Source organism: Sardina pilchardus, chromosome 14, assembly GCF_963854185.1.
Source record: "Sardina pilchardus chromosome 14, fSarPil1.1, whole genome shotgun sequence".
NCBI lineage: Eukaryota > Metazoa > Chordata > Actinopteri > Clupeiformes > Clupeidae > Sardina > Sardina pilchardus.
Genome location: NC_085007.1, coordinates 31359425 through 31412870, shown reverse-complemented (window position 1 = coordinate 31412870; position 53446 = coordinate 31359425). Strand labels below are relative to the sequence as shown.

Genomic DNA, 53446 nt, shown 5'->3' with positions numbered 1-53446 from the left:
CTCCTCTCTCCTCTGTGCTATTTGTCTGCCGTGCTGAGAGAGTTGTCCCACTGCAACGGCTCTTGGCTTTAATTGTCTCATGATACAACGTTTATAGTTTATATAACGTATTTCATGCAGCTCAGTACTACCACGCATACACGGTCCGTGATGTAGGTTGCTGTGAACACTTGAGTCATGATTGAGAGGGTGTTACTGCCTGAGCAGCTTACGTGTCCACCCTTACTGTAAAAAAAGCCTCACCACCATGAGAGGGAAAAGAGAGGCTGGGAAAGAGCGCGGGAGAGGGAGATGGAGAGAGGGAGAGGGAGAGGGAGCGGGAGAGGGGGAACAGGGAAGCATGTTGGGTTGCGACGAGGAGGGAGAGGAGGTGTTGGGAGCGTGAGGAGAGAGGAGATGTTACAGAGGGGATAAACAACTGGGCAGGCGGTCTGACTGACCACAAAGCCCTGGCTGACTCATAGGGAGGGGAGTCACACAAACACTTAGACATACAACATGTCAATAACACTGAGATGAGTTGTCAAATCATGTGTGTTTTCTTCACTTCCGCATATTCCTCTATGCAAATCCATATGTTTTTCCAAATTTGAATTCTTCATTTGAAGGACTGATCCTAAATATTGGAGAAAATAAAAAAAAAAACGTATTACTTTCAAATGATGAAAACATATAAAAAATATTAAAAAATATATGCATTTCATTCTCACACACATTTATTCAAAAACATAAATACAGGGCTACTGATGTACATTGTGCAGCAAACACATGATTATATGGGATGCACAAGCATGCATCCTGAATGTGTAGAAACATATATGTATACTGTTATCATGGTCACATCGCCACACATCCTCACAAAACTCCCATGTCTGTGGCATGTGGGACCTACCACCAGACTCAGTGAGTGGCAGATATATTAAAAGCCTGAGATGAGGAGATTCCAGTGTTTACCATGACAGGTCCTCCTGTAATTATCAGCACTGAACCCTGACATGCTGGCCTGTTGTTGTTCATGCCCAGTGATGCCCATGCCATGTCCTGGTTTGGCATTTTGTGAGCCTGCCCGTTTTAGATCAGAAATATCTCCCATTTTAACAATGGACGTGTGGTGGAACTGCCATCATTTCGAGTATGAATGCAGCCATGTCTGCGACCCGACTGTGACAGTGCGCTCGGCGTCTGTGTGGCAGGGAGGATCCGAGGCTATGCAGATGCATGAGGAGCATTGGAGCACAATGGAGGAGCCTGATTTGTGATTTGAGGGATGAAAAGCCTCGCTAGTCCCATCTGTGGACATGCGTGTGGCCTTTGTGATGGATGACTCAAATATGTAGGTGTGGGGACCTGGGCGTTTCTCTTCCTCTGTCTGTCTGTCTGCTTTACTCTCATTCATTCGGCCGTCCTTCCGTTTTCCCCTGTGACAACTATCACTGTCTGCGGGTCCCCAGCAGGTAAACTGGCCCCTGAGATGAGGGTCATCTGTGCACCTTTGTACACACACGTGCGTGCACACACACACACACTCACATATGCACACCCACACCCTCTCTCTCACACACACACACACACGCGCGCACACACACACCCTCTCACAGGACAGTACGGGGTGAGGCGTGAGGCGTGAGACGTTGTCCCACCGACTTTCATTTTCACCTCCTCCGCCGAGTCAACGCCATGGAAACGGAGGGCAGAAACGAGTCCATCCGGCACCATGGATACACGCCTCTGCCCACGCCCGGCGGAATGCTCACACACACACACATGCACGGCCTCACACACACACACACACACACACACACACACACACACACACACACACACACATACACACATACAGACAGTGGACACACTGAGGCGCACAGTAACACACAGACGGCCCATGTCTTTTGGAGTGTGTGTTATATGCACTATAGTGTATAGTGTGTTAATGCATCTTAGTGTGAATGCATGCAAGTAAGTATACACACATACTGTACACATGCACACACTCCACTACAAACAACATAAATATAATAAGTTAGTGTGTATGGTTGTATATATAGTGTTTTGTGCGTGTGTGTGTGTGTGTGTGTGTGTGTGTGTGTTGTGTATGTGTAAGTGTGAGTGTGTATCTCACATAAGTAATGTATTAGGGGGCCCGTGGAGCCCCAGTCTGGCTCATCAGTTGATGAGGTGTTTACAGGGCCTCAGTAGCCTGGGGGGAGCCCGCTGCAGGTGTCAGGAGGATGGCTGGGCCAGGGGTAATTGGCTATCCCACAGCCAAAGCTTCATTACGCTCACTAGCATTTGCAATGCTGAGCAAAGAGTCGGGGTGGTGGGGGTGGTGGGTGGGGGAGCTGGTCTAGGGGGGAGGGCGCTGAAAAGGCTGCGCTCTGGAGCGGATGGAGGTACACTGGCAAGAGATGGGGACTGCTGAGAGCAATAAGTGGGCCATTCTTGACAGTGAAAACGCTTTCTGTTAGACTGCGATGTGACTGAATTACCCTTGTCTTATAATTTCACACAGTCTCCCAAGATGCCATTGGAACCTCAAAGCACAGTATACAGTTTTTTTTTTATCATTTTAAATGAAACCATAAACTGATACATTTTGGTCTGAAATGTCAATTTGAACGATCACTAAATTACACACATGCTAAATAGTTGAGTATCCCTTTTGGATTTGAAAGGTTATTAAGGTGAAACTGGCATATCCCCATACCCTGTGAGTAGAGGCAGATATTGGCTTGCATCTCAGCAGTGTGGCTCTGTGCAGTGATTGGGGAAGAGGAAGGCCTACAGTATAAAGAGCTCATTACTCAATGATCAGGTCAGAGGTTGAACCACGGTCACCCATCAGGTCTACAGGCGGGGTTAGTGCTCTGATGAGGCCATGGAAAGATGTGTGTGTGTGTGTGTGTGTGTGTGTGTGTGTGTGTGTGTGTGTGTGTGCGTACGTTTGTGTGTGTGTGTGTGTGTGTACGTGTGTGTGTGTGTGTGTGTGTGTGTGTGTGTGTGTGTGTCACAGCCAACGTCTGCCTTGACATTTATCAGTGTGCCACTACCCCTGGCACATTTTCACACACAGATACAGGCACAGACACACATTTTCACACAGACACAATAACATGAACACACACACACACACACACACACACACACACACACACACACACACACACACACACACACACACACACACACACACACACACACACACACACACACACACACACAGGTACACATGAGGAAGTCAGTCACCATTGTGATAACAGCCCTGGTACTTTGAATTGATTGAATTCATTTAACCATATAGTGTGTTTTTCCTCATCTATAAATAAATGTGTGTCTGACCAAAACATTTTAATTTGACAAATTGAAATATTTACATCCATGTATGATGTCTCAAATAAAAACAAAATAATAGTAATAGTAGTCTGAGCCCACAATCGTGCAAATGGTATTTGACTTCTCACTGAGGGGTTGATTATTGAAAAAATAAATTGACAATCAAAAACAATAATTAAAACATCTTCCAATGAAAATATGGAAATGATAAATGTTTAGATGACTAGTCTATATATTTACTTTCACCATGTATGTTGTATAAGACCAAAAGGAAATTGGTCAGAAAGGTCCCCGTTTGAGACCACTAATTACAACTCTGCCTTTCAAAGAAACCATGACTGAAACAAAAATGCAACAAGTGGTCTCTTCAAACAGTACAAATGGGCTAGAAGAACCAGACCAGCAGCCAATCCATGTAGGGACACTTCAAAGTGGACAGTCCCTGTCTGAAAAGAAAAAAAGTCATAAAGAAATGATAAATGAGAGTTGACTGATCGATATAAATACATCTTCATCTTTTGAAATCTTCATGGTCCATCTTTTAAATCAACCTTTAGTTATTGAAAAAATATATCAGCATTTAGTCTGTTGATGTGTCCAAGTATTTTTGTGTTCAAATCTCTGCAAGCCTATGATGTACAGTATAGGCTAAGCCTTTGTGTGATGATGTGTGTGTGTGTGTGTGTGTGTAATGGGATGTATTGTGATGGCGCCACCACAAAGATCTGTGAAACTGAATCACAAGAAACCAACTAAATAAACAACCAACTAACTATCTAACTAACTAACTAAACCGTATCATATGGGTATGCATGCTGCATCTTTATTTCTGGTTCACCTGACCTGACTCTGGTACCCTTCAAAGACATACACACACACATAAAGAGATACTTACAGCTCACTGGTGCACACGCTCATCTTCACACATTCAGACACAGACTTAGTCTATATATTCATCCGCACGCACAACACGCACAACACGCACACACACACACACACACACACACACGCACGTACGCTGTTTATCTAACTAGGACATCTCAGGCGTTCCTGTCGCCGTGTAGGGGGCTGTGTGAGGGTGGACACAGAAGACATCTAAACTTGTGTTCCACAAACCCCTACTCTCTCCTCTGATCTGCACGTGCTGCACACACATTCTGAAACAACCAACTGTGCCACACTGCCATTACTTCAAGAGGGCATTTCCCCCAAACGGGCATAAGTTTAAAAATGATTCTCGTGCTCAGAAACAGTCAGTATTTCTCATCCTTCCCTAAACACATTCATTTCATCTCTCTTTATTTCAAAACATCATATAGAACTCTGATCTATGGATGTTGCATCTAAACCGTACATTTGCTGATATTTCATCATACATCACAAAGAATTGATGGACTAGTTAAAACCCAGCTATATGCGTTCTCATCCATTTCTACAAGTATACACAAGGAGAATGCAGCATGATGGCGCATGAATAACATCAAAGGTGGCAGTTTTGTGTTCTACGTACATTGTGGCTATTTTATGATGAAATAAAGGAAGGAACTCATCAGATCCACCTACCGTACCGTTCGCACGCATTCTGAATCTGGCTCAGAAATCTGCATCAGCATCACATTGTTATCACTCCCTCAACGTTGACTGTTAGTCTTGCACTGATATAATCACATCTGTCACTAAAAGTGACCAGCCTCTCTATGCATGCTACCTCTGTTAAATGTCATCTGGTGCAAAAGTCCCTGATGAGATGGGCCGATAGGCAGCCTAACACAGCTGACTAGGCCACTCACATTTATCTGTGTACTTTTGGAGTTTTCGACCTCAGATTTACAACCTGCACACCACCTCAAACTAAAATGTCTCTTGATTTTATCTGGTTCTAATGATTTCTTTCACCTTCCTATCCTCTCTATCATTTTTTGACTATGTTCTCACTCTGTTGCTCTGGAGATGACAACAACCCAAGTGATAGTCAAAAGAGTTTCTCTGAAGAGCTAAATGTGGTTGGTCTGTTTTGAAAGCTTGAGGTTTTGTCATTCCAAGATTCACCTCTAATTTGTGAGTGTGAGAGGGGGAAGCTTTTCTTAAAAGTGTGCAGTAAATGTCCCTGTGTAACGGTAGCCATCGGGTACAGTCCAGTACTCCTCACTTGCAAATGATAGACCCTATAGCCATGTGCTAGTGACAGTAGCACAGAAGCTAGCACCCATAGGTTTTAGCCTCCTTGCTTGCTCACGTGTAGGTTGTGATTTTGAGGTCATTGCGGGACTGTGCTTGTCTACAAAATACAACCTGCTCCTCAGAACAGAGAAAAGAAAGCAATGTGTTGAGATCTCCAACAAGGTAAAGGAAACCTTTAAAATATGCACTCTTTCTGTTGAACTTGACTTCATACACACGTGTTGTACTGTACATCCACTGAGGCCAAGAAAATCACTGTGCTCATTTATGTACTGTATTTATTACAAAGAAGGATCTAGTGTCTAGGCGTAAACAGCTTTGCCTTGTCTTGTTAGTTTGTGAGACTCAGTTGAGTTGAACTGCAAGGTGAAGAAGAGGAGTGGAGCCTCGTCAGCGATCAGGTTTGCCTTTGGCAACCAGAAATGCCCAAGGAGACGTGCTGATTAGAGTCCCCTGTCAGCAGCAGGCCACTGCCACAGAGCACTGTGCTATTTATGGAGGGAAAGGTGATAGAACAACATAAGGCTGAGCTACACTGGCCACTGGCCTTAAAGCCTGTTTGTCCTGATTTTCACCCATTTTCGAAAATTGAATTTATTGATGTATGCTTCTGCTGGGTGGTGGTCAGCCCTTAAGGTCACCATTTTGCTGTGCTGATTGAATGTGTGTGGATTTGTTTCATTGTGATATTTTGTGGTGTCTTATAATTTAACTGACATCAGTTGGCTACCTTTCAAAGTCGATGGTGCCTAACACAGAAGTAACATAGTAGGCCTAATAATAATAATATGTTTTATTTATAGCGCCCTCAAACTCAAGGTCGCTTTTCAAAGGGAGGGTCGCTTTACAATAGTAGTCTCTGGTGTACTGAAACCTGTAATCAACCTCCAAGTGAACACAAAGAGGCCATCATCATAATAGTCTAGTGTGCTGTACTGTAGATCTCCATTATTCTATTCCATTATCTTCTTCATTCCATTATGCATTAATGAGTCATTAGTGTGTTCAGCTGTCAAGACAATGAATCCAGGGTGAGGGTTCCATTATCTAAATAAACTTTATCTGACATGAAGTCGGGGATCATCAAAGGGTAATGTTGACGAAGCACAAAAGCCAACTAGAATTCTATCTCAATATTGTGAAAACATTTGATCAAGTCAGAAAGCTGAATTATTTGACACAAATTGAAATGCTATCACACATTTTAGTGTTAACCTGTTACTCATTTGTTGATAACCCATATAGCAAGAGGCTGGCGGACCACCGCAGGCCCACTGGGGACAGATCTGGCGGGTTGCTGGCGGGTTGCCGACACATGCCCCAACATTTTGCCATTATTGGTCCAAAATCTTTTTTTATTTATTTAGTTATACTTCATCCATCATTTTAATACCATGTATTTTCCTAATATTCATGAAAAGTTCCATTTAAAGAGATGGTGGTCCAACGGTGGACCACAAGTGGCACACCACCGGCGGCATGCCACCAGCGCTCTGCTATCTGCTAATCTGACTTTGCTAACTGGGAATATGTATACCGTATATTCAAGATTCAAAAAAGTTATTTTCATTAGGCTAGAACAACAAAAACATCTCTTTCACCAACCTCAAATGCCGATCTCACGGTAATGTTATCGTGCAATCCAGCTGTACATGGTGACCGTTTGTTGTCACAACCCGTAACTAGCGAAATGGCGTAACTTCCTTGTGAGACCGAGCTGTATGCATTCTGGTGTTACATGAACTGGCTCCTGTGTTGACTGGCTTCGTTGATGACGTTCCACGATTCGTGATGTTTCTTCGACAGATGGGTATCGTGGGTATCGAACCACTTCTGAATTGAACAGCTTGATTGATAGCCAGCCAATGTCTGATAGGTCAAACAGTCTTTTTAGTTTTCATCAAGGTTTGATGGATAAAATAAGGATATGTTTGTCTACCTGTGGTCAGGGTCAGAATTTTGATCTGACCATGTTGTGGTCTGCATCTCACAGATTCACACAAGATCAGGGCCATACCAGGGCCTGTTGACTAGGAAATACACTAAGCATAGGCCTACATGTGTATACCACAAATATGGCAGAATTACTTATACCACTGTTGCCACTCTTGCGTTGTCTTAATGTGCTGCTAGTTTCCACCTTTTGACCAGTTAAACTTGTTTATAGCTTGTCTTGTTTATAGAACTAGGCTACTTCTTTCCATCACATATCAACTAATTGCTCACCTTACAGACAAACTGTCATTACTAGTCCTAAATGGATGGTTGCTATGGCCAAAAACAGTTGTTAGTTCCATCTCCTTCGTTGTCAAGTGGGCATATCAAAGGATTCTGTTGAACAGTAGCTTTTCACTGTTTCACTTAGCCTAGGCTACTGCAGCGCAACTGAGATAAATGCCTCCTCAGTCATATGCAATATGTTGTTATTCTCTGAACATCTGTTACAACTTGACAATTCATTTAAACTTTTCAAGGACTTTATTTTTTATTTATAAATGATCTGAAAAATAATTGATGTTCTAAAGAGTGCAGCACAATAGGAAATGAAACCAAGCAGTGGTATAAGTAAGGGATAATGGACAACACAGTTCGTCTATCAGAAAAATTCTGCACATTCGAGGAGGTAATGCGGTTATGTGGTAATGCCGTTACATCTCGTCATGACCCTTTTAGTTGTTCTTAAGCAACCGGGTACCATGTCAGCGCTGAACGATGATAGATGGTGTACTGACGTCAAGGGGCATAAATATATATTTTTCACTGTTATGTTTAGATGATACATGGGGCAACTTTCTGAGCACATAAGTGTTTCCATGTTTCTGATTGGAAGTTCTCAAGAAACTGGTGTGAACGGAAGTGTAGGGTGTGTGTGAACAACCTACACGCTACTCATCTTGCACTAGATGATCTTCCTGAATCTCAGTCAGCACCAGTCAGAGGCTACATTCATTATTTTGTACTTTTATGTCATCGCATCACCAAAAGTGTTTGTTTTAACAAAAATATTTGGAAGTATTTTTATACTACAAAAATACACCATTACACTCATCCCCCTAAACCTAACTCCCAATCCGGATCATGGCACCAGCATAACCTCTGTTGTGTGGACCGCACGACTAGGCCTGTAGGCCTACTTGGCTGGACTCGAACCCAGAGCCTTTCTCTTATCCTAGGAGTTGTCATTTTCCCTTATTTAAAGTTTTAGCTATAGAGGCTTTTAGTGTGACAAAAGAGTAGTTGCACTAAGGAGTAGGCAGTTTTGACATTACAGTGATCGTACAACCATGAATAATCCGTATGTATGCAGTGGATAGATCATGTTTAACATAATTTGAGACCTAGAGCTTGTTTTCATAAATAAAAGTGGCAATAAGTTCATAGCAAACCTGAAATACGTATATGAAATGAGCACAACCATTGTATGTGCCTCTAGAGAGTATCTGATTTGCATACATATTGTAAACTGTCTCCAACATATAGACTTTAAAAAAAAAAATGGACTGAAATTGAACTGAAGTTCAAAACTGAATGGGATAGTTTAAATAGATCATGAGAGTATCAAATATGCATTTGCAATTCACTCAGAATTATAACATTTTACAGAACTATCTTTGCAGCATGGATCAGTGTTCATAAACACACAGTCAATTCTTAGTGTAGTGATTTAAATGCAGCACAGGCATGAGAGATTTTGGGTTGTAGGTTGTCAATGGGTGTAACCCAAAACCCTCAGCTCGGGAAAGACACATAAGGATTGCCACCCTGCAGAGGACCTGAGCTAAGGACAGACTAGCGAACTGTACATAGCAGACATGTGCTGGGATGTGCCAGACAGACTGCTGGGACAAAGGTTAGCAGATGGGTTTAGGTACGTTTTTGTTCAGGATTAACACTTCAGTATGGTTACCCTGGTTTCATCGGACTGAAGTGTTCTGGTAGCTTTTTCTCTGTAGACTCTATACATTTGGTTAGGTTATGTATATGGGTTTATGTGTATTAAAAGTGATGGTGGCATTGGCGACTTTGTGGGTTGTCTGTGTCTACCTGTATGCATTTATTTATGCATTTATGTTAGCTGAAAATGTCTATATGCATGTACAGTATATTTGAATGGTCAGTGTCCTTTGGATCCACTCTTGCTTTGTGTGTGTGTGTGTGTGTGTGTGTGGGTGTGTGTGTGTGTGTGTGTGTGTACGTGTGTGTGTGTGTGTGCGCGCGCATGCATGTGTGTGTGTGTGTGTGTGTCTGTGTGTGAGAGAGAGAGAGACAGTGAGAGTGAGTGATATGTTCTGTGAGCAGCCCAGGCCTGTATCCATGTCTGGTATATTTGGGTGGGAGTGGGGCAGCCGGCCGGCTCTGGCCCGTGGCTCTGGCGCGGGTGGGAGGGTCGGGTGGCTGGCCCATCTGCATGCACGCAATTGTAGGTTGCCTCTGTGTGCGGAGCCTAAAACTATGATAAATAATGAGGGCGGCGGATCCTGAAATAGCCTCCCCCCTCTTCTCTGTGGTCCGTGCTCAAGAAGCCCTCGTCCAGCCGTGACTTTTCCAAGTGAACCCTCCCTTCTGCCTCCTCCGTTTTGGTTAGCATCCTGGCTAAATTTGTTTGCCGGGTTCCTGTAATTAAAGCGCGTGCTGCTGCAGTTTCTCGATACACGCTGGCAGCTGGCTTCACTTGGGCTCCGCATGCCGCTCCCCAGCGCTGCCCGGGCGGCCATTGTCTGATTATTTACGAGGTGACAGCGCTCACTAACGACAGGGCCATTGTTAGAGCACTGAATAGCTGTCAATGAGATGACCATGAGCAAGTTCTCCATTCATAACTCCTTAGTGCAGAACTGAAGTCTTAATATTTAATATTTGAATGTAATTTTGTTCTCATTATACTTTTACCATAGTGACCTATTGATGAATTCCTTGTCTTTACCAGTGTTTTACATATATCTGTGTCACAATTTTCATATTTCCTTACTTCATCTCTGTAAAATGACCTGATTAAATATAGGCTAAATATATACGATTGGCCTCTCTGTTCAAACCCCATCCCCCGATCAGCAGGCCTGGAGTATGGAGTGGGCTGCAGGGAAGAGTGTATAGAGAGCTTTCTCTGTCTATAAAAGAACATCTGAGCCATATTACCTCAGCTCTCCATCCGCCCAGGGAAGGGGCTGCGGAGTGCGTCCACCACGCTCAAACGCCCTTTTTTCCATTGCCTTCAACACTGAATCATAAATTGCATAAGAAAACACACACACACTCACACACACTCACACACACACACACACACACACACACACACACACACACACACTCACACTCTCACACACACACACACACACACACACACAAACACACACACACACACACACACACACACACACACACAAACACAGTCATCCACACACACATGTATACACACCATGCTGTGTCCAACAGAGAGCCCACTGCTGTTACCTCTCAATTATGATCCAACAGAAGATACATATTCACAAGATTCCATCAGAAAATTATTTTTTAAAAATATTTTCATCTAATGACATCTGGACAAATGCCTTTTCATTTCATGTACAGTATGCAGACAAATCATGGACTATGGGCATTGCGCCACATAATTGAGGCTTACCTATTTGCTAATGCCTGTCTACGCTAAATTACTAATAAACAAATAAAAAAACTAACGTCATTGTAGACAAAATGAGTTGAAAATGTGGATGAACAGAATGCCATAAAATGCCAGTGTTTATTCCAGTCCCCACTTAGCCTCTCCTGTAACATCATATTTAGAAAACCTGTTGAGAAGAATAGGCCCACTGACCACTGGGGTCCGCTTATAGGAGACGCATGAATTGTGCTTAGCACATGGTGGTGAAGCCTCGCACACAGAAAAGGAAATGGAAATGAGCTGGGCTGGGCTGTACCGAAAAAGGTCATGCTATGGTAGGTCACCATAAGTAGCAGACGTTGGTCAGCTGAGATATTCAATGTATAAAAAAATAAAAACAACTAACAAAAACAACAAAAAAAACAAGTTCAAATGCAGTAATAGGAGACTTCCTAAACACTCGGAGAGTCAGGAGCGTATGGAATCACATGACTCCCTTGTCCTCATGTGGCTGAGATTTATGGTTTCCGACAAGCTCTCTGATTCTGCGCACAGATGAAAGGCAGCGAGGCAGTCGTTTGTGTCGGCGCGGCGGTCCAGCGCTCCCTGCCAGCCGTAGCAGCAGCGCCTGCCCTGCCATCCCTCTGTGCACACGCAGGCCGGCCGGCTATTTTAACAGCTTCCACTGCAAACCCACAATCACTCACTGACCAGCCACTCCGATGCCCCCACGATCATTATGTGGATATTGATAGTCCGCAGTAATAATTATGTAGAGTATATATATTATATTGCACCACATGTGGTCATCTCAGTCAGGGAAACACTAAACAAGTAATGGTGGTTATAATGATACCCTCTCTCCTCCCCTCCCTCTTCTCTGTAGAGGTCCAAGCATAAACACCAGTGTACTCCTGTATTGGGCTGTCCATATTCTGCTCTCATCAAACATGGCTATAGGTCAACATGAGTTGGACATATATGGTCCCTATTCTTACATAGTGCAAGGTAAGGCCATCAATCAAAAGGTGGAGTTACAATGTGAGAATTCTATTTAGAACAATCTGATTAACCCTGTGTGCACATCTGACATGTGACTGTGACATTGTGTAAAATTGTGTTGTGTGTAACAAATGTGTTGATTTGTAACAATGCACAATACTGAGGTACAAGTCTGCAGACCGTGAAAGTTGCTCATGTATGATTTTTTCTACAGCGTAATACAGAAGGAAATACAGAACTATGTAGGCCTACTTAATTATCCACCAAGGGAGGCAGCCAAAACACTGTAAGGCATATGTTATTGATTAGAGGGAATGAAAGATGAGAATAAGATTCACATATCAGTTTAACAACTTGTGGTGGATACCAAAACCACAAAGAATAACCCTTTGAGAGCACCCGCAGTCTTTACACAGGTTGAAGGTCACATGATAGTTCACCACCTGCCCCCTCAAAGGTAATGCAGTCATTATTACATTTCAACTGCAATAGTGCAGTTATTACATTTCTACATAGTTTTGTTTTTCCCAAAGCACATTCAATTCATTGATACCAGGTGACCGCAAACTTATCCAGAATTGTAATGTACAGCTAATGTGCAACTCTCTTAACATTCCTAAAGAAAGATTTTTCAACTGAACCACTTGGCTTTAGAAATTATTTTATAAAAAGGATAAAATGATTTTATGGAGCAAAATAAAACGCTACGTACTGTAAGCTACTGTTGTAGTGAGACAATTGAAACATGGATGAAAATAACTGAATAGAAAAAGCTGTGCTAAGGACCTACTGCATGGATAAGTTCATGTGAGCCTTGAGGCTGTGGCAATACCACTGCACACCGTTACCCCTCACCCTGGTGTGAGAGAGAGAGAGAGAGAGAGAGAGAGAGAGAGAGAGAGAGAGAGAGAGAGAGAGAGAGAGAGAGAGAGAAGCTCTGTGAATCTGTGTAGGAGAGGCTAAGAAAAACATTCCGGCCTGGCAGTTCCACTGCAGTAGTGGAGGAGGGGAGAACAAGAGAGAGAGGGCTGGGGGTGGGTGAGGTAATATCTCAGGGAGAGCATGGTTAGATCACATTCCTCTCCCTGTCTTCTCATGCATTGGGTTGTAGAGCCTGGCAGGGACACAGAGGGGTGTGTATATGTGTGTGTGTGTGTGAGTGAGAGAGAGAGCGAAAGAGGGTGGAGGGGAGGGGAGGGGAGGGGAGGGGAAGGGGCAGCTGGTGTGAACCAGTCCGACCGCTTCAGGGGTGTGTATCTCTGGCACCGCCTATCTCTGGGAACCGCTGGCCCTGTGGGCCTTGCCATCCCTCTCCCTCCGACTCGTTCTCACTACACTATGGCTTACTCAGGTTGTCTTTGTGTGTTTGCATCTGACCATACTTGCACAGACCTCAGATTCCTGTCCCAACATGATCTAATTGTTGATACCATGCCATGGGTTATTACAACTAATTAGAATTAATGAACAACCTTGATTGGTGGCAGTTCCATACCGTGAGTGTGTTCATCATTTCGGTCTCCTCCTTCAAATACTGTAAGCCGAATCCAGCCTGTTCTGAGGCCCGATGATTACGTCTCCATTTCATCACTCTTTTGCAGAGTGTCACTCTTCCCTTTTGGCCTCTAATGACACTGGCATTTTCTAAGTCAGCTGCCAGGACTCTTACCAATGAATCTTGTCCCCTGGCAATGGTAATGGTACAGTTGTAGCTATTAGTCCTGAGTGTACTTCATCTGCAGCAACTGAACAATTCCTCCTCCTTTTATGACTACAGCTATAGCAGCCATCCAGTTCACTTCCTCCTTCTTCTGCTGCTGCCACTGCACATGCCTTTTCAAGCCTTCGCCCGCTAGTTTCCCTTTTTCTCTTTCACCCTCAAACAATTCTGTATTAGTTCAACACAACGGTGTTAGTTCACAGTTCAAATGACTGAATATAAAGAGACACAGTGGCTAATCTCTACCTTTCTCTAGATAAGATTGGGTGCTAAGGTGGAGCAACACATTATAGTCCAATGATATGTAATGCCGTTGTGAAATCAAATAGTGTGGCAAGACTATATGTCCCACATCTTTATCCCAACCAACACTGTGCTTTACTGTATATGGCCATGGCTTGGGAGTGGTGTCTGACAGAAGCGCTGTGAAGGGGAGAGCAGCCATGAGCAGCTGTGGGCCTGCGTCTGGGTGGGGGGTGTTTGTGTAAGGGAGTGTCTCAGCCCGAGTGCATCCTGAAAGTGACACATGAGGTCGACCCTGCTCTTGAAAGACGGACGCTGCTGACTGCAGTTTACTGTAAAGTTGAGCATAGCCGCTCGCCACAGGAGTAAATGTGTCATCCATGACATTTGCATTGCATGTAACTCATCTTTCAGCCCAGCCATGGAGGTGTCAAATGTGAAGTGTGAAATGTGATGTGTGCTACATGTAGGCCTACAATGGTAACATGTACCGGTAGTCTCTCCTGCTGTTTCTCAAACAACGAGATGCCCATAGGTGCTGATTTATTTGTGCACATATAGGAAACATCTATTTTCCAGATTCATTTGAAGTATCGCAAAGGTGAAGCAGCGCAGGGCTTAGGCAACCATCTCATTCAATCAATCAATCACCAGCAACTGAGGCAGAAACAATATAACCAGAAACCAGAACCAGAAACAATATAATGTTTACGGGTTTTAGTGAGAAACCAAAACACTGAACACAACTACAGAATGAAGCAAAAGCTTCTGTCATGGATGCAAAAGGAGAGTTCAGTATTTGACTTGTACAGACGTTCTTCCTCACAAGATGGCGGTGACCTAATGAAGACCACGGTAACGCACTGACTGCACAAAGAGTAATTTTTATACCTTAACACGCCTGCTTTTTGGGACTTCACTTATTCACCATTTTCCCCAGAGTTAGCTAAGTCGATACATAGCCTACCCTTCTCATCTCATTCCACCGCCATACTGTAGCGTAGCTTAGCACAGGGTTCTCAAAGTAGCTGGTTCCAACAGGGGGTAGCAACAGGAAAACAGTAGGCTACAGGTCCGATGGTAGGGCTAATGTTAAGAGAGTATTAAAATAGGGGATATTTTACTGAAAAATACTAAAACGGTAGGACAGAAAAAAGTTAACATATTGTTATTCATACACATGCAGCTATATAAATCACAGCATGCTAGAGGAAAATATTGGAGTTCTTATGTCAAGGTGTAGAATATTAACACTGCCACTTTGATGTGCTTTGCTAGGCTCGCAGTGAGCGTGTCAGACCGACTAACTACAGGCACAGAGATGAGAAGGGTGTGTTCTATCGGCTAACAGCTAACTCTGGGGAATACAGTGAATAAGCGAAAGTCCCAAAAAGTCAGCATGTTCCTTTAATGATTTTTTGAGCCTAGTTATTGGCTGAAAAAAGCTATTCAATTTTACATAACAAATTTCCCCACAAAAGCTATGTGTGACGGATGCCAGGTAGCTTAGCTTTGTGTGTGGAACGTTAGTTAGCCTTAGCCTGGTAGTAAACCAGACCCTGGAATCTTTAAGATTAAGGGTCTGGCCACGAATAATGAAAATGGCCCAACTCGAGGTGCGGCACCATGCATTTGAAAATCTCACTGCACAATTGGATAACACTACGACCAAGGTTTACTCTGACTGATTCTGGACTTCGATGCAATTGGATAACACTGCGACCAATATTTACAGATTTTCAGAAGGTCCTGTTCTTCATATATGGAATGTTTCAAAAATCGCTAGTTTGCGAATCATCATTAGGCTAAAAAATTGCATTTCCAAATACACATTTCCATGTCAGATGTCCCGCAAATTGACAGCATAGGCTAAAATACGTGACATTTAACAAACATTCGTATCGCTATTGTGCGATATCGTCCTAATCGACAGGCAGGTCTGGCTCCTGTTCCTCATTGTATTACGGCTTGTACAGGTAATCACAAGCAACAGATTCACACACCAGATGTTCAGAATCCCCATATGCCATATCATTTTCAAAATTACCATCTGCCATCGTAGTTACTTATCAGCTTTTCAAAAATCGCGAGTTTGCGAACCATCATTAGACTAATTGTTTGCAGGGAAAAAAATATTTCACATATTTCCATGTCGGATGTCCTGCAAATTGACACCATAGGCTAGAATACCTGACATTTAACAAACATTAGTATCGCTAATACGCTATATTACAGCTCGTACAGGTAATCTGGAGCATCGGATTTACACACAAGATCTTCAGAATCCCCATTTGCCATATCAGTTGCAAAATCTCCGCAGACCACAAGCCTAGCCTGTTAGCTTAGCTCAAAAGAAAGATGGCGGATATTGGTTTCGGTTTCTGCGAGTGAAGTCCCATCACTGATCAGTAATAGGTCTGTAGCATGAGGAGACTTCCTACTTTCAGTGATGAAAAATGACGATTTTTACATCATTGAAAGCAGGAAGTGCAACACTGAATCTGTATTTCTCCCACCCCAGGGGAAACTGAGGGAATGATGCACGACCATTCAAAAACATGTCTGGGTTTTTAACGATACAAATGCAAATGTGTGAAGTGTCCCTTTAAGGTAAAAAGAACTCTTTAGGGGGCCTTTAACTCATTCATCCATACAGTGAGCAGGTACATCCACATTTCGTTTTGAAAATGGAAAGAAAAAAGAGTGCCAAACAGGCACATATGTGACCATTCAAAGCGAAATCAGTCGTTTTGCACACAACGTTATTTTGAGAAAATCAACAATAACAAACTTCCGGGTTAAAATGTTGAATTTCGCGTTTTCGCATAATTCGACTGTATACAGTCAACAGTTTCATATCGTAAACGCATTTCACGGAAAAACATACGTTTTCACTGTTAAACCCGGCGAAGATTCAACACATTTGCTGTCATTCCCATTGTGCACGCGCCGCTTGAAAAGGTGATTTCTCCTCTTCTGGCATTTCATGACAGGAGAACCATGTCAACTTTGGGAGCGTTTATCTTAGCGATAGTTTGTGTAATACCCTCGATATACATATCGTTGGAAAGCTTAGTTTATGGCCGTTCACGTGAGCACAATAACTTAATTTAATATTTTTTACCGAAACGACTGGTTCCGCTTTACAGGGTCACATATGCCTTTTTTCCCAATTCATAAATGTTGAAAAATATTTCTTTAAACATTGGGCCTAAGCAGTATACAATCTGTAATAGATGTGCAATAGGAAGTCTGAGGGGTGACTGAGAGAGGAACAGTGTGCAAATGATCATTTTCAGTGCTGTTCTGGCCTGTTTTGTGGTCTTTGTGAAAGGAAAGAAAAGAAAAGAAAAGAGATGAAAATGCATCTCTTTTTTTGAAATCTCCAGACATTGCTTGAATATGCTTGAGATGTCATTCAACAGATTCAACCTGCTGCATATTTTTCTCAGAGGAAATTATTCAGTGATAAAGTACAGTCCATTAGCTGTAAGATACTGTCAAGAATGTTTTTACAACAAGATGTTGGCCTTATGTGACCCGATCTGGTCAAAATATGTACAATATACTGCAGTGTTATATCCATATTCAATAGATATCCTCATTGTGAGCTACTTAACCCCATTGTGCAAAGCAATAATGAATAGTTACATTTGAAAAAAAAATTGTGCATATCTCTGTCAGGGGTCCAACCATTTGTTGAGCAAATACGAATCAAACACACAATGATTTTTATGTCCCCAATGATTACGTGTGTTGATAGAGTAAGTGAATGGATCCATGAAATGGATTCTTTTTCAACTGCATTTCCACCCCCTGAGATTCAAAACTGTGAATAGGCCTTACACAATGCAATCACCAAAGAATAACTCATTTATAATCAGCGGTGAATAAAGACATATAAAGAATATCAGATTAAGCATACATGGGAGAAGGCAGTAGGATTTGTTTGCTGTTACTCAGTGCATTGAAGGAAGTCTAGAGGTGATTATCTTTATGGTGCACACACCTGTTTTTCAAGTGTGTTGCTCACTAAGTAAAGAACACCCCACACCCTTTTTTGGTGCCTTTTAATTGCCCTATAGTGAGGCTGATAGAGAGGGCCCTTCCCAAACTTGAGCCTCCTAGCTTTCTGCTAGAACACAATAGGCAGTTGGGACATTAACAAACCAAAATGGATGTGGCTACAATTTAAAATAGATCATGTAATATTTTACTTCAACTGTAGGCCTACCCCTGTGAGCAATATTTTGAACTGATATATTTTTTATTCATTATTTAAGATATTACTTTGATGTTTTATTACAACAGCTATTTATTAATGGTAGCTGTGATCATGTTGTCTAAATGAGGTGATATATTACAGCCATACACTTGGCTGTAAAGATTATAGTCACTAAATAATATTGGCAAACTGGAGGTGATAGTGATACACTCTACCACCCATGGCAGCTTAACCTCATGCCCCCACCTCCCATGTTGCGAGTTCAAGCCCAGTGTTTGTCTGCATAATACTAGGAGCACTTGCATTCTAGATTCATTGATTTATAACATATTATGATGAATGTTTTAATAAACATGTCCTCACATGTTTTCTCACAAACTGAAAGCTTATAGCCTACCTTTTTCCATTAAAAAACGTGACTCATATTATCTGAGCTGGAAAGGGAGACATTTCATTGAAGGCCATGCATTTTTCTGTCTCTTTGAGAGTCTCCTGACATGCATTGAACACGTACAGTAGATGCATTGTCAAACTGTAGACTAGAAAGAGCAAGGTGCCATGTACATATTGTGTGTGTGTGTGTGTGTGTGTGTGTGTGTGTGTGTGTGCGCGTGCGTGCGCATGTCTTATTGCATCTCTATCTCCGTGTGCATTTACTGCACAGTGCATACCAACTGCACTGTCTTCCTCTTGTGCTCTCCCAGCACCTCGGTGCATTGCCCCATCCCTGAAATAGGAGCAGGTTAGCAGGCAGGAGTGCTGGGCGTGCTCCTCCTCTCCCCACCCAAGTAACAGCACAGGTGGATGTTTAGGGATCGCTGCCAAATACTTTTGGTTAAGAGGGAGGGGTGTTGGTAGGTGGGTGTGCACATTTGTTTTGTTTTGTTTCTCTCGCTCTCTCTCTTTCTCTCTCTCTCAGAAACCATTCAGTGCTAGGGCTCATTTTCCAATCCCGAATCAGAGACACACCTTCTGTGCAAAAATTGAGCTCATCTCCCACCCCCTCTCCTTCTCTCTCTCTCTCTTTCTCTCTCACTCTCTCTCTCTCTCTCTCTGTCTCTTTCTCTCGCTATCTCTCAGTCATTTCTCTCACTTTCGTTGTGTCTCTGACAGAGGATAACACCCTGCTTCCTGACAGGGACTGAGACCGAGAAGAGCAACAACTCACAGAGCACCACAGAAAGGTCAGCAACATCTCTCTCTCTCTTCATTTCTCTCTCTCTCTCTCATACTCTCTTTTTCCATATCCCTCGAAGTACAATTTATCACAGGTTACTTAAGACAGCTAAACAGAATGTGTCATGCTTCTTCGTGGGTAGTTGACTTTTTCGCTTTTAGTCATTAGGGCTCGTAATGTTGGTTGCCTGGGTTTACCCCACACCTGCTGCTATAGCCCTCAGAGTCCTCAGTGATGGCCTCTATCTTCCATCTTTCCACCTCTCTGTCTCTCTCTCTCTCTCTCTCTCTCTCCCTATCCCTCTGTTATAGGCTCACAGGATGACAGCTGACAAATTTGTCTAGGCCAGTGAGGTTGTGTATGCAGTCTTTTTAAGAGACTAGAATTGGCTTGCAGATTCAGATACAGTTGTTACCACATTATCAATAATGTGTATCAGTGTAAATGATATCTCACAATCACATTATATTATAACCATTTCACACCTTGGTGTGTATGTGTGTGTGTGTGAGTGTGGTGTGTGGCATATTGTGTCTATGCACACTTAATGAGAATTACATATTTTTTCCAACACTAACATAACACAATTAGGTAAACATTGCAAAGACGTCGTTATTTAACTGAATTCATGTCATGTTTGAATTGAATGTAATGTTGAGTACAACCTCATGTTAGCAGTGTCCTTAAAGTACCCCTCATTTGCTTTGCACAGATGCAGCAATAAGTTAGGTCCATGTCTGTGACCAATTTCACATTCATTTTTTACTACTTTTTGTCTCATTGTAGACTTTCAAATATATGAATGATAAACTCATTTAATCGCATGGCAATACAGACATTTTAGCTGATCACGGCTTTGTCTGCAGACGAAGCAGAGTTACATACTGTAATCTGCATTTGCATTATACTCCATCAGTTGATCATCCAACAAGATTTCCTTATTATGCAGCAAAAGCTCATGCATTGGAATGGTGTAAAGAATAAAAGATGCTTGTTTTTTGTGTAGAGGCAGATAGGTTCGTATCAAGTGGAAAAGCAGACGATTGGATAGATTGAATTATTCATCCATTTTTATTGTGGCCCTGTCACATCCCTTGCAGACCATGGGCACCCAGCGATTTCTTTCCACTCTAGATCTAAATGGATTATTTTCATATCATACTCCAGTGTGTACTTTACAGGTAAACTATTCAGCAATTAGTCAAGTGGCCACAGCAATGAGATGACGTGAAGCTGCCAGCCTAAAAAGCTAACAGTGAAGGAGAGGAGGAAGTGAAAGAGAACACTTCACACAGTTGTAGGTTACAGAATTAGAAAGTAATAATGACAGAAAATGAACTGATGATGGAGATGCAGAGAAAAAGAAAGAAAAAGAAGAACTGAAAAAAAATGGAGAGAAACAGCAAGGGTGAGAGAAAAGGCAGAGGGTGAGAGACTGCGATAAAAAAAAGAGGAGGGAGAAAGAGAGGGGTTACACGGGGATAAGCACCACACCTTTGTCTTTTCAGTCACCAGGACTGAAGGTTTATCAAGGTTCTGAACCTGATCCGAGAGGTGCTTTTGTTACAGCGGGGATACTTTTACATTGGCGTGTTCACAAACATTGCAGGAGTAGCCTCCTATTTGCTCACTCTAGCAGTGGTGTGTGGGAACGCAACAGGCAGCACAAAGCCCTGGCCACATCAGCCGTCTTACGCCAGCACAGACTCTACCCCCCACCCCTGCAGAGCCAGGGCCAGACACCTTTACACTGCTCCTACCAAACATACTGGAGCTCTCAAATCAACAGCACAATCATGCGGACATCCATACATAACCAGGAGAGTACTGCATAACAAACACATTACTGTATGAAGTGGATATACATGTATTCATTATGTGAGAAAGATGAAATGTGTTTTATTTCCACCCAAGTGCCCTCCCTCTGAGGACATATTGTCATTACTTCTTAGTTTCAACAAAATCATCTGTAATACTCTTAGAGAGGTTGTTGTTCGAGGGCACATTAATCAGAGCAAATAGATTACCTTTAAAAGAGAGCCATGGGAAAAGGTCAATGCAGAGCTATGTGGATTCATGGGAACCGCTGTTTCTGCGAGTGAAGGACTGCTTCTGTTCCTTTATTGGTGTGATCAGTGCAAGAGAGGTGAAAAGTCACTAACGCCCTTGAAGCTTTCACATCTACCCTGTGTGACATACAGTATCCTCCCATACTTTTGTCAGGCTATTCAGTGTAGATGTTGCAGGGTAATTTTCAAGGTAGTTCTGGATTTGTATTAAAAAAGAAAAAAGCTTCAGTTTATTGTAGCAGTATGACTATACGGTGCAGGATCTGGAAGACATTTTAACTGAACATCTTCCTTAGCTTTCATTGCAAACTCATTTGACCTTGTCAAAGACTGATACAGGCGTTAGCATTCTACATACCAAGGGTAGACTGACACAATCCGCTATTTATTTATTTTAAAAAGACTGACAGAGCACAATAGACCAGGACACAGCATGGCAGAATAAAATAGGTTGATATTGATTGTGTGGTAAAAATGCGTTGGTGGCTCAGGCTCTGATCTGATGTACGTACAAGTGTATAAGTGTGTGTGTGTGTGTGTGTGTGTGTGTGTGTGTGTGTGTGCGCGCGTGTATGTGTGTGTGTGTGTGTGTGTGTGAGAGAGAGAGAGAGAGAGAGAGAGAGAGAGAGAAGAGAAAGTGTGCGTGTGTGTGTACATGTACGTGCGCGTGAGAGTGAGTGAGTACATGAGTGTGTGAGTAAGCGGTGGAGTGCACAGATGAATAGGGGGTGGGTGGAGGCTTGAGGAGGGTGCCGTGGGTGGGTGCAGGGCCAGCTCCCTGCCAAAAAAGCAAGTTTGGGGGATTTGTGTACTCTGCCTTACTCACGATCCGCCCTTCTCAAACCGACAGGCACGCACACACTCCCTCACTTACACACCCTGAGGTCAATCACCCCCCCTCTCTCTCTTTCTTTCTCTCTCTCTCTCTCTCTCTCTCTCTCTCTCCCTCCCATACTAACCTGAAGACTATGAGGAATGTGCTGAGGCTCAGGAAGTCACCTGAGCTTGTCACCTTTTGCTTGTCCTTAGTTCACCTGTATAGCCTCTTGATCCAAGACAGAGCTGAAAAAAGTGATCTAGGTGTGACCTTTACCTGACATCCCTGCAGCTGTGAGCCAATGTAACAATGTGCCATGATGCAATCAGATCAAAGTGATACTGTACTGCTGATCCGTAATTACTGCAGTTATCCTTGACATTTGTATGTAATAGTGATCTGGAAAGAATACATATCACTAAGACAGAGACTCATACCGAACTTCCCCATGTGTGTGTTAAGGGCTTTCATGTTGAAGCAGGATGACACATTAAAGATCATGTTACTATTTTCAAATCTGGACCACCATTTGCAACGTTAAACAAACGCTCGGGTTACTTTCCCTGAAGGCCCCCCCATGTGCTCTTTCACAATCATATATTGTTAGTGATAAATTAAAGTGAGAGACACAAGAATTACACGAGACTAGCCATTCCTTTCACAACCAAATATGCTTCTGTGTAGTACAGTACAGTTTAAAGTAGTTCTGTACCGTTGTAAAGTAGAACATTCATTACACACATTTATTCACTCTATTACTGAATGTTTGTTGAAGAGTTTTAGGAATTTAACATTTCTGTCAAAAGCTTTGTCAAAGTAGCTATTTTATTTTTATCTATTAATCTCAGCCTTGCAATTAAAAAAAAAAAAAAACGTTAAAAGGATTTAGAATCTCCCCAGCACAGTTCATGCTTCACACACCTCAGATGCGGGCACATGGTCTACTGATGTGTAGGTGTTTCCTGTGTGGCCAAGCGGATCAGAAATAGTCTTTGTAACCACTGGCAACCCCCTGACTTTCCTTTCCACCCTCTCCATGTGCAAAGCAAGATAGGTAAATGACAATAAGACACGAGCAGTCACGTTTCTCTGCCTATCGTGTCAAATTAGCACTGACAAATTAAATACAATGGACAGCTGGAAAGAGACTGGGAGAAACACGCTGTTTATACCACAAGAACTCATATATATCTATATATATATATATATATACATTGTATGCGCTCGGACACACAAACAAACACACACACATATTATCGTACAAATCCTTTGTTTAGAAATGTTCTCTGAAAGATTTCAGTGTTGAAAAGTGGGTCCACCCACCATTGAGAGGAGAGGAGAGGAGAGGAGAGGAGCGGAGAGGAGAGGAGGGGTGGGCTGCATTTGGAGATGAGTGTGTGGGCTATCACTCTCTCAAACAGGGACTGCATTAATCTGCCCACCCGCCCATCCCGACTCACTTTTAGTGCAGCATTCTACCTGCTGTCATTGACCCGTCACAGTCAGCGCAGCACCCAGATTAAACACTAATGCCCAAATTACCACACTTTGACCAACAGAGCCAAAATCAAAACCAAAGTCAAGACATCTGGCATGAAGGAAATATGAAAAAAAAAAAAAACACTATGTCCATGAGTGTGAGTGTGTGTTAACGTGTATCTGTGTGTGCGAATGTGTGCTTGTGAATCATCGTCTGTGTGTGTGTGTGTGTGTGTGTGTGTGTGTGTGTGTGTGTGTGTGTGTGTGTGTGTGTGCGTGCATGTGCAGTGTGTGTAGTCCTGCTATGACAGACGTCTGTCTCCCCTGCCCTGCAGCTTGGCTGGTTTTAATTAGGAGGTGGCAGATCGCTGGAGGGCAGACAGAGGCTAGCCTCCCCCTCATTATCACCACTGGGAGCAGGAGCTGTCCTTGCTCACCCCAGCCCCTAACACACACACACACACACACACACACACACACACACACACACACACACACACACACACACACACACACACACACACACACACACACACACACACACACACACACACACACACACACACACACACACACACCCTCTCTCTCTCTCTCTCTCTCTCTGTCACACACACACACACACACACACACTGTTTATCAGACACACACACTCACAGGTGAATACAGTCTTCCTATACACATTAGGATCAGAAATGTGCACCACACTTTCATTAAAGATATACAAGACAGTCACTAATAGTGTGTTTTCAGTGCCTATGCACTAATATACTGTACATCCACACAGTAGATTACAGTGTGCACTGATCCAATCCAGTTCAACTTCACTCCAAGTGCTGGTTCTGGGGGTGATATGACCACAGACAAACATACCAAACCTCTCACCTCCCCACAAACACACACCTCACCATCCCCGAACACACACTTCCCCAAAAACATGAATGTAGTGCGATTCTTTTGTTGCGTTTCTTCGTTTTCCTGCCTTTTTGAAAACCATTCATTTGTCTCCTACAGTATGTCATGCCTTATCAACCTTTGCTAATCCAGCTGATGATGTGACTGTAATAGTTCTCGACCGTCGTGTCTGTGTGGCAGGTAGAGCATCGTTCTATTGCGATGATTCTAAAACTTCTCTTGGAGAAATAAGGGGCTCCATCGCCGCAGCTGTGCTGTGCTGACGGTATGAGAAGTGAAGCCCCTCAACCTTTCCAGCTGCCACAGGTAGCACAACGACAGACCAAAATATTCTATATACGCAAATTCTATTTGTGTAGCTGTGTGTGTGTGTGTGTGAGTGTCTGTGTGTGTGTCTACATGGGTTGAAGGTTGATCTAATATACAGTACAATCCATTCGATGGCCACTGGCGCTAAGCCACTTGTTTTCCCATTCTGTTCTGTGCGCACCCTGCGTTTGTACTCTGACAATCGCTTACACTACGAGCTGATACTTCCATTCACGCCAAAACCACATCCCTCGTCACACCGCCTCACGCCTCACCGTCTCACAGCTCTGTGAGCTGACAAAGGGGTGATCAGGTGCCACCGAGCACTGTGACAAACACCAAGGCTTTCTCTGAGCAGCACAGCTGTACAGCAGGCCTCCACACACCACCCTCCCACCGTAACCCCCCTCCACACACACACACACACACACACACACACACACACACACACACACACACACACACACACACACACACACACACACACACACACACACACACACACACACACACACACACACACACACACACACACACACACACACCTCAGGTGCAGGTGCCTCCCCCAGGCTAGAGCCCCATGTCAGATGAGTCTGTTTAACACCAACACAGACTAAACAATGCAACCAGAGGCAGAAGAGAGGCCTCGATTTGTCAGCAGAAATGAAGACTGTGAACCTCCTCAACACTACCTTTGTGAGGCGCAAAAAATGAACTTGCAGCAGATTTTCTGTGGCTTGAGTGTGTGTGTGTGTGTGAGTGTGTGTGTCTATGTGTGTGTGTGTATGCGTTGTCCTTGGAGGAGGTCTGGGAGCTGAGGGTCTGTCCAGAGTTAGTGGATCTGTGGGGGTGCTTGCTCTTTCTCACAATCCTCTGCCCTCCCCCGGAGTACCTCCCACGCAAACACCCGCGCAGCCCCCTCCTTCCCAGACGAGCAGAGGCCAATGAGGTGAGGGAGCCAGGCATGAAGAGAGGCCATCCAGGCCACAGAGAAGTACAGTCCTGTGGAAGTCCACAAGCCTTACTGGCAATTACACATTGAGAGTGACTACAGTGTGTCTCACACGGCTTAGTCAGACAGACTCCTTCAAAATGTTATTAAGCGGCAGGATGTACTGACCTTATTCTAGTCTGAGAGTGGTGCCGGGGTGCCGAGCGTCAAAGACATCAGGTGGGTTTGTCGGACTGAGAAGAAAGAAAAAGTGGCACTTTTTTTCTGAAAGACTTGTTTGAATTAGACTGGGGTGAGGGTTAGGGTCCAGCCCATTGGACAGCCTGGTCTGTTTATGGCATTCAGTTTGGCTGTGAGTGGTTACTAGACACCCACTGCTAAGACTGTGTCTCATGCGATATTTAATTTTCAAAAAAAGCTGTTATAAAACTGGCTGACACGTTTTGATGAACCACCCTTTTCTGGCTCCGTTGAGCACACACTCCTTTGGCTTTTGTCTTGCGTTTCCCAGTTTTTTTCCCTCTCACTCGCATACTGTCCTTCTTTTTGTTTTCTTTTTCTGCCGCTTTTGTTCTGAGTCCATCATCTCCCTTTCCCCTCTCATTCTCATTTCGCTCACTTCACTCTCACTCTTGTTTCTTGTCATCTCTTTCTTTCTTTCTTCTCTTTCTGCTTCATGCCCTCTCTCTCTTTCTCTTTCTCTCTCTCTCCCTCCCTCTCTCTCTCTCTCTCTTTCTCTTTCTCTCTCTCTCTCTCTCTCTCTCTCCCTGGCTCTGTGTGTGCTGGGAGCTGTGGCTGCCTGCTATGACAGGAACGGCGGGTGAAAGCAAACAGGTACTGTGGAGCCAAACACTTACTCAGCCCCAGCTTCCTGGGTGCGAACAGACTGCAGAGGCTCTCAAAGAACTGCACAAACGAGCAGAACGGACACTCAAACCCTCAGCGACTTACAGCCAAGTCCAGCACTGCTGAAATACACCAGGAGAACACATTTCAAACGGCTCCTCAGAGTTTGCTATGAAAAGGAAATCAGGCATTCAAATTCTTGTGTGTCTTCTGCAAATGTGCTCTTTAAGCATGATGAAATATTCAACCCTGACTGATAACTGTTTGGTAGAGATTTTAAGTCCAGCAGTTTCACATACTGTTGTAAAGCAAGGAGAGATACCTGCAAGGAGTTTCTATGACAACAGGCTGAACATTCGGATAACTAGTGTTCTGTGATGGTTGGTTGTCTGGCTGTCTGTCTAGCCTACTAGCATTTAGAGGGAGCTCTGTTTATTTGCCAGATACAGTACAGAGTACTTTGAATCACCATCGTCAAAACAGTGTAACCGCTAGGGAAAAGACTGTGGTCTCAACTAGAAAGTCCCTGGGAGGCCATGGGCGTAAAATGAGCATAAGCACACAGCTTTCATTCTTAAAACTTCATGGCTAATACACTGGTATATAGTTTCAGTTACCAAAATACTGTATTCCATTTTTGTGATTATTTGATTTGAATGTTATTTGTTAGACCGCATGAAACCATGAAAAACAACGGCTACTTTTTGTCTTGGTCGAGAGAAATCAGGTCAGTTGAGACTGATGGTTTGAATGTGTCCAAATTACATAATTAGGCGTGCAGCACCTCTGATGTCATATAGGATATCCTGCCTCTGCTCCCAGCTCAGTCGTTAGAAAACCACTTTGTCACTCTCAACACATTTACTGAGGGAATGCACAGTGCAGAGACAAGGAGAACCAGAGAGAGAGAGAGACTGAAATGCTGTGTTGGTGACAATAATCTCTTAATCCAAATACAGTAGTTGAAGATGGTTTGTGGTAAGGAAAGCACTGTTTGGGGAGATATTGCAGACAACAACTAAGATCCTTTTTCTGACAGAGTGTGTCATTTGTGTAATGTGTAATTGTTGAGGCAGAAGTTTAACACTTCCATTCCTGTGATCTGTTATGTGTCTTATGCTGCAGCCCCACATTCTTTCTTCCTCTCTTTCTCTCTCTCTTTCACTCATCGCCCGCACATGCTAGACAGGTCATTTCCCCCTTGAGAATGAATGAGTGGGATGAAAACATCTCTTTCTATCTCTTTTTTCATCACCTCACATTTATGTTGTACTCCATGAGTAAAGTCTTCCTATTCCCTCCATGTAACAGTGCCCTAGCTTACTGTCAGAGTCAATCCTTTTAGAGTAGGCCTTTCATGTTTTATATTTTTGTCGTAAATGTGTATTTTAATTTCCATTGTATGAAACACTATGGGGAAGTAATTATTCATAGCTATGCAACAAACATGGTATACCATACTATCAATCATAATAGATATCAGGTTTGAGGACTTCAAATAATATTTTTTAGCCTATGGGATTTGAAACAAACAAACAAAACACTATGTTAAATGTCCGCCTCACCATCTCAATAACTTGGCTCAACAAGGACCACTAAAGCAGTACTGTTGTGTTATATAGATGAAAGCAAACAGTTCCTTTACACTAGGCCCCCCATATCATATCATTAGCACAGCAGTCTGTTGGAAAATGCTTTTGTGGCAGAATTATCAGAAAGATGAAATGGCAATGAATCAACAGGAAGCTGTGGTCGTCCTGTTTTGAATGCACTGAACAGTGTATGATAATGATTGGAGCATGTGCAGAGTGCTGAATCGTGTCCTCTTTCAAGTTTGTTCTCTACTTAATATATTACTATATGATATAATGTGTCTTGATCACTTATCTCTTCTTTTGGAGAAACATCTTGTATGTAGAAGCACGTAATACCCCCCAAAATGTACTCTCACTTTCCATCAGTACACTGAAACCGAAAGGATTAAGCCGAATGAAAAAGTAGTTTTTGGTCAGATAAGTAGGCTATCTTTAGTCAGACATTAAACAATGATCTATGTTATATAAAACGAATAACAATATTTTTACAGATCCTTCTCACACACAGTGTTCTGATGATGAATTTGATTATTTTCTCTGTATTTTGTCTTTTGTCCCCCTTTTTTTTCGGACACAAACTCAATTGTGACCCGATCTGACAAAATGAGCCACAAGTCGCACATTCTAATTTTGAGATACTGAGTATAACTTAAAAAAAAAAAAAAAAAAACATTGAAAATATTGATTTTTCTTTTTTGGTGAAAGAAAGTTCAATAGTATTATTCCAGATGGCAAATCCTACCTGTACCTGCCTGTAACCTGTAACTTCAAATGTGATTTTCTCATAATTTCAATTGGAAAAAGGTGGTGGGAGGCCATCATTCAAAATGCTGTATCTGGACAACAATTCAAGATATGACTCACCAGGATATAGTTTTAAAGCTCACGGTGTCCTCTGTCCATTGATTGTGTGTCACTGTGACTCATTTTGTCAGATCAGGTCACAATTATTAAAATGAAATGAATTAGGGACTATTTAGTGGTGGTGTAGCATTGGTGAAAAACAGGTGTCTTTTGGTTTGACACTTGTATGATGCATTATATTTTCATGACATATCTTATACAACTTATATGATATGAGGTTGCAGAAATAATTATATCTGTGGTGAACTGATCCACTCTGAACAAATCAAATTCAGAAGAATACAATCAAAGGGAAATATGCACACTAGTTAGAGCAACTGAAAAGTAACCACATGTTGAAAAACATGAACATCATCTCCCACCACAGACTGTTGTTTATTTGTGTTTTACGACTTTAGGGTTCTGTAACTTAATTAGAAACTAGAAAATGGCGAGGATTATGATGTATCTATTTTACTGTTCTGGAAAATCTCGCTGAGACTCAGAGCTGTAAATGGCCTTTGGCCCGGCGCTGCTCCCAACTTTTGCTCCGTGCCTCTCTCGTGCCATCAGATGCCAAAGCCATTGGAGGTGCAGGGTGTTTGGAATGGCGCTCTCCTTCTCTCAGCTACCTCTCCCTGTTTCAGCCCCACTCCCTCCGAACTGAAAATCCACTCTAACAAAACTAAAAATTCATTTAGTCTGACCCAAATCAGAGGGTGTCTGAGCCACGGCCTTATTACACACTGTGCTTAACTTGTGTTGTGGAGGAGGATGGGGTATCATTATCTTTCTGCTACCCACCCTGCCATAAAAACTAGTGGTGCGACATCTCCACATCGCAGTAGTGGCGTTCAGCTCTGCTCCCTTCTCTCCCTCTCTTTTCTCCCTTCCTCCTCTCTCCCTCTCCCTCTCTCTCTCTCACACACACACACACACACACACTCACTCTTTTTCTTTCCCTCCCCACTGCGAGTCAGACGAGCCAGCCTCCTCCCGGAGCGGTGAGGCTGCCTGCCTGCGAGTGGAGTGCTGGGGAGAGCCGCTCAGACACTTGTCGTTTCTCCTGCGTGAGCCCCGTGTGGATATTTACCCGTGCTCGCTCTCGCTCTCTCTCTCCGGCTTCTGTGAATGAGTGGGGGAGCGCGACAGCGGCGAGCTGTGAATGGACAGGCAGCTTTGTCTTAGTCTGAAGGGGGAGATGTGATGAGTGAGGACTGGGACTGAACAACACTTCTTAGTCTGAGGGATTTACACCAAAAAGAAAGAAAGAGAGAGAAACATACCTGAAGAAAAGAGGAGGTGGGTGGAGATTCTTTCTAAATGGATTTTACCTGATGATAGAAAGGACACCATTGTATGCGTATATGTATGTACTGTATGTACTGTATGTAGGTATGTATAATGTGTATGGAAGTGTACTGTACGTATGCTCCTGTGGCGCTGTAAGTTTTGCGATGATCAGTGTATTTTTGCGCAGTGGAGCACATGTGCATTCAAGTGCACGTTGAAAGTGCTTTTGTTTCTTTTTAGTAGTGATTGAGTGGAGAAGCTCAGGGCCGCTCAGGTGCAGAAACAGAAGCTCCATCTGTGGACAGGGTAATTTCATGACTCATGTAATTATTTGAGTCTTACTGTAGACGCCGTCTGTAGAAAATGATGGTGCCAAGAATGAGATGGTCATAGAATTTGTTTTGAACACAAGACCCTCAGAGGCAACATGTTTTTCGCCCACAAGTTCTAACAGTTCGTTTTACTTTACCTTCCATCCTATTGTTACCACATTTACGAAAATCAGTAAAAGAGTGAAAGAAACCAGTTTTGAATCAATCCAAATGAGTGTAGGTCCCCATCCAGTACCAGTTTAAGGATATGTCAATAAAAACAAAAGCCCACTTTCGTAGCCACAAATGACTCTTGGTTCAACATAAGAGATTTTTTTTAAAATTGGACGATACCTTGGTACATGGTGCGAGGAAGGTAGTTATCAGGGATGAAAGCACGTATAAATTACTGTTTGCGTAACCTCTAACTCTTGTGGTGTTGTTTTAGCTTCACACACATACGAATTACAGGGATTAGGTCTTATAATACTTCTTATTTGTCGTCTCCACATATGTTGATCATTTCTAACAGTGCATAGACTACTGGGGAGGGTTAAAGGTAGAAGGCCTGAATTCTTTGTAAAAAATACATGGGGGAGAATACATCTTTCTTTGGTTCTTTTAAATGTTTTATGTGTCCTTTGAATTATTATTTTTGAATTGTTTGTCTGAATTCATTCACACTTCTTTTGTATATTGAAGGGCAACAGGATTATTTCTGTCAAATTGTTCAAGGTGAAGAGGGCTTTAGATGAACAGACAGTGAAAGAAGAGTGGCAGTTTATCAGGACAAACCTCAAGCCTAGGTTTCAAGAGCTTGCCCTCACTCTTGTTCACTGACACGGAATTACACAGAAACCTGAATAAAATGGGTTTAGTGTGCACTTCTCTAATAAACTGTAGTCTGTTGAAGAACAGTGCACAATAACAGAGTTGGCCTCGATGACAAGGACACGTTCCTCTATTATTGTCTCTATCTCACCTCCACTCTTACTGTCATTTTATACTTCAATGTTCAAAGTCATCACATCATCACACAGAATCATCCCATTCCATCCACTACCACTGGCCCAACTGCTCACTAGACAGGTGGACTCGCACACCGAAAATACCAAAACTCTGGCTGAGTTGCGCCATGCAGTCAGTCCTCAAGTGGCCTGGGGAGCTGATGGGTTAAACCTGAGAGCTCCAGGGCCCCCCGAGGAAAGAGCTTTAGAGCAGGCCAGCCAGCTCCCACAGGAGCCGCTCACTTACAACAAGATTTAGCCAATTTACCAGCGACCAGTGCAGCACAGCCAGGCCCAACGCTCCCAGTGTTTCTCAATCAGCCACCAATGACGGGGAGATAGGGCTCAAACTCACCTTTGGGTTTTGATTGCAATTAAAACAACAGACACTTTATTATATTACAAACATCGTTTTTCATATGTCCTCCCAGTTACCATGGTGAATACAGTTAGTCACACTGAATTCATATTAAGTTCAGTGGCGAGAAAAAAATATACAGATGTATTGTGTTTGCTATATTATAGATGTGTTAGCTTTATCATTCACATTATTCTAATGAACTCATTACAGATGTAATTATGTTTCTGGTTTATTTTTTACTGTTAAATTCAAAATGAATTACATGTATTGCAAAAAATCTTGAATCATTTCATTTAACCTCAAAAAAAGTCTAATTTTCAAAAGTAGCAGACTATGAGTGGTAAATGACAATTCACATCAATCTGCTACCAGGCAGGAGACAGTACAGGGAGGTTGTCAGTATTGCCCGTGTGCCATACCCAGGGCAAGCTTATGGGAGTGCCAATGTCCCCGGAGCCACAGCACTAGGCTTGAGTCCCCCCAGAACGTTAGGGACTGGATGGTTAGCAAGCAGGTGACAGCGGAGAGCACATAGCAGTGGGCACAGGATGGAAATGGCATGACAGTGTGGGGGGTGGCGAGGCAGAGAGCGGCACAAAGGGACCTGGCGCTGCCTCGGCTGCCCACCTCTAGCATTCCTCCTCTCATTTCTCTCTGCGCAGCCTCTTCAAATGAGGGCCACAAGGGCTGCAGTTCATGTGATAGCATGATGTTGTTAACGATAAACTGACAATACAAAGCCTAGACAGAACTTATACTGTACCAAAGTGTTGCTGCGTGAATTAGATAAGATAGGCCAAATAATTACATTGGCTCTATCAGTGAATGAAATTGAAGGAAATTCTTGTAGATACACATTTTAAGAGACTGTAGCTATCTCAGAAACCACATTTAATACATCACATAATACACACTATTATATGGTCTTAGAGGAATAAATTCAAAGGTCTCAAAACAAAACAAAAAAAACAGGTGTCAGAAACCAGCCCTGTCTTTTGTACTTCAAGTTGTGGATATTTGACACATGCTTTTACATATATGTATATTATTCTCGTTGGAGGGTTTCATTCCACTCAAACCCAATTGTACAAGCTCAGAGGGCACTAGTGTTGTGTCCTTGGCTCCGAGCACTTGGAGCGGCAGTGGAACTGCTGTAGCAGCAGTAAGGGTTAAAGCTCCAAGGCTGGGATGGGGTGGTGATTCTCCAAGTCCTTGTGGTGGGAAAGTGGTGCCCTGCTCCCCTCCCTGTCTATGTGGCATATCCTCTCCATAGAGTAATTAGGAGGAGGTGCATCCCTCCAGCGCCTGTGTCACAGCTCCGCAGGGCAGGGAGCAGCGGGGGCAGCACGTGTTCCCAGGGTGGGTGGGAGAGCTCAGGAACCCCCCCGACCCGACCCAGCCCATCCCACCCCCGGTCCATCCACATCACCCCCCCACTGGCCCCTTATCCACCACTGTTGTTTTTAGCACTGAACGCCTGTTTGACTTGGCTGGATTTTCCAGGGAGGGGTGGCCACACTGTGTTTCTTTTTTCGCTTTTTTTGCACAACCTGTCAGGGAACTTGTGGGGACATCACATCACCCTGCCCTCTCCCTGCCCACTCTCCCCCTCCTCTCTCTCTATCTCTGTCCAAATCTCCAGCGTGACACATGTCCTATGAGGGCATCTCAACACCAGTCCATCTTCTCCCTGCTTGTCAGCTCTGATTGACATCCACAGATACAGACACAGCCATGTATTAGGAGAAAACAGTGAGAACGAGCTCTGTTTCAGGAGGAAAGTGAAAAGACAAGGAATATTTTGACAGGATAAAATATACTCCCTAGTGTATACGCGGGGCTTATTACTACAAATAAGAACACTATCCTTATGGTTTGTATGACCTTATACTCATATGAGTCCTGCAGGAGCTCGCGAGGATGAAACTTTTCTGAATTGAATAATACTTTGGCCTTCACCCCAGAGGTGAACTTTTCAGATGAACATTTAAATTCGTACTGCAGGTATTATCTATGTGTATCTTAGTGTGCAACATACTCACATTCTTTGTCAACAGGCGTGTTTTCTGTACAGTACTATATGTCTAAACGGCAATTATAGCAACTGTTCCCTAGCAACAGTGTAGAAGACATTAACCAGTTGATTGGTTACCACCAGGCTCAATATTATGCTGAAATGCAGGATGAGCATGTTAAAAATACATTTTTTACTGTAACACAGCAGTGAGGAGTTATAATAATGTAAGGGGGCTAATTTACTTTGGCGTTGGTGAGAGTGCTATGGCCCATTTGAATCCAGTCAACAACTCTGCGGTGGTTAGGCATATGAAAGCAACCATCCAAGTGCCTGCAGTGACCGCCAAGAGCCGGCAGCTAAGATTAAGCTCTATTCATAGACGTGAATGAGAGACAGTGTTGCCAAAAACAATTTTACAACTCACTCCAAACAGTCTATGGAAATCAACAGGTACGACCCAAGGCCACTCCGATGATTTCAAATGCAAAATAAATAAATATTTGGATATAAAAAGCTGATAAATGTATCCAGTGAGGAAAATGTGAGTGTGTGAATAGTAAAGTATTTCTCTAAGGAGAATGCTCTAAAGAGTTTTAGAGAGATGTTCCACACGTTGGGAGGAAAGTCTGAAACGTGTCCCCATATTGCAAGTCACCAGAGTGCGGAAAGTAGAACCTGACCCGTTTTACCTTCCTGTATTGTTTCTGCCGCTTCCGAACATCACAGATAAGTGTCTCTGTGTGCGTGGCTGTCAGTTTTTTTTTTCTTCGTTTGGTTTTACAAGACAAAGCTTAAAGATAATACTCTCCTCTTCTCTTTATCTATCTGAGAACCTCAAGACTTCAAAGGCTGTTTGTTATCAGGTCTTGGCCATGAGTGGAAAATACGCTTAAGATGGACGTGGTCCCATCAGCAGGGTCAGTTGTGTCTGATAGACATGATGAGCCCACGAGATCTGCTGCCATTGCACCTTTGTGTGTGTGGCTTTTTCGAGGGCTCCTTCTGCCGTGATGTTTTGTTTCCTCTTAAAAAGGACATGTGCATCATCAGCAGAGCAAGCTGTCGTGTGCATCTGAATTGAAACCCAACGGCATTATACCGTGTGGGCATTCAAAGCCTTCTCCAAATGAAGTGCTCTTTTGTGTGAGTAATAACATTCTTTTTCTCTCTCGCCCTCCCCGTGTTGTCGCCTCTTTTTTTGCCCCAGATTCTATCGGCTGACGATGGCGTACCGAGAAGAGGACCTCATCGGGATCCCGTTCCCCAACCACAGCAGCGACGTGCTCTGCAGCTTGAACGAGCAGCGGCGCGAAGGTCTCCTGTGCGACGTGGTCCTGATCGTGCAGGACCAGGAGTACCACACGCACCGCTCCGTGCTGGCCGCCTGCAGCCAGTACTTCAAGAAGCTCTTCACCGTGGCGACGGATGCCAGCGAGCCGCACGCCGTGTACCAGATTGACTTTGTGGGGCCCGAGTCCCTGACGGCCATCTTGGAGTTCGCCTACACCTCCACCCTCACCGTCACCGCCGGCAACGTCAAGCAGATCCTCAACGCCGCGCAGATGCTGGAGATCCCCTGTATCATCAACGTTTGTCTAGAGATCATGGATGGAGGCGGGGGAGAGGAGGGCGGAGGAGGCGAGGGCGGGGGTGGAGGAGGAGGGGACCACGGCTACGACGAGGAGGAAGACGAGGACGAGGACGACGAGGAGGAGGAGGACGACATGGAGGACGACGCGGAGGAGTCCAGGGAAGAGGAGCCCGAGGAGCCCGAGGACGACACCAGCGAGAAGTCCACCCAGGCGTCGGAGCACCAGGAGCCGGGCGCCCTGGAGCAGGGAGAGATGGGCGAGCGCGGGGAGAGCCCGCCGTGCAGCTCCAAGCAGGAGCAGGGCCAGAGCCGGCCCGAGAGGAGGTGTCCGGAGGAGAGCCCGGACAAGGGCCGCGATCCAGACGGCCTGGAGGGCCGAGCCCTGAAAGACTTTTCCATTGAGTCACTGCTCCAGGAGGGCCTGTACCCGAAGATGCCAGGGCTGGAGCGAGGCTCGGGCTACTCCCCGCTGCTGCCCGGCTTCTACCCTCCCATGTGGGCCGCCGAGTTCCCCGCCTTCCCGCAGATCCTGGAGCCCCACCACGCCCCCCACCCCTACGGGCCGCAGGTGGAGAACACACCTCTGGACCTGGCCGTGAAGAAGGAGGTGATCCAGGAGGACTTGAAGGAGGAGGTGGCCCCTGGGCTGCTGCACCGGGACTTCCTGAAGGAGTTGATGGGCCCGGGGCTGGGCGTGCTCCCGGAGGCCCAGCTGAGTCAGATCAAGGACGAGGCGGACCTGCGCTCCTACCTGAGCTTCCTGAGCGCCTCTCACCTGGGCGTCTTCCCCCCCTGGCAGCTGGAGGAGGAGCGCAAGCTGAAGCCCAAGGCGTCTCAGCAGTGCCCCATCTGCAACAAGGTGATCCAGGGCGCGGGGAAGCTGCCCCGCCACATGCGCACCCACACGGGGGAGAAGCCCTACATGTGCACCATCTGTGAGGTGCGCTTCACCCGGTGAGTGAGAACAGCACCCAGTCCGCATCCCAGTCACCCTCAGCATGACACCCCAACGGGGACCTACACAAGGATCCAGCATTACCATTTCACTGACTTCTTACATTGCAGGATTTTAGGACAAAAACAAAACAAAAAAAACACAGACACACAGACTCATAAATGTTTTTGTTTAGTTTAACTGAAAACCAGAAATGACAAGATAACCATGTTCTAATGTGTCCAGTACCCAATTAACTCTAGCTTCAGAAATGTCTGGTACAATGTCAGAAACTCTGCAGAAATTCTACAATTTGAGTGAGGAATTCTGAAACTGTGAATATGTATAAAGAAAGAGCGAAAACTGTGGTTCAGGTGCAGAAATGTAATAGCTACCACATGACACGGGCGCGCAATCTCTGAAACCTCATGACCTGCATACTCTCTTTTGTCTGACGTCATAGCACCATTCACTTCCTGACAGCGTTAGGGAGATTTTACCAGCTGTCTAGTCATGTCACAACATATACTTTACATACATTACATACATATACTATACAACATATATTTTACTGTCTTTAGTGCAGATGATAGTAAAGTGACAGTATATGACTGTACATACATTTAGAGAATGATCTGCTTACATGTGTACAAGAGTAGCAGGTGTCAATATGACGAATGTGTTGTTGTGTTCCCAGACAGGACAAGCTGAAGATCCACATGCGTAAGCACACAGGCGAGCGCCCCTACATCTGCCTCCACTGCAACTCTAAGTTTGTGCACAACTACGACCTGAAGAACCACCTGCGCATCCACACGGGCGTGCGGCCCTACCAGTGCGAGCACTGCTACAAGAGCTTCACGCGCTCCGACCACCTGCACCGCCACCTGAAGCGCCAGAGCTGCCGCGTCTCGCGCCCGCGCCGGGGACGCAAGCCCGCCGCCTGGCGCGCCTCCAACTTCCTGTACCCGACCGACCCCCACCTGCACCAGGACAAGGGCCTGGCGGCCGGGTGCCGGCTGTTGCCCACACCTTTGCCTGCCCTGGGTGCCCGCGGCCTGGCAGAGAGGCGGCCCCAGGGGGGCAGAGCTCTGGAGGACTGTGAGGGCGGCGGCAGGGAGGCAGCGGAGGCGCGGCTGGTGGACAGGAGCCACATGGCGGGGGAGGCCGAGAGGAAGAGGGGGGTGTTCTCCTTCACCCTGGCCCGGGACGATGTTCTGCCCCACGCGCCCTTCCCGTTCCCCGCACCGCCGCCACCGCACAGCGACCCCTGGACGGTCAGGCTGGACAGGGCTCCACCCATCCCTGAGGCCGCTAACTGACCTCCCACAACTCCCTGAGTTTGCTGCTCCGCACAGAATTTACGTATGCATGAGCAAAAACACACACAGACACGGCACACAGATAAACGCACGCACGCACACACATACACGAGTACACACGCACACACACTCACACACACACTCACACACACACACACACACACACACACACACACACACACACACCAGTCAGGTGAACAGGAGGAACAGTGGGAATCTGGAGGACAAGCTATCTACAATTGTAGTCTGATCAAATGCAAGACCTTTTTTTCCAAATGAACAATTTTGGGACTTTAATATGTTGACAAAACGTGACATTTTAACAGCCTTTTTATATGGCAGTTTCCTTGTGTCCTTTAAGACAAGTGGGATTTAAATACAGTTTCTAGGGATTAAATGTTTTTATTGTTTTTTTTTTTAGGTTTCGGTTTCAGTACATTTCTATTTATAATGAATTTGATGATAACGCTTTTGCATTATTGATAAGGGTAAAAGGAGGTTTTGAGATTTGTTGACAGTTCAGTCAGCTATTTTGGCCACTAAATGTTTGTGCATCAATTGAACTGAATTTTGCTTCCAGTGTCAAACTTCAATGCAAAAAAAGCAGTATATTTTCTAAACTCTCTGCTTTCTGAAATCACCTAAAAGATTTCCCCCCAGCCATCTTGCTGTGCATGTCACTGTCACAAATGACTTCACTTCTCCCTTGGGCCTCCATGTTTAACTGATTAAATTATGAGAGTTAAAAAAGGTGAAATCTGAGCTGCGAATCACAACTACTTGGAAGTCAGATTATACTGTTGAATATAAATGAAACTGATAATTGATATTTCTAAACTACATGGCATTGTTGGTACTGTATATCAGTCATGCAAAGACAGTCTGACAAAAACTGTCTGTGAAATGAAAAAAAAAAGCTTGAGCTGAATGTGGACAGACACTACAATTATATCAAATGTTCATATTTGAAACTTTCTACAGCCATTGAAATGGGAACAGGAGAGAAATGAGTCTGTGGTTGGTTTCCTACGGTGGATCCTGGGTTTCTGTCCTTTGTAAGATGAACATGCTTTACCCTTGTGCTGTGCACCAAGCTTTTCTCTGCACTATTGTAAATATGTACAAATGTTTTGCAAATTCAACTTTGATTAATTAAATGTTGCTGGATTACTAACGTTTTTGATTAATGATGTTATATGTTAAAGCATCCAAAGATGTGTCTAAAAAACAAACTTGAAATATTGTTTTATGTATTTGAATTTCTCGGACAAGCTTAAATGTTTTATTTCTTTGAAACCTCGAAATTGTTTGTCACTTGAAATGGTCTTAACAGGTGCTTCTCTTTGTTAGGAATTAAAACAGGGAAATCTGTCCACCATCTTCATATATTGCTCTTCTTAAATTTAAACTGGTTAAAATAAATGTTGTATTTCTTGGTTGTCAAAAAAAGATACTGAGAAAATATTTTCAAGCTATTTATGCATATTTAAATAGGCCTTGGCTATATTTTGCTAAAATGTTCGTAGAGACACTAAAATGTCCGAAAGTGTGATGCGGGTGGTTATGGTGAATCACTGGGTGGCTGTTTTAATGGTCAGTGTGTGTGTGTGTGTGTGTGTGTGTGTGTGTGTGTGTGTGTGTGTGTGTGTTTGCATGTGTGGCTTTTGTTGCAAAAAACTTCTGAATTGTAAAATCGGTAAAATTGTTTCTACAGTATATATCCAACTAATCACACACACACACACACACACATATGCAGGCTCTCGCTCTCTCTTACACACACACACACACACACACAAACCCATATGCAAGCTCTCTCTCTTTCTCTCTCTCTCTCTCACATACACACACACACACACACTGGATACACAGATATGGTACGGCATTTACAACAGCATATCTACAGTTTATCAGCAAACAGCTTTTGAAAATTAACCATCATTCACAATAAAGTGACAGTTAAAGTGGCATTGAGGGTAGAAATGTGGTCTTATAAATCAAATTACCTGAATTAAGTTCATTTACTTGACATAACAAATTTTTCTGAAACGACTGAATGTGTATGACATTAATGAATTAATCTGATGACAGAAACATGTATTTGCACTATTTGTGATTTCTGTATTAAATTGACCAGATTCCTTTTCAAAATACTGAAGCCATTTTATGCACTTTACTTAAAATTCCAATGTTCCAGTTCCAATCTCCACATAAACCATTTTGAAAAATATCTACCCTGATCATCAAGTGTGGGCTCATATGCTTCCACTAGCCTGGAACGGCACAATTGTCACAAAATGCCCCCAAAACTGTTTTTCACAAGAGGAATTGTCTTCAAATCAAATAAAAAAATCTTTTCTCACTGAACAGTTATGTCTTTTTGCCCATTTTTAATATGAAGTGTTGAATGAGACCTTACACACTGTGTCAAAGGTGTTCCAGCAGCAGCAGCTCCATACAACTAAAGTCGATTATGTGAGCCACAGTAGATTAAAGAGAAGCCAGAGGGAAGAAAGGGCACAAGGACAAGGAAGAGTACCAAGAAGAGCTGTAGACCGAAGACTTCTTATTTTGAAAAAATAAAAAATAATGAAGAACTTGCGCTGGATTCTCTGTTCAAGTTCCTCTGGTCTTGCATATGTGCTTACTGCCCTCTCCTGGGTAAAATCAACTACTTCTACTACCACTAGAGCTACATCAAAAACCCAGTAGTGGTGGGATTGGTGCATGATTGGATGATGCGAAGAGAAAGGACATTGATAAGCATTATAAAGCAGAATAATGATGTATTTTTAGTGATAACTCTAACTGTAATGGCCAAGTTTGTGCACTAACCTACCTTTTTTGTAATTCAATAACTTCCACACTCCAACATACTACCAAAATGAAGCTTATCAATACAGTGCTACAAAACACAGTGATTCCTTCATTTGATTGCATAGCCACAATAGTATATGTCATGACATATGACAAAGTGGACTGAATGCAACAGACTAACTATAAATATATTCTTTAAAGATATCTTATAAAGACGATCATTTATTTAAAAACACTACACACAATTAACACAACACAACACTCAATTAGCAGAATTAATTTGCACTATTGAAATAAATAAACACTTTAGTCAAAACTATACAATTTATAAAAATTCTATTTTGTTGTGGTATCACAAACATATCATAATAGTCTGATTATCTTGATGATCTTGAATTTCCCCCAGGGGATCGATAAAATATCTATCCATCTATCTATCTATCTATCTATCTATATTTAAATCAGTTACACACTAATGCTCTCAGTACAAAACTGCAACAGTAATGCTTGATTATTTTTCCAGGACAAGGATATACTGACCAAACATGACACATAAATCAGACCTGTACATTGAGGACTTTTTTTCTGTCAGTTTTTCTTCAACTGCTTACTGTACACACTAAATCGTTGCATATAATCTGGACACAAAACATGCCACTATAACCCCATTACCCCATATGCATACCATAACCCCTTACCAAATCTCGACCAAATCACGACCATACACTAATTCTCCGCCTTTGACTCAGTTTTCAATTTTAAAGAAAACTTTCTGCAGGTGTCTCTTCCTTCTCTTCCTCTCTCTGCTACATTGCATTAAATTTCTGTTGTTGACAAGGGATAAATGTGTTCAGAGTTTTGTAAATCCATGTGTGTACTGTTTAGCAAAGTGATGCTGATAATGTACTAGTCTGGGCTTATCTATTTGCTCCTTGAGTGTAAGGTTTTGCTAACTGTGGAATACTTTGATCTTAGTGTTTAAGCAATTGTACAAAACTAAATAATAACTTAATTAATAACACTTTTTTGGGTCGTGCAACAATATTGTTTGACCACATAGAGGCGCTCTTGTCTTTTATCAAGACCACCAATTTCAATCAAACACTTCAATTTCTCCATTTTAGTTTTTAATCCTCATCGTCAGGGAATCAAGCACACAAATAATGGCTACATGGTTAGCTTTTTGTTTGTATAGTAGTTTGCTGGATTTTGAAATCAAACAACGGCCACCAACTGTAACTTTAACAGTTAGAACATTCTGTGCCATTCAGTATCTCAGTGCCTACAAAAATATTTTTCACTTAAAGTTATTTACTTACAGCAAAATACTGATATCTGTGAAAATCCCAAACACATCCCAAATCTTAAATGCTAAAAGTAGCTCCTAACTGGCCAATTTAGGAGAAACTCTTCAAATGTAATGTATGGCCATGTCAGTCTTAACTTTAGAGTAATTCACAAAGTACGGTACCCCAGAGGTGTCATTGCAATATATTTTCTGTGAAAGAATGTGTGCTTATTCAACAATAGAGTATGTTCCCATTACTAAAGTGTGCACTTGTTTTAATACATTGTGTAAACATTTGACTACATCTTGGGCTCATTTGCTGAATTGTGTTCATTTTACTAAATTGTGCTCTCATTTTCATTTTTGAGTTCACTATTTATCCAAATGAGTGCATTATTAACTAAAATGAGTGCATGATCTAGTAAAACAAGTGCACTTTGTAGTAAAACGAGCACAGCAATCTAGACAAATGAGCGCACAATTTAGTATACAAGACCACAATCTAGACAAATGAGAGTACAATTTAGTATACAAGACCACAATTTAGTCAAATGAGCATACTCTTTAATAAAACAAGTGCACATTCTCTCGATTTGCAAAAAACTATCTGCAGTCACTACACAAGATCAAAATGGTAAGGACACAATTGTGCAGCTTGTGAGGGATACAATAATACCATTTCTAATAACCAAAACCATTCATTTGAATGTAGATTAAATGCAGACAGGCCTTCATCAAATTAAATTAGGATTCTTCTTATATGCAAACATGTCATCAGACACATTTTGTAAATTTTGCAACTATCCGTAACTGTATTCCACTATTGTTTCATTTTTAGCCAGTCATCTCTATCTATTTATCTCTCTTCTTTTGCACTAGCCTACTCGTGCAGCCATGTGTACACACTGGCACGGTCCTTGATTAGGCAATCACACGGGCCCTTACAAAAAGGAACTGTTTTTGTGGTAAAAAAAAAGACTGCATGGCACTACATAGTTCAATGCTTTGCTCCAGAAATGCAATGCAAGAAAAGGGGGTAACTGCAATCGAACTTGCGCAAGAAAATTGACGTCAAACATAACAGTGCTTATCTGATCCTAGGGGTTTTTATTTTTCCTCCCAAAAGGTCAGGTTGGTCTCAGCAGCTATTTGAATAGGTTTGCAGAGAAAACTAGCCTTCTTTGGACTAAGATAAGAAGCTTTGTGAAAACGGGCCACTAACGCTAACTCGTAAAAGCCGTGCAAACATCAACAACAGCAACGTTGGCACCGATAACTTGTTGATGGCACGATCACTAGTGTTACACTTGGAAATGTTGGACTGTGTAAGTTTTTTCTGTGCATACTGTGACAATGCATACCCTTGGCAGCTATAGCCTGAATGAAAATATTGAGATTAGTTCTCTGCAAAAACATACCTCGAAAAGAAGATGATTCTCACACAAATGTACTGCACCTCTCAGTGATTCATGTATGAGCTCAGGCTTCTGTGTGGGGCCATCTTAAAACAGTTTAGGATCAACCACTGTTGTGTGGGAACATAAATGCAATATAATTACATATGAGAACCTCAGCTCTTTGCCCACGAAGTAAAACAGATCCACTCAGCAAGTCAGAACATCTGCAAGAGTAGGCCTTTTTTGACGTTTTGACCTTAAAGCTCCAAGCCACACACTCTAATTTCAGTCAGACTGTTCACTGTGTTACAGGAGAAACTGAACAAGGAAAGGGGAGACAAAATCTTTCTTTGAGACACTGATTTCTGCAACCTATTATGGCTTTTAACTTTCTTCTCCTCAGGTTGCCGTTTTCTGCTTCGGTTATTATTTCCTACGTCTTTTCCATGGACTTCCCCCAGCTCTCTCTCTCAGAGGTCTGACATACAAACCCTTATTTAGCGCTCCACATCATCCTAGCTCCTGAGCTGCCAAGGGGTTCCTCCCATTCATGGATTCATAGTCACGCCAGACTAGCCATCCTGTTCTAGTAGGACACAGGGAGTGTATGTGTTGAGAGTGGGCCATGGTAAGGTAACCTTGTACTGAGAAAAAAAGTAACTAGCGACATGTAGCTACACATACATCAGTTTTCATCTCAGAGACAAAAATGTCTAAACCAGATTACACATATGTTCACTGCAGAACTATTTAGTTTCTTATTATCATCGAAATCCTTAAAAGTTCAAGATGTAATTCTAAAACTATGTGGCTTTGTTCCACACTAATATAACAAAACAGCATAATATGACATGGCATGACACAACTTAAAAAACATGTACAGTATTCCAAAAGGGTATTTTCAATATAATAGACCGAAGAAATGTCTAGAACAGTGACTAGACACAGTTGCATTAGACTGGAACAGCCCTCATGCTTACTGTTACTGGCTGGAGATTCAGCCACAAACGTGTGGTGATGCCACCACACGTTTACAGCATAGCAATGCTAATTGAAGGTCTTTTCATCGTAGATATTTGCAGCCTTATAACCAACAATTTCTACAGTTGGAGAGGGCAGTCTTAGCGTAGACCGTTTCACTTTCAGTTTTTGCTCCCATCTTTTCTCCATGCTTAACTACAATCCATAGGGAATAACAATGTGTCTTCAATAGGTCAAAATACTGCTGACAAGCAGAAGTTAAGAGACAAAGGGACAATGCTATCAGTTTCTTGTAAAAACTACAGTAAAACAGAGCCACTTCTCAGTAATGCATGGTCAATATTTTCTGTGTATTTTCTGAGTCCAAAATTCCCGATGTGAGAAGTGTTATATTACAACTGAAATATATCACAACAGGGGGATTGACGTTTTCTTCTGTTCCATGCCCTCAAAGCACACACACACACACCACTCATACTGCACATTGAGGGCAGAGGCTGCCATGCAAGGCACCAGCCTGCACACTGGGAGCAGTTTGGGGTTCAGTGCTCGAGGGCCCTTTGACTGGGTCAAGAGCCAGCCTCCAACAAGCAGTTCCGGTTGCCTGACGGCTCCTCTATCTCCAGAGCCATGGGCACCCACACAGGTGCACTTGTGTGTTGTGATGTTGTGTATTGTCCCATAGGCCAAACTGGAACTAAAACAAACACCTCATCCTGCAGTTCACATGAAAAGTCAGAAAAAGGCTCACCAGGGTTTTCATCAGAAACAACCCCTGCTTTGCAATTGGTTCATTACATCACATGCAGACATTCTGGTCAAAAGGATGTTCAAGGGGGGGCCTGCAGGAAATAGTCTACACAATAGCTTTTGTGATCCTTTATCCTAAATGCACTAGTGACCTTGAGCAATTCATTTTTTCTCTCAGTCTTTCTGCACCTTTGCAATTAACAATGTCCTGGTGACAAAGCGAATGGAAGGACAGGATGCCTTGAGTGTCTGTTATATAATTACATCAGTCAATGGATTGTGTGACATTTCCTGAGGCAGCTCAGGATATAGTGAGTGCTTATATGCTTCCATTTGTGTCATGGCGATAACAATGACAGCAAATCACTCACAACCAAATAGGTTTTAGAGACATCTGTAAGTAGTGCTGATATCGCCACGATCCCTTTGGAAATAATAACAATAATAAAAAAAAAACAAAAGGTACACTTAAAATGTCAATGCATTTTCTAAAGAGATGTACAGTATGTACACACACTGAATGTTGCTACACAAATTAAAGCAACCTAAAGCAACGAAAAATACCACCTCCCCACACAGGTTCACCCCCTCACACACCCCATTACCACCACGTACAGTACACACACACCAACACCCCCATTTCACCCCCTCCCCCACACACACACCATTTCATCATCCCCTCTCTCACAAAAACACACACACACATCAACACACAATTTAAATTACTACTTTTAATTTGTTCTTTAAAGCAACACTAGCACTTTTCCTCTGTTGCATGCACGCTATTGTCCACGCATGCTATAAGGTAGAGCATGTTGCATGATTTTATGAGAGTATGATGTATTGCGACATCGAAGCAAATCAAATGTGTAGTTTCTTAGGGCTCATTTCAGCGAACTACAGGTACACTACCCTATCTGGTAAAGTTACATAGTGTGGTTATAGCCGATAGAGGGCCGCGAAGTGAATGCAGAAGTGCTGTTCACCCTGTTACGAGTTGATGAACCGCTGACATTATTTTGGAAACATTATGTTAAGGTACGAAAAACTCTTTAGTGTTCCTTTGACCTTGAACCTGATCTTCAAGCAATTTTCCCTCTATGCATCAAATGGAAATACTAAGTCTAAGCACCTCTAATTGTGTTCAGACAAAGTTCTTGAGTTAAAGCCATTATTGCTGTTCCCTAGCAATAATACTAAATTAGGCCATTAAATCATTGGCTCTTCAGTATGGTCACAATGATATACACAATGTACACACAAAATGAAAGCAGGTGCAACACTACTTTATATAAGTGTGCTCTATAGTGAGACCATCCTTCAGGTTTTAATTTTTACATTAAAGCTATGGTGCTTCCTGTGCCCATTAAACATCTTCCATTTATTTGAGTGGTAGATGCACCTAAGAGGTACTGGAGACTCACATAAAGTCCTATGTCTGTTAGACAAAAGCAGGAAGCACAACAAGCAAACTTGTCCATGAGCATGAAATATGCATGGCAGGATACATCCAGTGGCGTCTGCAATGATCATTCCACAAGAGCTCACTAACTAATGAATATACGTTACTTCTAAGACAGGCTGAGCTAACCAATACATTGTTGAATTAACTTAAACAACTGGAACTGGAACTGTTGGAAGTCAGAACTGAATATGTTCTTTATATTCTTTCAAAACAATTCTGTGCTGACCTCAGTCCTAGCCAATGATTTCGAAGACAGATGAAAATACAACAAATGAAAAAGAGTTCATCACATGGCATCATCTAAAGTAAACTGATGGATTTATCATTTATCCTCTGACTCTCACGTTATTATTTACCTTATCAATTTATTTACAAATAATGTACATTGATATTATGTTTCCCTTTTAGATACTGGCTTTTTTACAATTACGCTTGAATTGTTGTATGGATTTCCCATTATAGCAGACCCCCATCTGCTCATGGATCTTTCAACTAAACACTGCTTAGATTGGAAACTCTGCAAGGGCAAACCCTTGATGATTACAGAGCCCCCCTCCCACCAGTCCTCTAAAAGTTATGTTTGGGCATAGGAACAGGCTACTCCTTAAAGTCTGTCCACTGGTCCACTCCAGGCCCTGAGCTGTTTCTGTTGGATCCTACCCAGACTCTTCCCTTCCTTGTCCCGCCATGGGCCACACTAACCAAGCCCTTCATTTTCTTTTCCTTCCACTGTTTTTTGGGCAGAAATGCCTCTACCTCCTGTGAAGATGGTCAGTCCCAGAAAGCAAGGGGGTAAGGGTGAAAACAAACATCATTCCATATGTGTCTGTCTATCTCTGTGTGTTCTTTTTGTCTGTCTGTCTGTCTGAGTGGGGCAGATGTACTGTAGTCTTTTTATATCTTAATTGAATGACATAGAATGGAAAACAGTTTTCACACTGGCTTTGTTGAATAAGGGAGTTCAGTGCATGGCCACCTCCTTCATGTAAATCTCAGACTGAAATGACCACTAAAAACAGACAAATCTGAACAAAGACAGATCATAACGCAAGCACAGACTGATGCAAATAGAGACTGTGACGCAAACTACCCCTCTGATCACCACTCCTCTCTTCTATCACTTCCAGTTGGCGATTCAGGAAGAAGTTGCTGGAGCCTAACTGTGAACTGAAGCCAAATTGAGACCGGAAGCTCCAAAACGATACAGGCAAATGTATGCCATCCAATGATCAGCTGCGCAGAAGGATATTGTTCCATACTGTACTGTTACAGGTGCAGGACTAGTTTTAAGGTGAAACTAGACATCCCGTCAGATTCATTGGCTCTGGCTACTTATATCATCCCTGCCACCTCCATCAGAGGTTGACTCTCTCTCTCTCTCAATCGCTCTAGTCTCATCTCACACGGTCTCATGTGGGTTTCAAACTTCTTAGCACCCAAAGTTTATCTGATTTAATTTGTTTAATTCCTAACTTAAACATTTATCCATTTCCAACTATTTAATTTAAGACTATTGTCATTGTTTATGCTGTTAATAGCAATTTGGTTTTCTATCTTACAAAAGTATATTAACAATATAATACTGTAATATACAATTACATGACTTCATGAGACTTCTCAGCAAACTGAGCTACTCTAGGAACAAGATTATTTGTAAGACATTTTCGTATATAAATAATAATGTGGTTCAGGGATAAATATTCAATCTCAAATGAAAGTCAATGCAGAAAGTCTTTTAGTCTTGCATGATACAGTATTGATTGTATTATTTACTCCCTCAGCTGAAAGCTTTCCTTTTGGAATCACTGCCAACTCATCAGTCTGCAGCCGGGTTCCAGGATGAGGCAATTACAACGCTGAGCCCACAAGCCCATATGGGCTCTGGGGAGTCTGCAGCAGGCCACTTTAAGCAGGGCTAATGAAATGTGTTCTGGGAGAGAGAGCTTCCCTCGTACTGCTGAACAAATGCAGTAGGCTATATGACCCTAGGCAGTATTTATAAAGAGGCCCTCAGGTCATTGAAACTGGTCTGCAATATTTTGTAAATAAACAGTAAATGAATAAATAAATAAATGCTGTTGGATAAAATGCTTGTGTAACGTCAGAAATGTAAACGGTAGAGAAATTACACAAACTGAAGGAGTATCTAGGGTGATTCGACATATACCAACATTTTCAATACTGCCCAGACAAAGTACAGATGAATGTCTGAATCATTCACTATGTCTAACTCACTTCCCAACTCCCCATCTCTATCTGTCACATGGTAAAAGGGTTGGCTCATCTCCCTCTAAAACAGATATATTGTCTGATACAAAATGATAGTTATTCCAGTAAAAATCAAAACCTTTAAATCACAAATTCAATTTCAATACAATTTGAATGCACAAGCTGCATTTTAATAATTCTAGATCCCCAGTCTGGAGTGTGGCATATTATCATGTATTATCCCTTACATTTGTAGTACCACTGGACATTATGCTACTGGAGCTACAGTATATTACTGGACAGTATACTATTGGAGGTAGGCTATACTACTGGGAATGATTAGCCTGGAAAGCCAACCTGAATTTACCCTGCCAACAAAAATTGAGTTCTATAAATTTGGTCTGGAGTTGCTCCTTTAAGAAGTCTCTATAAAGAACTAGGTGTTTGGGCCGTTCAGGCCGATCAAATCATTTGAGTGGGGCTTACATGACGGTAGACAGATGAGCATGCCTGAGTTGGTTTTGTTTACAACAAGGCTGTTGTTAGAGAAGGCAAATGTTTAGATTTAGCTATGTCTGCTATGGAAGTCGTAAGTCTATGAACCTTGTCCAGACCCACTCTCAATTGGATCATTATATCTATCTATCTATTAATGCAACAAACGTCTGTCTGTCTGTCTGTCTGTCTGTGTGTTCCACGCATAACTCTCGAACCGCTCATCCGATTGGTAGTTTTTGGACAAAAAATGACAAAGATATCGTTAAATTAAGCTAAATACTATTCTACCGCAATACCACAATTCCCCCGCTCTCCACACTCTAGCCACGCCTCTTCTCACTCTCACTTACTCAAGCATATAAACAAACAAACTCATGTGTTGGCATTCATGGAAATTAGGATGTCTCACGTAAAAAACGGACCGTTTCAAGATTATTTATGTTGGATAAACATGCTGAGTCCGACACACATGGGTGGACACATATATGATTTTTTTGGAGGTTGATGTATTTAAAGGAACCGTATGTAGAAAATTTATTTCAATTAATCATAAAATGCCCCTGATACGTCACTAGACATTTAGAAATCATGCTAATTTCAAATAATTATTTCACTGACAACAGTAGTCCGGCCAAGATATTGTCATTTAAAAGTGGAGTTGCAGCCCTCAACTGATGTTGATGTTGTTATGTTGTGTTTTGGTTTGATGCGCCGCCCTACACTTATCTACGAATCACGGAAGTCAGTATTTCGCCATCCGGGTTGCCAGCTATGCTAGTTACCACCATAGACAGCTGCAGCTAAAACGTGTCAGATAAAAAATGTCTAACGTTATGGAACCTAAAAGACCTTGTTATGAATCCGAAATACGTCTAAATAAAACAAGGATTTAGGAGATTGAGACGGCTGAAAACGGAGAAGAATTTGAAGACAGACGCAGGGGCGTAGCGTGCGACGGTGCAAGCGGTGCAACGCACCGGGGCCCCTGAGCTTCGAAGGGCCCTTTACCATTTGCAATTTGCCCAGCGCCTCCCCGCTATGCGACAGAAAGTCATCTGTTGTCATCAACGACGCCAGCTCTTCTGAATTACTAGCTAAAGTAAACTGATTGCTATTTAAATGCTTCACTATCTCCTGCAACTTGGTCTCATGGTGGCACCTATCCATTCCCCAATTCTTGTATTTTCTCCTACTTTTCATATCATTTTGATTTTACTAATGACATTTCAACGTTAGAATCAAAAATAATCAATAAAACTAATACCATTATTGATTATTTTATCGTCAACTTACAAGATGTTGTAACATGGCCTGCTGGGAAATCTGTTTGTCCAGTCATAACATCTTTACGTCATCTCTGATCATAGGCTGCTGCACATGCTAGCAAATGTAAATAGGTATAGGCTACTACTCTTACTAAAGTCGTGGAAAGTCAGCAAATTAATAAAGACACATCTGAGGAGTGCCATGGGTCAGGAGCGATTGAGTGGATTGGCCATACTCTCCATCGAAAATGACAGGGCGAGGAAATTGGATTTCACCACAATAGTTAACGAGTTTGCTGAGCAGAAGGCACGCAAAGTACACTTCTGACGGGTGAGTTCAAGTGTTTTTGCTTATACGGCAACTGATCGGCGTACAGGTTAGTTAAATGGCCTCTGTGCCATAATGTATGTCTGTTCTTTGATGAGTTTGCAGAGAGAGGCGCGCTCAAACTCCAAGATATCTCCTTCTTCGGGTGCGAGTTAAATATCGTAGGCTATTCCAACGTCCAAAAGAACCGCACTCATTAGTTAATTAATTATCTTATACTTTATCGTAGCACCATGCCTATAAAACAAACGAGTTTCGGCGTCAAGCCGTCCTCAGTGTATTCTTTGATGAGGCCATTGTTCAAGGGAACGTGGTGTGTTCAGTTGAATGAATTTGTATGCGTCCTGTTTTTGATCGTAGGTTGTGTGCAAGTTACGCAAATAGTCGCTGTCCATGTAATAATGACCGTGCGTGCGTTCTTTCCCTCTGTGGTCGGTCGGTGTGTGTCTTGAGATGGATGATCGCGATAGCGGGGGGGTGGGGGGGGAGGGGGTCCAGTGCCAGACTTGCACCGGGGCCTTGCGCAACTACGCTACGCCACTGGACAGACGTGTTGTTAATTTGCTCCTGGACAGGTAAAGATTCATCAGTTTGGCTAACTTACTTGTAGGCTACTGTAAATGGACATTTTAAATAGCCTATTCATGACAGTTGAACAAATTATGCATGTTCGTGCAAAGTAACGTTATGTTGGCCATATGGAGGAGGTGGGTCATTGAATTGAAAAGGTAGGCTAATTGTTTGGGAAATAAAAGCAGCTAGTAGGCCTAGTCATTGCTAACGTTAGCAATGCATTATCAGAGTTCGTTTCTCTGTCATTATGCTGAGGAAAACAGCACTTGCCATTGAAAGCTAGCAGCCTACGTTGCTGCTGCAGCTAGCTGGCAACCGCGACTCAGAGGGGAGGGGGAGGCGATACACCGCTCTACAGTATTTTGAAAGTAATTGCAGTACTCGTTTTGGCCAAAATCCTACATACGGTTCCTTTAATGCTGTGACTAAATTGAAAAGAAGTTTACTTTTGATGAAAATGTAAAAAATTGTATTGTGGAAAAGGCAGAGAATGACACAATTGCAATTGAGAAGGTGTGCATACTAACAAGGCTAGTCGGAAAATTAAAATACTGTAGACTCAATTTGGAGTGAATGGACACAGAATGTGGAATGTGCCAGTAGTTTACCTATCGAGTAGGCCATCTTGCTAGACTGGGTAAACCCAGCCCGATCTGCTGGTGATATCATTTCGCCCTGCAGCTCAGACTGAAAACTTGAACATTCATCTCTCCTGCTTCCTGTTCACATTTGCTGGAACTAATCACAAACTGGCTTATCCATTAGGCGCACCAGGATCATTGATCTGATTGGTGGAAGGACTATCCAAGCATAGTCATTTGAATTATGCCCATTGATCTCTTGTTCAGTAGAAACACAGCGCAGACTCCCCAGACTAATGTTGAATCTCAAAAGATTGAGCTTAGTCTGGCGATAATATAACAACGTTGCAATATAACACATAATACAACAAAAGCCATTCAAAATGAGCTTTACACCATTATTTTAAAGTAAAAAGGTTGTTTGTTTTAAAGTGAATAAGAAAAGGAATATTGGTGGAACTATTTTTGCCATTGTCTTTTTTATGCAATGTATTTAATCTTTGAGTATTTTACTTTCAAGTAAATTTTAAGTAAATTACCAAAAGTATTATGTTAAAATAAAATGTAATCCAATGGATTACGTTACTGATTACAAAGAAATTGTGTGTAGTCTGTACTCAGTAATGGATTGCATTAGGACTTGCACTGCAAGTAATCTGACCTAACTCTGCATATAAATGTTCATCCAGATGGTCTGCCATGGCTATTCTCACTTTTACAAAAGGCAGAGACTATTTGCACCCGGGTGTAAATAATGAACATTACTATTTACACCCGGGTGCAAATAATCAACATTACTATTTACACCTGGGTGTAAATAGTGTAATAATCAACATTACTATTTACACCCGGGTGTAAATAGTGTAATAATCAACATTACTATTTACACCCGGGTGTAAATAGTGTAATAATCAACATTACTATTTACACCCGGGTGTAAATAGTGTAATAATCGACAATACTATTTACACCCGATGTCTAACATCCATGTTCTCTGTCAATAGGCCTGTGTATTTACCAGCTCTACAGTAGGCTAGGCCTAATTTAGTTTTGAACAGTTTTTAGCTGTTTTGACATACTGGGTTACTTGGAAGTGATTATACAAATATTAGGCTAATGCGTGGTCATGTGGTAGCTTCATCAAAGACAAGCTACTTTAA

General features: G+C 42.7%; 1 protein-coding gene across 3 annotated transcripts; it reads left to right on the top strand.

Annotated features, from left to right (window-relative positions):
* The first annotated feature begins 19275 nt into the window (after positions 1–19275).
* On the top strand, positions 19276–40449 carry LOC134101386 (zinc finger and BTB domain-containing protein 7C). Of its 3 annotated transcripts, none has more exons than XM_062555021.1 (3): positions 19276–19484; positions 35496–36833; positions 37511–40449. In XM_062555021.1, the coding sequence occupies exons 2-3, from the start codon at positions 35512–35514 to the stop codon at positions 38133–38135; spliced, it is 1947 nt and encodes a 648-aa protein (XP_062411005.1). In that variant the 5' UTR covers positions 19276–19484; positions 35496–35511; the 3' UTR covers positions 38136–40449. The 3 variants fall into 3 exon arrangements, with proteins under 3 accessions (XP_062411005.1, XP_062411007.1, XP_062411006.1); XM_062555023.1 differs by lacking the exon at positions 19276–19484 and adding an exon at positions 25976–26234; XM_062555022.1 differs by lacking the exon at positions 19276–19484 and adding an exon at positions 30376–30601.
* Positions 40450–53446: the final 12997 nt, after the last annotated feature.

Excerpts from the sequence above, each read along its gene's own strand:
- LOC134101386 (XM_062555021.1), top strand. The coding sequence starts at position 35,512 with ATGGCGTACCGAGAAGAGGACCTCATCGGGATCCCGTTCCCCAACCAC. Across the intron at positions 36,834-37,510 it reads TGTGAGGTGCGCTTCACCCG|ACAGGACAAGCTGAAGATCC; the intron begins GTGAGTGAGAAC and ends TTGTGTTCCCAG.